Source organism: Aegilops tauschii, chromosome 3, assembly GCF_002575655.3.
Source record: "Aegilops tauschii subsp. strangulata cultivar AL8/78 chromosome 3, Aet v6.0, whole genome shotgun sequence".
NCBI lineage: Eukaryota > Viridiplantae > Streptophyta > Magnoliopsida > Poales > Poaceae > Aegilops > Aegilops tauschii.
This window is the reverse complement of record NC_053037.3, coordinates 38,535,625-38,607,713: the sequence shown is the minus strand read 5'-3', so window position 1 is coordinate 38,607,713 and position 72,089 is coordinate 38,535,625. Positions and strand designations below refer to the sequence as shown.

At 45.4% G+C, this 72,089-nt stretch overlaps 4 protein-coding genes across 4 annotated transcripts; 1 reads left to right on the top strand and 3 right to left on the bottom strand.

The window, feature by feature from the left end:
* Positions 1-33,881: 33,881 nt before the first annotated feature.
* On the bottom strand, positions 33,882-34,972 carry LOC109750261 (uncharacterized). Its single transcript, XM_020309221.4, has 3 exons — positions 34,831-34,972; positions 34,571-34,722; positions 33,882-34,205 (listed from the first exon to the last, which is right to left on the bottom strand). Exons 2-3 carry the CDS (start codon positions 34,681-34,683, stop codon positions 33,983-33,985), a joined length of 336 nt encoding a protein of 111 aa, XP_020164810.1. The 5' UTR covers positions 34,684-34,722; positions 34,831-34,972; the 3' UTR covers positions 33,882-33,982.
* A 2,346-nt stretch (positions 34,973-37,318) lies between these two features.
* Positions 37,319-41,768, bottom strand: LOC109750262 (disease resistance protein RGA5). The gene is made up of 4 exons (XM_020309222.4): positions 40,142-41,768; positions 37,938-39,951; positions 37,702-37,825; positions 37,319-37,613 (listed from the first exon to the last, which is right to left on the bottom strand). Exons 1-3 carry the CDS (start codon positions 40,939-40,941, stop codon positions 37,742-37,744), a joined length of 2,898 nt encoding a protein of 965 aa, XP_020164811.1. The 5' UTR covers positions 40,942-41,768; the 3' UTR covers positions 37,319-37,613; positions 37,702-37,741.
* A 9,435-nt stretch (positions 41,769-51,203) lies between these two features.
* On the top strand, positions 51,204-51,784 carry LOC109750264 (uncharacterized). Its single transcript, XM_020309224.4, has one exon. It carries the CDS (start codon positions 51,361-51,363, stop codon positions 51,616-51,618), a length of 258 nt encoding a protein of 85 aa, XP_020164813.1. The 5' UTR covers positions 51,204-51,360; the 3' UTR covers positions 51,619-51,784.
* A 1,219-nt stretch (positions 51,785-53,003) lies between these two features.
* LOC109750263 (histone H2B.11) lies at positions 53,004-53,639 on the bottom strand. Its single transcript, XM_020309223.4, has one exon. The coding sequence runs from the start codon at positions 53,559-53,561 to the stop codon at positions 53,151-53,153; it is 411 nt and encodes a 136-aa protein (XP_020164812.1). The 5' UTR covers positions 53,562-53,639; the 3' UTR covers positions 53,004-53,150.
* Between the last annotated feature and the right edge of the window lie 18,450 nt (positions 53,640-72,089).

Here is a 72,089-nt window from a genome sequence, read left to right as displayed (position 1 = left end):
TGTCGCATAACATTTGATCGATGTCTTTCAACTTGAAGTTGAGACTCAAGAAGCCGAACTGATTCAGGCAGCGAGTACGAAGAGCTGGTGCCAGTAGTAGTAGCCAGTAACTCGAACACTACATCAAGACAGGACTTTGGGGTTGTATCAGTGTCTTCAATATAGTTTTTATCAGCTTTCTTGGACAACAACAGGGATGTCTCACTATCTTGAACCTAATCTGCATTACTTCCTTTACCATTGCATAACGAGGTACTCTTCTCCAATATTTTATCCGCGTTCTAAAGGAAAACAAACAAACACATCACAGGTTTACAATGTAGTATATGAAACTCATTTTGGTAAACCAGTTCAGTAGTAAGGTGGACAGGATAACAGCATGAAACAAACATATATCTATGTAGTATGGTCACTGTATGGTCTATATCATTCTAGTTTATGTTGCCAAATCAAGATAGATACAGTTCGAATCATATCTATTTAAGACAAAGCAGCATAGACAGAATATAAGTGTGGGAAACTACACAGCAATAACAACACTTGTAATGTGCATGGCATGAGAACATAATTGTTTATTCAATTGAAACTGAAATCAACATAGAGCAAGTTACAACAGGAAACACGTTAAAGAAACAGGTTTAAAACATACCTGTTGCGCCATTGGAGTTTCAATTGCATCCTTAAAATTTGAAATTAGTTGGTATGAGTAAATACAGTGATGCAAGAGCAAAGTAGTATGAACCATAGCTACGGAACCTGACCTGAGAACAATTCTTCTTCTGCTTTAAGCGTTGACTTGGGGTTTGGAGTGGTGGTCCTCGTGCTTCGGGCACTGCAGTTGCCTTACTAACTGCTCGTGTTTGGGTGCTCTGTGGTGGAGACGGTGTTGTGTCAACGGGAACTGGGTTACTATCTGCTGGGGTTGGGGTTAGAAGGGGTGTAGCTGGTTCTCTGTCCAACTGGGTAGGGGTACAATCTGTGTGAGTCTGGGTTATGTGTGGTGGGGCTGGTTCTTGGGCAAGTACAACCGTGGTTCTATCTCCATCGACAGGTAGCACGATCTTTTCCGAAGACCGTGTTTTTACTCCCACAGATACTGCCATCACCCCCTCCAATTGAAATGGCTGATAAACAAGAAAAGTAATTGAATGTACAGACATTATAGGATAGACAGATGCAATGGATAGTAGGGAAGAAAATAGGGCATGAAATAATTCACATTTATGTTGTCTAACCAAACAGAATAGCAGGACATAATTTCAAATATATGATGGCTAATTAAACAGGATAGCATGACACAATTTCACATGTATGATGGCTAACTAAACATGATAGAATGACATACTTCAAAATATGATGACTATGTAAACAGGATGACATGATATAACTATACGATGTGTCTATTAAAGTGGTTGGCATGCCATAAATCACAAACATGCCGTCGATGGAAACATGATGGCATGATATAATTCACGGATAGAATGAGATAATTCAAAATATGATGACTATGTGAACAGGATGAGATGATATAACTATATTATGTATTTAGAAAATGGGTTGGCATGCCATAATTCAGATACATGTTGTCTATGTAAACATCATGGCATGATATAATTCAAATATATGATTTATATACTAAGGAAGTGAGAAGAGGGCAATCGCATATATGATGTGTCAACTAAGGAGATGGCATTCAATATCGTGTATATGATGTAAAAACTAAGCATTGCAATACAACATATGCATGATATGAGTAATATAACCCTGCCAAGTTTGAGCATACACCTCAGGGGGATAATAGGACTGGTCATCTGCCTCTGAATCCTCCTCTGAAGAACTATCTGTAACCAGCAACATATCTGCTTCACCAGGTAGCATTGTCTGCTCTGAAGACCTTGTTTTCACTCCAGATTTCTCCATCACCAATTCAAATGGCTGATGCACAGGAAGAGCAGTTGAATATACAAATATTGTCGACAAAAGCAATGTGAAATACAAAAAAAGGACGGCATGATATAATTCACATATATGACGCTTGGCTAAACAACATGGCATTGCATAATTCACATATATAATGCCTTGCAACAAGATAGCATTGCATAATTCACATATATGATGTCTTGCAAAAAGATGGCATTGCATAATTCACGTAGATGGTAATTAGACACTAAACAGGTGGCATTCACACAAATCATGTCTAAACTAAGCAAATGACATAGCAATGCAAGATACCATACGCACGATATGAGCAACATAACCCTGCCAAGTTAGAGCATGCACCTCGGGGGGGGAATAGGACTGGTCATCTGTCTCTGAATCCTCCTCTGAGGAGCTATCCGTAACCAGCGAGATATGTGCTTCGTCAGATAGCATAGTCTGCTCTGAAGACCTTGTTTTCACTCCAGAATTTTCCATCACCGTGTCAAATGGTTGATGCACACGAAGAGTAGTTGAATGTACTAACATTGTTGACAAATGTAATACGTAACGAAAAAAGGATGGCCTGATATAATTCACATATAAGATGACTGGCTAAGCAAGATGCATTGCAAAATTCACATATATGATGCCTGGCTAAACAAGATGGCATTGCAGAATTCACATAAACGATGAATAAACTAAACAGATGGCATTCACACAAAGCATGTCTAAACTAAGCAGTTGACATATTTGATGTATAAAGTAAGCAATGCAAGGCACCATATGCATGATATAACCAACATCAGCATGCCAAGTTAGAGCGAAGACCTCATGGGGTAAATAGGAGTGGTCTTCTGCTTCTGAATCCCCCTCAGAACAGTTATCTTCCTCTTGATTACAATCCGAAATGGGTGGAGGGGGGCTGCCTTTGTGCCCACCATGGAGCGGCGTCTGCATGAAATTTTATTGCCACGCAAGGCTCGTCTCTTTTGCTCTACATGTTCAGTTCCATTGTGTACAATAACTGACATGCATAGGAATAAAACATAGTGAGATTATGTAAGGAGTGCATGCACAAATCCAGAGTGATGGTAGCAAACTGTGGATAGACCCAAAACCAATGATAGCAGGCAGATAATAGCTTTAGTTAAAAAATACAGATAATGGCTCCTTTAATGTTTATTTGCACCCAACATGAAACTCATAGTAGACACCCGAGATTAACCAGATAGTAGACAGATAGTATTGATTGCTGCCCCAATATGTACCCAACAACCATTTAAAAACTCAAGTTTCAACATAAGTTTGGACCTGAGTCGGAGTCTAATAGGTGAACACGACGATAAAGTAGCATGTCATCATATTAAGCGATGCATAACGTAAGCAGACACGGAAGAGTGCGACCTCTCTTGCGGACCCGTGTAGTCCTCAAGGTCATTTGCTCAGTTGATGATGGTAATGCAGTTGTCGTGGCTGCCGGCGGCGGGGAAGAAGATCTGAGGCAGCAAAAGACAGTCCGGAGAGCGGATCTCTGCTGTGGTGAACCCTTCCTTCGTTGGAGCAGCTGAGCTGGGGTGGAACACAGCACCGCAGGAGCAGGACAAACCACACAAGGTTTTCTTTGACACATATCTGTAACAGAAGTAATTGTGTAAGGGCTTGTTTGACTTTGAGGATTCTAACAATGCAGGGATAGGAAATAGACAGGAATAGGATAGGAATGCACGTGCAAAACAGAGAATTTAAAAACACAGGATTTCTGCCAATCTGGGTGTTTGGTTCACAAGAATTGGAAGATCACATGATGCAAAGAAGCATGGTGGGATTAAGTCAAACCACAAGAAGTGTACAACCTCTTTGGTGAAGCCATGTCGATCTCAGCGTGATTGGGTTGGCCAGTGAGGATGCTCTGGCTGACTTGGCTGTCAGAGGAGGGGAAGAAGATCTTAGGCATCTGGAGATGGAGCCTGAGGTACTGCTCCGCTGTGATGGAGGGTTTCGTCGTTGGAGCAGCTCTGGTGAGTTGTACGACGTCGAGGCTAAAGCAGGACAAGAGAGACAATGTTAACCTGAGTGGAATTCTAATAGCATCTCCAATAGATGACATAAAATACATAACCACAAAGTGCTAGATGTATACATCAGCCGCTCATCTCTGAACTTAACTGTCGAAACTGAATTTAACTGTCGAAACTGAACTTAACTGTCGAAACTGAATTTTGCTGTCGAAACTGAACGCACTAGAGGTGAGGCTACATGTCAGTCGACTGACTTTTTCATCTCTGGTCAGTCGATTTTGCAGCCGTTGGATACGAAATCAAGGGCATGCAGTTCATCTTCAACCTCCACCCCCTGAGCCGCCAGCCACCACCGGCCAAACAGCCGCCCCCCTGCCCACGGCCGGCGGTGCGCCGCCCCGCCGCCCCGAAAACACTCCCCACCGCCGGTCCGCCGCCGCCCCGGCCATCCCTCTAGGCCCCCCCGTGCCGAGCTTTTTCTCCGGCGATCCCCACGCCACCGCCCCACCACCATCGGCGACCACCGCCCCCACCCTGAACCCTAAGATAGATAGTGGGGTACTTCTCCGGCGAGCCCCCCTCCCCGCTGCGGCTGGTTCTTCCTTAACTCCGGCGAGCCCCCCACCCCCTGAAAATTGACTGACCCAAAAGTCGATTCAGTCGACTGAAGTGTAGCTAAATCGGAGCAGCATCGCAAGCAAGAGCTAGAGCGAGAGCAGCAGCGCGAGCAAGAGCAAGAGCAGACCAGGAAGGGGACCGAGAGCAAGAGCAGAGCAGCAGCGCGAGCGAGAGCTAAAGCAGCAGCAGCTCCTACTGATGTGGACGTCACCGCTGAGGGAGCGACGCCATGGAGGAAGTGGCCGGCGACGCCGCGGTGGATGGAGCCGTGCCGTGTCGGCTCGGGACCGAGCGCTGGCAGCACCTTGAGATCGAATCAAGAAGAAAATGCGGTGATTAGTGTACAAGCTCTTTGGTGGCGCCGACTAGGCCGCAGCTTCATCCAAGGAAACGGTGATGCTGATGCTCTTCCGGTGGTGTAGGTGAAGACGGCGGTGTGGGAATGGAGGTGGCGCGAAAGATGAGGGGAACGTCGGGGCAGCTCCTTGGAGGTGGAGGACGGGGTGGCTGAACCAGCGGGACGACCAGATCGACGACGGATCCTCATCCGGTACGGTGGATGAGGGACGTCGAGGTGTTGCTGTGGATGACGTCGTCGGGGAAGAGGCTCTGGCTGGGTGGCGGACGGAGGAGGGTGTGGGGCTTCACGGGTTTTCCCGGCCTCGGTGTACAAATGTGTGGGCGGATGGGATGGGAGTTGGGAACCATGGCTTAGGGACACGCTTGTCCGAAATGTGGGGTAAGTTACAAAAGTACCCCCACCGATTTGAGGCAGTTCTTTCGGCTCAGGGTTATCGCGGGCATTTCGCGTGTCGGGATTTCACAGGAGGTGGGAGTTTTCGCGCGCATTGTAATTTTGGAATAGCAAGGCGCGGGTTGAGATGGAGGGAGTTGTCGGAGCACAACGAGACAAAGATATATCTTAAATATTTCGGGCTAACAAGGCGCGGGTTGAAATTTCCGGACAAGCCTAACGTGTACTGTACCAAATCAATTCGCACTACAAATGTCATTCAAAACTTTGAATTCATGTTATGTTTAATTAAAATATTTCGCTACGTGTATAATGCATGCAACCTAGTACTCAAATGAACGTTTTAGTGCATTCCAAACGTATATACTACCGCTTCAATATGAACTAAATTTGAATTCGTTTCTCTATTTGAATAAGATCTACAATAATGATTGTTGTGAAGTCAAAGCGTTTGAATTCGTTTCTCTGTTTTAATAAGATCTACAATCGTCATTATTGTCAAGTTAAACCATCGTTTGTGTATTATCTTCACAGCACACCACATGATTAGTCTCGAGTTACATATGAACTATGTGTACTATATGAACTCGAACTCGATTTTCTGAATCCACTTTATGTTGATTTCAAATCATAGTACATTTCAAGCTCTAGCTAGATCTTCACAAACTAAACCATGTCTCATATGTATAATGTGTTTATCACATTATGTATGGTGCCCCGCCCCCTACGCCTACAAGTATTTAGATGTGAGTTGCAAACACCACACATTACCACAAATTCAAATAAAATGTGAGAATGTTCGGTATATAGTATTGTTTAGATTGTTCGATATTTAGTTGTAAGCTGCAAACGCCACACAATATCACAAATTCAAATAAAATGTGAGATTGTTTGATGTATAGTATGGTTTAGATTGTTCGACATTTAGCTGTGAGTTGCAAACGCCATGCATTATCACATTATGGTATAACATGTGCAAAACCACAACACGCGTATCACCGCTATATTCATGCATGCATATGTTTAAAACACTATGATCTCCTATTCAAATATATGAATCCACTTTCATATCAAATTATGATCTTTGTTAGTCTCTTACACCCACACAATCCTCTAACCTTTGTAGCTACCACTAACTTTCTCTCATGCATGCTCACGCCCTCCTCGCCCTCCCCCTCCCTCAGCATTCTATCCATCGCGCACATTCATTTTTTTTCTTCTTTAGGTCATTCTCCCACAGTCTCCACAACTCCTTTCCGACACACACCGATCGATAAACCTCTCCAGCGATGTCTGCCTACAACATACACACACACCTTCAATCTCCTCCTTTATGTGTCCTTGCCTCGTGTCTCTCATACGGTCCCACTCACGTGTAAACTCTCGCCCCTCTTTTCATCAATCTCACAACCGCACACTCCTCCCCCTATCTAGCTAGTAGCTGGGCCTCTCGCACCACCTCCTAGCTCCATTCTCTCTGTCTATCCGTCTCGCCGGGCCTTATTTGCCTCTAACAAATGGACGTACACCGACCGATCTCCCGCTATACATATAGCTAGCTAGGTCCTTATAACTCGTTTTTTCCCACGCGTCGATCGATCTACCTCATTAGTTATGTCTCTCCCTTCCTCCGACAAACAACAATTGATCTACCGATCTAGTTAGGTTAGCTTACCAAACACATGGTTCCCCTTCATCATCCATGGATGTGTCCCGACATATCTATCACGCACAGGCACACACAGAAACACATCCCCACTCTTATTGATAATATTGCAGTTCCACCCTCAGTTTGTCTACTAGGCCTCTCCCACCATCTTCGAGAAGCAACTCCATCACCCATCCAGCACTCTACCCCTCTCCCTCCCTCTCTCTCTCCTCTCTCTCGCTGTCCCATCCTATTTCCCGTCCTTTAGTTATGCATGGATGTCGACCGATCTCCCTCAAGACATAGCTGGGTCTCTCCTTCTCAACACATATACGAGTCTTTCTACCTCTATAGTTAGGCCTCTGCCTACCCCTCCCCCACCCCCTCGCACACACACACACACTAATACATCGAGCACTCTATTCATGTCTCCCTGCACACACAAACTTGACATGTGCCCTCTGACGTTCCGGTAGCTAGGTCAGTCGCCCTATATCTTTGACTTGCACACACACACAATTTCGATGGCTCTCTTCATCGATCTCGCACCCACCCACTTGATCCTCTCTTCGACTCTATCGATATCTATGACCCCTCCCTCTCTTCTCGTGGATCGCCTGACCCTCTATATATGATATGGATAGGCCTCCATTTCACACACATTGCATGCAAAATTTTGTTTGAGATGTCATCGACACATATTCCCACAAATACATTCACGAAATCAACCTCCCCCCAAAAAAACAAAAAACACTCACGAACGCACAAACCATTTGTCTAGGTTTGTATCTCTCACACACACCCACGTAGGTGGGGGACGTGCATGAAGAGAAGAGGTGCACGCACGGCGCACGTACTCCCGTCTCTTTCCCAACCACACCCGCGCGGGTACACGGTGGAGCTCATTTCTGTACGAAAAGGCAGCCCACGTGGTAACTTGACACGTGTATTGGTTGTCCACTAGATGGAGGAAGGATCGTCTACCATGGGTGAACAAACAAATTGCGACTTGACGCGTTATGTTAAAAAAGAGGCAAACCATGTGGGGCCTACCTTAGAGGCAAGGCTCTATACACTGGAGTACTTTTGATGTGTCCCGTCAACTCGCAGAACGAGGAGAAGCTTGCTTAGTACGCCGTCTCCCCCGCCCACGGGCGCGGTGGCTCGCAGGATGAGGTGAAGCTTGCTTACTACACCTTACGCCCGTTCCCTCGCCCACGCGCGTGGTGGCTCGCAAGACGAGGAGAAAATTTTACTAGTACTCCCTCCGTTTACTCCTCGTCCCTACCTTGGTTAGAGAGATTATCATATTGTTTGGAATATATGTCCTTTAGTAGATTTCAATATGAACTACTAGTACATACTCCAAACACTGATGTATATAGACGTATTTTAGAGTGTAGATTCACTCATTTTGCTCCGTATGTAGTCCATATTGAAACGGACGTAATAGTACGCACTCTCCCTCGCCCCTCGACCCTCGCCACGTGGTGGACGTGCAGCAATTCATTCGGTCTCATATAGCCAGAACGATATACTACAGTACCATTATTGCTCGACTTCCCGAAGAGGCGAAGAGCCAATCGCAAGGTTAATAGTTTGGAGATGCCAAGCGCAAGGTTTATAGGAGAACGAGTAGTAGGTGCCGTGTCATTTATAAATAAAGTTTTTTTTCTTCAGTGGCACGTACGCAATATAAATAGGTTCATATGGAGAGAAAAGGAAACCGCTCCACTATATACATAGGCAGGACGAGCCTACACGGTTGCTTGCTGGGCTTGCTCTCTTCAGTTTTCACACTCTCTCGCACAAAACCACTGTGGCCACATCTCTAACATCCCGGCGGATCACGTCCGCTGGGGGAAGGGGTGGATGCTTAGTGTAGATGCGGTCGCCGTCGCCGACGGCGAAAACCCACTGTCGGCACGTCCCGATCAGGGGTCCCCGCCATTCTCTCTCACAAAGTCGGTGAGGTTGCCTTCGTCCATTGCTCACTGCCGCGAGTGGGTAGTTGCCTCCTCCCGCCGCCCTCCTCTAGGTTGAGCTACATCCCGACATCCCTCAGGTACAACTCCCTTTACAGCCGGCTTGCACCACTGCTCCAGCTGCCCACATCACTCCATGTGGATATTTCTCTACTTCTTTGCCCCGCACATACCTCTACTGGCTTCTACGTACTGTATTTGTGATGAGTTTATGTCTCGTCAACTAGTCCCAGTAATCTTATTCTAATCACGCTTCTTCAATTTCTTTGCCACAGGGATGCTCATCTCGATTTTGGTGAAACTGCACAAAATGATCCGATGGTCAAAGGGTTGCAAACTTCATTTCTTAGGAAGCACCGACGTTGCCAGCAAATTAAAGCCTGGTTAGGGTTTACGGTTCAAGGGCTAGGGACTGCATGGATCGTTTTTTCTTTAGCTGTCTCTGTTTCAATGGCTAGGGACTGCATGAGTAGTAGTAGTACTGTACGCCTTACGCCCGCTCCCTCGCCCACGCGCGCGGTGGCTCGTAGGACGAGGAGAAAATTTTACTACTCCCTCCGTTTACTCCTCGTCCCTACTACCTTGGTTAGAGAGATTATCATATTGTTTGGAATATATATGTCCTTTAGTAGATTTCAATATGAACTACTAGTACATACTCCAAACACTGATGTATATAGACGTATTTTAGAGTGTAGATTCACTCATTTTGCTCCGTATGTAGCATAAAGTTGAGACACTTATTTTGGAACGGAGGAAGTACATATTTGCTATGATCTGTCAATCATTGAGATGCAATAGCATGCATGTTAGTCTCCTTTGTATTTGATGAAATGTTGCAACGGGCAACCTTGGACGCAAGATACATGTAACAGAAGCTGGAAGCTTCATAGCATTGTACTATCTCGCTGATAAATTACAGTACGTACTATACAAGTACTTCCTCCGTTCCTAAATATAAGTCTTTGTAGAGATTTCACCATGAACCACATACGAATGTATATAGATGCATTTTAAGTGTAGATTCATTCATTTTGTTCCGTATGTAGTCCACCTAGTGGAATCTCTACAAAGACTTATATTTAGGAACGGAGGGAGTACTATGTAAAGAGTTAGGTGTCGCACGGTGTCCAGAAAATATGGTGATAGTGTGAGGTGGGCCATGTAATCACTGAGCCTGCGTGTTTTCACTGCTCTTGCACTCCTCCGCCGTAAGAATGGAGAAAATTGTAATCTAGTAGTACCTCCTTTCGCCGAAAGCATGGGACATCCAGCAGTCCTACCACCTCAGTAATAATGACCAATGAGCCGTCAAATCACATAGACCCAGCAGTAAGTTGGACGGACGAAGCAACCATCACTCTTGAATCCGCTTCTCCCTTCAACGCCGGCGCCAGTGAGAGGTCCCGTCCGCTCTGCCCGGGCATGAATGCGGCACCGATTCTTTGGAGCGGCGCTGACCGTTTCGGGCGGGAAGCGCGCGCGGGCGATGGAGGGACTTTGGGTGGGCCAGGCTGGTCAGGAGCGGGTGTGGCAGCTGTCCGCCTGTCCCTACCGGACGCCCGGAAACGAGAGGATGCACCGACTCTCGCGGCTAAAATCGTACACTACACACCATCTCTCTGTAGGAGTAGGTTGATCTGTCGCTCTCTCTAACACACACATGCTGTTAAACACACACACGCACACGCACACACAAGTTCATAGAATAGGAAAATCGTGCGAGTGCGAAGCCACAGGAAGTGAGATACAAATGGAGTACGTACAAGAAGAGAAGAGGCATCTCTTAGTTGTTTGGATTAATTGTTGCGTTTAGAGACAGAAATCAGGGCTTTGATTGGAGGAATGACTGGTCAAGTTTCTCCTTCTCCTCCAATCTGCTTGCACCTTGGTCCCGCTGCACCTTCTAACGTGACTTATTACACCTAGACGGAGGGAGTCATACGAGATATGGTGGCACACTGACTTAGGTCGAATACAAGTGCCCAAAATTGTGTGCATGTTATAATAAGGATTCACTTAAAATAGTACGTGAGCGAACAGAGGGATCAATTGGACAGTGTTCCCGAGCAGTAGCGAGATGTGTGAGGTAAGATACACCGCTGGCGCTTTTAATTTTATTAATTTTTTTATTTCACCCTCTGACTGGTGGGACCCAACGTACTACATGGAGAGAGGTAAGGTGACTAAGGCTGCATTATTTCTACACCACTGTGGATAGTCTTACCACCAAAGCCACATGACACGATTATGATTTAAATCCCAATGACTCCCACACACACAAAAAACACGGCATGCTTGTCACACGAATGCAGGAATGTATAAAAGGTTATTTTCCTCTCGTTGAACATAACGGGAGGGTTGTGTAGCTGGTTAGCCTGTTCGCTCATCAAACTTGAGGTCTCGGGTTCAATAACTACACTTGAGCATAATTCGTGCCAGGAGGATTCTTTGACTGGTCAAAATGGATGGATACGGAGCTATACGATCTCGTAGTGACCGTATAATCACCTCATCACGTATAAGCTGCATCCTCGGCGCTTGTTTTCTAGGGTTTGCACTCTTCACACTCTTTCCAGTATATATATACACGCTGGAGCCTCAGCGCTTGTAGTTGCTCTCTTCACACTCTCTCACCCTCTCCAGATCGAAACAAGACTTCGTTGGCCTCTCTCTCTCCCCTCACTGCTGGTCTGCTTGTAGTTGCTCTCTTCACACTCTCTCACCCTCTCCAGATCTAAACAAGACTTCGCTGGCCTCTCTCTCCCCTCACTGCTGGTCAAAGAGCCGGTAGGATTCGTCTGCCGGGAAGGGAAGGAGGCTTAACGTTGTCGCCGTCGGCGAGGGAGGGAATCCACTACCGGCGCAGCTGTTCACTTTCACCCAGCGGCGGTGCGGGAGGGCCTCCGACCCCTTCTTCTTCACCGCCGTACATAGTGTGGGTCGAACGGCCTCCGGTCGCCCACCGAACCACACCCCAAGAACCTTAAGGTATAATTTACTTATTACACATGCATTGCTCTAGCTGCATGTGGGCTTTTTCCGCTTCTGCACTCGAATCTAGGTGTTGGGTCAAGCAGGAAAGTAGTGAGGAAAGTTGTATACCATGAATCTAGGAAGTGGTTCAAAGAGGAAAGGAATGGGGGAAAGTAGTGGGAAAAGTTGTATAGCATGAATCTAGGACGTGGTTCAAAAAGGAAAGGAAGGGGGAAAGTAGTGGGGAAAGTTGTATCGCATGAATCTAAGACGTGGTTCAAAGAGGACCGGAATGGGGGAAAGTAGTGGGGAAAGTTGTATAGCCTAAATCTAGGACGTGGTTTACAGAGGAAAGGAAGTGGGGAAAGTACTAGTACAGACTGGCTATCCAGAACCTACGTTGGTCGAAAAGGGAAAACAATGACAAACACAGTACGCACATCTGTAACGAACTGATCTTTTGTTTTGGGGGACAAGGCTGTAGAGTTTGAGCAGGACTAGATTTGTTGCGCTCACATAGGGAAAAGTGTCTAAAGATAACAAAACTGGGACCAACACAAATATGCTCCTTGGTTGTTTGTTCTTTGTTGCAACAGACTGTGCATCACCCCAGTACATCGGTAGATGCACATGGTGCTGGTGCGTCCACTGTCCCGTGCAACTCTTTAGCTGTTGTTAATCTAAGGCATGTTTGGTTAAAAACTCCCTAGTCCCTACCTGCTTGGTTCCAGGGACTAAACATGGACTAGAGTTTATTAAATGACATGCTAAAAGACCATGATACCCCTAGTAGTGAACTAATAGAGACAAGGTGCGATGCGTGGCAGGGGCAACTGTTGGAAAAGTCCCAAAAAAGACTCTCCCTTGGGGTATTCTTTCTTTAGTCCCAAATGCCCACTTTTAGTCCCTAAAAGTCCCTCCTGTTTGGTTTAGATGGGACTGACACGGAGTTTTTTTAGTCCCTCCACCAAAATGTCCCTGTAAACAAACACCCTCTAATAATGCCACTAGAAAATTGATGCAATGCCACAGTTAAAAGCAAATTACATGTTTAACGAATTTTATTGTTAATATAATCTCTCTGTTAATATTAATCAATGCCACCGTTTGAGAAATGCTACTGTCTTGCTTTATTTCCCATTTAGATAAGGTAGATGCTTCTTTTTGTTGGCTTCTGTGCCATCCACTGTTATTGACCACTAGTTGTTTCCTTTGCACCTCTATGTAAACAGGGTTATCTACTTCACCTCGTTGCCATTGTGACCTTTTGTTGCACTGCACAAAACACTTTTGTTTTAAGAGTGTTTTGTGCAGTTCAACCAAAATGTCACACCGACAACGCTGCTTGATTGCTTGATCTAGTGGAACTGCACAAGAGGAGATCTTACTTCATATCCGTGTTGGCAAATTTGGTTCAGATCTTCTTGTGAGTTTTTTGAATTCTGCGTCATGAGAGGTCAGTACTAGCCTTCTTTCACATGATTCTGCAGTGTGCTTTCATATGTTGTGCTACTTGTACAGTAATGTTGCTTGATTTTAGTGAACTGCACAAATGGAGACAAGACTTCCAATCTGTATGTGCACCGTAATATCCCATTGAGGTAAGATAAGGGTATTTTACAACTGTTGGCCTGTATTTTGCCACTTTCATCAGAAAATTAATGTCATTGTTTAGTGCTATACTTGTGCAACCTAATTGACATGCCAAATCTTACATTGAAGGCGAAGCTTGTCTGTTATTGAACCAAGTGATGAAGGGGAAGAACAAGCGGAAGAAAAACAAAAATCAACTCCTGGTGCTGTAATGAAGCACTGGAACTGTGATGACACAAGTAATGATATAGTTTTGCATCAATTTATTGCTATGGCTGGAACGAGCAATTGTTTTGCCACTGATTTGATGCCACTCTTAATGTAATATGTAATTATCTCTACTTGTGCAAACAGGGATCTTCTTTGAAGATACCATATATTTTTGTGGAACTGCACAAGAAGATGTTGGAAACAATAATCTAATCGAGGAGTATATAGTAAGCATGGCCACCACAGTAGATAGCAACAGATGTTCCGGAGAAGTGCTTCATCTGTAAGCTCTACACAATAAGCCTCCTCACAAAGGTTGGTACTCGCCCACTGATTTCATCCATATGATTGAGCTTTGTCATCTCTATTGGTGTTGTGCCATTGTTTAGATGCTGTCATCAAAAAGTGGTATTGTCCTTGAGAAGTGCTTCATCTGTGTTGTTTTAAATATTTCCTTTCCTTTTTTTCGAGAAAACAAGGATGCTAGCATTTAGTTATCCTCTTGTATTTGCACAACAGGATCATCCTCCTCTGAAGAAGAATATGGAATACGTGAAGTGACTAGTTCCGATTATGCCAGGATGAAGAAGCCCTGTCTATCTTCTCATCAGAAGGAGTAGTTGAAGGATGGTTACATTACCCCCCACAAGACCAAACTAACTTTAGCTCAGAAGGACTGACAAATCTCCATTTTCTTGCTGTGATGCGCGAGTACAATGTTGTTCTAGGATTCTTTCCGGTGAGTTCCATTTTTGTAAAAGTGTGCTCTACATGGACCATGTAGGTGCCTGTTTAAACTGTCAATTCATAGTACAGTTTGCTTTATACTAATCACTTTTTTTGTATTTGTGCAAACAGGGGTGCTCAGCTTGATTTCAATGGGAACTGCACAAAATGTTCATGAATACATCGAATCATTCATTTCCACCACAAGAAAGGAGGTGTCGATAAGTTCAAGGCGTTGCAACATATAAGGGAGAAATCATACAAGCTCCGCGCGAATTTGGTTGATTTTGGTGGGACTGCACAAAAAGAACAGCTGGTTTATTTAGCACAAGGTGCCATGTCAATGTCCGAACTGATGGCAAACCCTGCCCATTCCACAATCGTAGGCATTTGATATTTTGGAATGGGAAAACCTTGTCAAATTTTGCTCATTGATTTTAGCAAGACATGCGTTTGATATTTTCAAATGGGACACCCTTTGCTGTCAGCAGCGTTGATCCATTTTTTCTTTATTCTTTAGTTGTGAAGTAAATATTGGCTCTGACATGTGAATCGCTGAGATGCATAATCATCGATTGTTTTGAATGTTCTCTATGACATGTGAATCGCTGTGATTGCAATCTACAGGAACGCTAAAAAGCTGCTCAAACTCTTCGTACTCCTTCTGTTCCTTTTTACTTCGCACATTGTCCGGTAGCATACAACTGAAGTGCTCAAGTTCTCTAGCAAATGACTGTATCTCATGAGCTTGCTCAACCACGGAGCGCTCTTCAATCAGCCTGTAATCATAGAATTGCTCCATGATGTACAGCTCAGTGCCAGCAACCGGAGGGTAGCAGCGGTGGCCTTACTTGGACCCGAGCGGCGGTGACCTACCGTGTTCTACTCTTCCTCGTTTTCTGTGTGGCGCGGCCTCGTTGGCAGTGGGGCGGGGCCTCGGCGGAGCCAGCGATGTCCTTTGTCTCGTTGCCGGCGGGCGGCGCCTCGGCGGAGCGGGGGGAAATCCTCCCCCTCGTTGCCGGCAGGGTGGGGCCTCAGCGGAGCCGGCGGTGTCCTCTGCCTCGTTGTTGGCGCCGCGGGGCCTCGGCGGAGCAGGGCCTCATCGATGCTAGCGGAGCGGGGACTCGTCGGAGCCGGCATTGTCCGCTGCCTCGTCCTCGGTCTTGCCAAACAGCGCCTCGGCCGCTTCATCGCCCTCTTTGTAGGCGGTCGCAGCCTCCGCCACCCGCATGCGGTACCGCCAGCGCTCGAGGCGGCCCTCGCGGGCGGAGCGGTACGAGTCGAGGATCGCCTCCTGCTCCGCCCGCTCCGCGGCGATCTGCTCCTCCGCCTGCAGGTGCTCCTGGAGGAGATGGTGGTTGTAGGCGGCGTCGGCCTGCGCCTCCTGGAACTGCTCCTCACGCTTCTGCCTCACCGTGTCCATATATTGGGCACGGGCCTCGCCGATGGTCATGGTGCAATGCACCGGCGAGGATGGCGCGGAGGAGGGGGTTAGCGCCGGATCGTCGACTACCATGTTCTCCATTGGGACGTCGCCGTCCTCCGACTGCCTGCCGGCCAGCCAGTCGGCAGCAATGGCTGCCATCTCCTTGTGGTCCGTCGTCCGCCCGTCCCGAAGAGTGCTGGAGCGCGAGGAAGCCATGGTGGGCAGTAGTGGTGTGGACAGGAGAATAGGAACGGATGCGGATGACTGCGGCTATGGCCGGCGCAGCAGTTTATATAGCAATGGTGGGCGGCGGAGGGACGGACGTGTGGCGCCGGAGTAGCCGCCTCGGCAACCGCGTATCATTAATGTGGGTGGCAGAAGGACGGACGGACGGCACTTGTGTCGTTTGAAGGCGGAGCAATCGCATGCACCGGGAAGCGGGGCGGGCGGGGCTGACCGTTTCGGGCGGAAAGCGCGCGCGGGTGAGGGAGGCGGTCTGGGTGGGCCAGGGCAGTCAGACTCGTGCTTGGCAGCGGGTCGGTCCAGCAGCCGGACATGCTGGCTCGCCAGCTACCTCGCCGAGCTGAGCGATGACAATCAGACGATGGACGTAGCTTCCGACCAGGAGCCGGCGCCACTGTCCAAGCCGGTTCATGCCATGTTCACCATAGAGCAGGTGCGGCCGCACTTCGACGCCCTAATGGCGGAAGAGCTACCAGCGCAGGAGGACATGTGCTGCAACCTCCGTCTCCTCAACGAGCACCGGTGAACAAGCGAACGACAACGCCGTCGCGGACATGTGGCCCTATGATCCTGGCTTCCCGAATGCGCAGCGGGCGCTGTATCAGACCATCCGTAGGGCCCGCGAGGCCCTCTCCATCGTCCTTCGAGTTGTTGCGCTCGCCGTGGCGCCGCCATCTCGCGTTGTCAACATGGTCAACGGATATGAGGATGAGGAGATGACTTTACTTGGAGAGGATGACAGCAAGTGCCTCCTTATTAGTATATAAAACTATAATTTTTTTTGCTTCCTCCTGGTTTCCTGACATCACGGTCCCACACCATTGTGAACCTATGTAGTCAATAAACGAGAGAATTGCACAAGAAGCGGCCGACAGCTGGGACCAAGCAGCTCGAGCAGTTTTTGTGTTTTTGAGGTGTGAGCACTGCAGAGTTTTTCTTGAGCGATGTTTAGCCCAGATATTATTTTTTCTCCTCTGAACAACAACGAAAACATCACTGCAGCTATTAACTGGGCGGGTTGTGGCCCGTCTAGCCCAGGCCAGATATCCAGCCCAGATATTATTTTTTTTCAAGCTGAAAATGGCTAGCCCAGCTATACTTTTTTTTAGGAATACTCAGGCAAGGTCAAGTTGTTATTCTCCGCCCCGCTGGGCTGCAAATCTTTCCTAGGAGGGATGCATTAGGCTTAACAAGAAAATGGGCTTTAAGAAATAATAAATGGGATGTAATTATAAAAACTGGGCAGTAACTATAAAAAATGCACCAAACACGTAATTACTTTATAAAATATTATTTTTGGATATTGAAAATTTTAATTTCATTAATTGTTGCGTGCGCAATGTTTCGTTGGATTTTTACATAATATAAATTTATATTGAAATTGTATTTAATCTAACTAGAAATTTCGGGATAAAAATATTTCGGATCCCATCAAAATGTGGGAAATTTTATTGAATTCTGTTTTGAACAGTTGGTTGAAATGGGCTGTACTTTTAACAAACTGTAAATGGGCTGTAGTAAATTCCATTAGAATTCAAAAATTGGCTGCACATTCTTACAAATCACAAATGGGCTATAAGTTCTCTGCCACACACTTGTGGCCTTACTAAGTTGACGCGTCCCCTCAAAAAAAAGAGTTGACGCGTATGCAAGGCTTTGTCAACTTATAGTCAACACACGGTTCTAGCAGTAGTGGCCGTTGGATGTCCATCCAATGGATGTTGTGCTTCTTCTTCAATCTCGGATATTCTAGCTTCACCCGCCCAAAAATGATTCCTCCCCCTGACATCTGGGGTGCACCGTTTCGGAAGCTGGCCTGTGGGCCTACTAAGTTGACGCGTACCAAGGGCTTTGTCAACTTAGTCAATATAAACGATTCTAGCTGCAGTGACCGTACGATGTCCATCCAACGGGCGTAGTGCTTCTTCAACCTTTGGTCTTCTTGCTCCAGTCGCCCAAAGCGGCGCCGGTCGTGCCGCATGCTCCTGCCTCCCGTGGCCGGCTGTGCTGCCGCAGAGGCCTCACCGCTCCCTACTATTCCCACCGTTGGCCAGGCCCTGCAGCGATGGCAGCCTCACACCGCAGCCGAACTATGGAACCCTCGTACTCCTCTCCGCGCGGGCTTCCACTGCCGCGTCTTCCCCGGCTCAGCGTCGTCCCCTTCCTAGGCCTCGCCGTCGTCCACCGCCCTGGTGCTCTCGGCGCGGCGTGGTCAACGTGGTCAAGGAACGGCTTCCATCGGACGTGGACTATACGTGGAGAGGCTGACAGCTGGGTCCACGACGGCAGCAAGGAAGTGCCTCCTTATTACGTGGAAAATAATGATTCCTCCACCTGACAGCAGGGACCCACCGGACGGGCCACCGTATTTCGGGAAAAAATGTTTCCCCCTGACTGCTGGGACCCATCGGACGGGCCACCGTATTGCGCGAAAAAAACGTTCCCCCCGCTGTCAGCTCGGACCCACCGAAAGTGCCTCCTTATTACGCACAAAAAAATGAATACTCCCCCTGCTGGTTGGGACCCACCTTGGTGGGTGGCTGACTTGTGGGCCTACTAAGTTGACGGGGACGGAGTGCTTTGTCAACTTAGTCAATATGAACGATTCTAGCTCCAGTGACCGTACGATGTCCATCCAACGGTCGTAGTGCTTCTTCAACCTCTGGTCTTGTTGCTCCAGCCGCCCAAAGCAGCACCGGTCGTGCCGCATGCTCCTGCCTCCCGTGGCCGGCTGTGCTGCCGCGGAGGCCTCACCGCCCCCTACTATTCCCACCGCTGGCCAGGCCATGCGGCGACGGCAGCCTCACACCGCAGCCGAACCAGTGAACCCTCGTACTCCTCTCCGCGCGGGCTTCCACTGCCGCGTCTTCCCCGGCTCAGCGTCGTCCCCTTCCTAGGCCTCGCCGTCATCCACCGCCCTGGTGCTCTCGGCGCGGCGTGGTCAACGTGGTCAAGGAACGACTTCCATCGAAAGAGTATTGTATGTGGAGAGGCTGACAACTGGGTCCACGGCGGCCGCAAGGAAGTGCCTCCTTATTACGCGCAAAATAATTATTCCTCCACCTGACAGCAGGGACCCACCGGACGGGAAACTGTATTTCATGAAAAAAATGTTTCCCCCTGACTGCTGGGATCTACCAGCTACATCTTCGCACGCAAGGAAGTGCGTCCGGGCAAAAAAAACGATTCACCCCCCTGACTGCTGGGACCCACCAGCTACATCTTCGCAGGCAAGGAAGTGCCTGACAGTCGGGACCCACCTGGTCGAAGCGTACGTAGCATTGTCATTCTGGTCATGAACGTGTACGTACATACTGGTCGATGTAGAGGCGCGCATGTGTCGTAGTAGAGGCGCGCACATAGCATGTACATGTACGTACAGCGGCCAGTGTGCAAGAAAGAAAATACGGCCACGTACGTACATATGGGCATGGTCTCGAACGCCTACTCGCGCATACGTACGTCCAGGGCTCGTGTACATGGCTGGGTCGGAACGGAGAAATGGCGTCGTCGTCGTGTTCATGGGGAGCCAACCGGCTGGGTCGGAACGGAATGCGTCATCGTGTTTATCGGGAGGGCTTGGACGGAACAACCGATGGAAACTAGGCCTGGCGTACCGCAGAACGGAGGAAACGGCCTTGAGTTCGACCGGCCACATTCGAAACAGGATCATGTTCATCGGGAGGGGTCTGGCGTACCGCGAAACGGAGGAAACGGACCTCCTACGGTCGAAACGGGGGTCCTATTGATCGGGAGGGGTGTGGCGTACCGCAAAACGGAGGAAACGGACTTGTGTTGGAGCGCTACGGTCGAAACGGGGGTCCTGTTCATCGGGAGGGGTGTGGCGTACTGCAAAACGGGACTCCACGGGATACTGTTCATCTCCACCGTCGACCCCCCTCCAGCCTCCACGGGCTACTGTTCATCCACCGTCGACCTCCTCCAGCCTCCACCTGCGAATGTTCATCCACGGGCTCCTGTTCATCCAGCCTCCACCGCGCGCTACTCCACCGGCTACTGTTCAACCAGCCCTCTCCACAGGCTCCTGTTCAACCACCCCTCCACGGGCTACTGTTCATCCAGCCCTCCACCGTCTACTGTTCATCCTGCCCTCCACGGGGTGGTCCTGTTCATCCTGCCCTCCACGGGGTCCTGTTCATCCAGCCCCAACCGGCTCGATCGATCGGGGTCCTGTTCATTCAGAGGCAACACCACGGGGTCCTGTTCATCCATCCCCACCGGGAACTGTTCATCCAAACCCCCCAGCAACGTTCACTGTTCATCCAGAGGCAGCATCGATCGGCTTCAGTTAGCAGCAGTAGCGAAGGAATCGCTCGATCAGGTTCAGTTAACAGCCATCGATTGATCGCTCGGGTTCAGTAACGCGTAGCCTGCAGTGCAATCGCTCGGGTTCAGTTAGAGCCCAACGCCTCGCTCGGGTCCAGTTAGAGCCCAATGCCTCGCACCCACGCGCGTGCGTGTACGAGAGAAACGCGCATCGCTCGGCCCCGACCACCCACCGTAACCGGGAACACCCCGATATTTTCCTCGCCCTTGCTTCTACCACGGTTTTTTCTGTCATGGACGGCCCAAAGAATGTCATGCAGCTGCGTCTCCGGCCCACCCAGGACGAAAAGCCCATTTTCTGTCATGATTTTTTGTCGTAGAAGTAGGACCCCACCACATCTATGATGATACCGGGTTTTGTCACAATTATCGTCATAGAAGTGTCATAAGTATGACAGAAAAAAATTCGCTTGGCCCAAAATGTCACGGATGTGTCTTTTTTTTGAAGTGATACAATAAACTGACAACCATATGGCTCCTGCCAGTTGTCGATAACTCGGTTACAAAACATGATCATCTCATACAATAAATATAGCATCATGTCTTGACCATATCACATCACAACATGCCCTGCAAAAACAAGTTAGACGTCCTCTACTTTGTTGTTCCAAGTTTTACGTGGCTGCTACGGGCTGAGCAAGAACCGTTCTTACCTACGCATCAAAACCACAACGATAGTTCGTCAAGTTAGTGATGTTTTAACCTTCTCAAGGACCGGGCGTAGCCACACTCGGTTCAACTAAAGTTGGAGAAACTGACACCAGCCAGACACCTAGGCCGCTTCATCCAATAATACCGCCGAACCAAAGTATGACATGCTGGTAAGCAGTATGACTTGTATCGCCCACAACTCACTTGTGTTCTACTCGTGCAAATAACATCTACGCATAAACCTGGCTCGGATGCCACTGTTGGGGAACGTAGTAATTTCAAAAAAAATCCTACGCACACGCAAGATCATGGTGATGCATAGCAACGAGAGGGGAGAGTGTTGTCCACGTACCCTCGTAGACCGAAAGCGGAAGCGTTAGCACAACGCGGTTGATGTAGTCGTACATCTTCACGATCCGACCGATCCAAGTACCGAACGTACGGCACCTCCGAGTTCAGCACACGTTCAGCTCGATGACATCCCGCGAGCTCCGATCCAGCAAAGCTTCGCCGGAGAGTTTCGTCAGCACGATGGTGTGATGATGGTGATGATGATGCTACCGACGCAGGGCTTCGCCTAAGCACCGCTACGATATGATCGAGGTGGATTATGGTGGAGGGGGGCACCGCACACGGCTGGGAAAGATCAACAGATCAACTTGTGTGTCTAGAGGTGCCCCCTTGCCCCCGTATATAAAGGAGCAAGGGGGGAGGCCGGCTGTACCCTTGTGGGCGCGCCAGGAGGAGTCCTCCTCCTAGTAGGAGTAGGACTCCCCTCTTTCCTACTCCTACTAGGAGGGGGAAAGGAAGGGAGAGAGGGAGAAGGAAAGGGGGGCGCCGCCCCCCTCTCCTAGTCCAATTCGGACCAGAGGGGGAGGGGCACGCGGCCTGCCCTAGGCCAGCCCTCTCTCTCTCCACTAAGGCCCATAAGGCCCATTATTTCTCCCGGGGGGGTTCCGGTAACCCTCCGACACTCCGGTTTTCTCCGAAATCACCCGGAACACTTCCGGTGTCCGAATATAGTCGTCCAATATATCGATCTTTACGTCTCGACCATTTCGAGACTCCTCGTCATGTCCGTGATCATATCCGGGACTCCGAACTATCTTTGGTACATCAAAACACAAAAACTCATAATACCGATCGTCACCGAACTTTAAGCGTGCGGACCCTACGGGTTCGAGAACTATGTAGACATGACCGAGACACGTCTCCGGTCAATAACCAATAGAGGAACTTGGATGCTCATATTGGCTCCCACATATTCTACGCAGATCTTTATCGGTCAAACCGCATAACAACATACGTTGTTCCCTTTGTCATCGGTATGTTACTTGCCCGAGATTCGATCGTCGGTATCTCAATACCTAGTTCAATCTCGTTACCAGCAAGTCTCTTTACTCATTCCGTAATACATCATCCCGCAACTAACTCATTAGTTACAATGCTTGCAAGGCTTATAGTGATGTGTATTACCGAGTGGCCCAGAGATACCTCTCCGACGATCGGAGTGACAAATCCTAATCTCGAAATACGCCAACTCAACAAGTACCTTCGGAGACACCTGTAGAGCACCTTTATAATCACCCAGTTACATTGTGGCGTTTGGTAGCACACAAAGTGTTCCTCCGGTAAACGGGAGTTGCATAATCTCATAGTCATAGGAACATGTTTAAGTCATGAAGAAAGCAATAGCAACATACTAAATGATCAAGTGCTAAGCTAATGGAATGGGTCAGGTCAATCACATCATTCTCCTAATGATGTGATCCCGTTAATCAACTGACAACTCATGTAATTGGTTAGGAAACTTAACCATCTTTGATTAACGAGCTAGTCAAGTAGAGGCATACTAGTGACACTATGTTTGTCTATGTATTCACACATGTATTATGTTTCCGGTTAATACAATTCTAGCATGAATAATAAACATTTATCATGATATGAGGAAATAAATAATAACTTTATTATTGCCTCTAGGGCATATTTCCTTCATTCACAACATTCACAGAGGCTATTAAAATAAACATTTAATAGAGGATCTCATATCCCTATAAGCGTTCATCACCTATACATACTAGGGTTCATCCATATCCCCGGTAACTATGGTAATTACTCACACATGGAGATAGCAAGCATCATACGAATGGCGGTGATAAACATGAATGGTAGATCAGAGTAATAAATGTAGAACTCATGTAGGGTTTGGTATTATAATGGGGTGAAGAAGGGCCGGCGGTGAAGATGATGGAGATGGTTGATACTGTCGTCTCCTTGTATGAGGTGCTGGCGATGGTGATGCCCTCTGTTAGGAACGCAGTAATTTCAAAAAAAATCCTACAATCACGCAAGATCTATCTAGGTGATGCATAGCAACAAGAGGGGAGAGTGTTGTCTACATACCCTCATAGACCGAAAGCGGAAGCGTTATGACAACGCGGTTGATGTAGTCGTACGTCTTCACGATCCGACCGATCCTAGCACCGAAGATACGGCACCTCCGCGATCTGCACACGTTCAGCTCAGTGACGTCCCATGAACTCTAGATCCATCTGAGGTCGCGGGAGAGTTTCGTCAGCACGACGGCGTGATGACGGTGATGATGAAGTTACTGACGTAGGGCTTTGCCTAAGCACTACAACGATATGAGTGAGGTGGTAATTTGTGGAGGGGGCACCGCACACGGCTAAAACAATTGTCAACATGTGTGTCCTAGGGGTGCCCCCCTCCCCCGTATATAAAGGAGCAAGGGGAGGGGACCGGCGGCCTCATAGGGTGCGCCCCAAGGGGGGAATCCTACTCCTACTAGGAGTAGATTCCCCCTTTACTAGTCAAACTAGGAGGGGAAGGAAATAGGACGAGGGGAGAGGGAAAGAGGGGGCCGGCCCCCCAAGCCCTAAACCAATTCGGTTTGGGACTGGGGGGCGCGCCCCACAGCTCCCTTGCTGCCCTCTATTTCCACTAAGGCCCATGAAGGCCCATTGACCCCCCCCCCCCCCGGGGTGTTCTGGTAACTCCCCGGTACTCCGGTATTTATCCGGTGACCCCCGGAACCTTTCCGGTGTCCGAATATAACCTTCCAATATATCAATCTTTATGTCTCGACCATTTCGAGACTCCTCGTCATGTCCGTGATCTTATCCGGGACTCCAAACAACCTTCGGTACATCAAAACACATAAACTCATAATACCGATCGTCATCAAACGTTAAGCATGCGGACCCTACGGGTTCAAGAACTATGTAGACATGACCGAGACGCATCTCTGGTCAATAACCAATAGCGGAACATGGATGCTCATATTGGCTCCTACATATTCTACGAATATCTTTATCGGTCAAACCGCATAACAACATACGTTGTTCCCTTTGTCATCGGTATGTTACTTGCCCGAGATTCGATCGTCGGTATCTAAATACCTAGTTCAATCTCGTTACCGGAAAGTCTCTTTACTCGTTCCGTAATGCATCATCCCGTGATTAACTCATTAGTCATATTGCTTGCAAGGCTTATAGTGATGTGCATTACCGAGAGGGCCTAGAGATACCTCTTTGAAACATGGAGTGACAAATCCTAATCTCGATCTATGCCAACCCAATAAACACCATTAGAGACACCTGTAGAGCATCTTTATAATCACCCAGTTATGTTGTGACGTTTGATAGCACACTAAGTGTTCCTCCGGTATTCGGGAGTTGCATAATCTCATAGTTAGAGGAACATGTATAAGTCATGAAGAAAGCAGTAGCAATGAAACTGTAACGATCATAATGCTAAGCTAACGAATGGGTCTTGTCCATCACATAATTCTCCTAATGATGTGATCTCGTTCATCAAATGACAACACATGTCTATGGTCAGGAAACATAACCGTCTTTGATAAACAAGCTAGTCAAGTAGAGGCATACTAGGGACACTCTGTTTGTCTATGTATTCACACATGTACTAAGTTTCCGGTTAATAAAATTCTAGCATGAATAATAGACATTTATCATGATATAAGGAAATAAATAATAACTTTATTATTTCCTCTAGGGCATATTTCCTTCAGTCTCCCACTAGCACTAGAGTCAATATCTAGTTCACATCATCATATGATTTAACACCAATAGTTCACATCTTTATGTGATTAACACCCATAGTTCACATCGCCATGTGACCAACACTCAAAAGGTTTAGTAGAGTCAATAATCTAGTTCACATCGCTATGTGATTAACACCCAAGAGTAATAAGGTATGATCATGTTTTGCCTGTGAGAGAAATTTTTAGTCTACAGGTCTGCAACATACAGATCCGTATGTATTTTGCAAATTTCTATGTCTACAATACTCTGCACGGAGCTACTCTAGCTAATTGCTCCCACTTTTAATATGTATCTAGATCGAGACTTAGAGTCATCCAGATCGGTGTCAAAGCTTGCATTGACGTAACTCTTTACGACGAACTCTTTGTCAACTCCATAACCAAGAAACATTTCCTTATTCCACTAAGGATAATTTTGACCGCTGTCATGTGATCCACTCCTGCATCACTATTGTACCCTCTTGCCAAACTCATGGTGAGGTACACAATAGGTCTGGTACACTGCATAGCATACTTTATAGAACCTATGACTGAGGCATAGGGAATGACTTTTCATTCTCTTTCTATTTTCTGCCGTGGTCAGGTTTTGAGTCTTACTCAACTTCACACCTTGCAACACAGGCAAGAACTCCTTCTTTGACTGTTCCATTTTGAACTACTTCAAAATCTTGTCAAGGTATGTACTCATTGAAAAATCTTATCAAGCGTCTTGATCTATCTCTACAGATCTTGATGCTCAATGTGTAAGCAGTTTCACTGAGGTCTTTCTTTGAAAAACTCCTTCCAAACACTCCTTTATGCTTTCCAGAAAATTCTACATCATTTTTGATCAAAAATATGTCACTCACATATACTTATCAAAAAGGTTGTAGTGCTCCCACTCACTTTCTTGTAAATACAGGCTTCACCGCAAGTCTGTATAAAACTATATGCTTTGATCACACTATCAAAACGTATATTCCAACTCCAAGATGCTTGCACCAGTCCATACATGGATCGCTGGAGCTTTGCACACTTTGTTAGCACCTTTAGGATCGACAAAACCTTCTGGTTGCATCACATACAACTCTTCTTTAAGAAATCCATTAAGGAATGCAGGTTTGACATCCATTTGCCAAATTTCATAAAATGCGGCAATTGCTAACATGATTCGGACAGACTTTTAAGCATCGATACAAGTGAGAAAATCTCATCGTAGTCAACACCTTGAACTTGTCGAAAACATTTTTTGCGACAATTCGAGCTTTGTAGATAGTAACACTACTATCAGCGTCCGTCTTCCTCTTAAAGATCCATTTATTCTCTATTGCTTGCCGATCATCGGGCAAGTCAACCAAAGTCCATACTTTGTTCTCATACATGGATCCCATCTCAGATTTCATGGCCTCAAGCCATTCCGCAGAATCTGGGCTCATCATCGCTTCCTCATAGTTCGTAGGTTCATCATGGTCAAGTAACATGACCTCCAGAACAGGATTACCGTAACACTCTGGTGCGGATCTTACTCTGGTTGACCTACGAGGTACGATAGTAACTTGATCTGAAGTTTCATGATCATCATCATTAGCTTCCTCACTAATTGGTGTAGGAATCACTGGAACTGATTTCTGTGATGAACTACTTTCCAATTCGGGAGAAGGTACAATTACCTCATCAAGTTCTACTTTCCTCCCACTCACTTCTTTCGAGAGAAACTCCTTCTCTAGAAAGGATCCATTCTTAGCAACGAATATCTTGCCTTCGGATCTGTGATAGAAGGTGTACCCAACAGTCTCCTTTGGGTATCCTACGAAGACATGTTTCTCCAATTTGGGTTCGAGCTTATCAGGTTGCATCACGGCCCCAAACTTTAAGAAACGACAGGTTAGGTTTCTTGCCAAACCACAGTTCATACGGTGTCGTCTCAACGGATTTAGATGGTGCCCTATTTAATGTGAATGCAGCTGTCTCTAATGCATAACCCCAAAACGATAGTGGTAAATCGGTAAGAGACATCATAGATTGTACCATATCTTAATAAAGTACTGTTATGACGTTCGGACACACCATTACGCTATGGTGTTCCAGGTGGCATGAGTTTGTGAAACTATTCCACATTGTTTTAATTGAATGCCAAACTCATAACTCAAACATTCGCCGCCGCGATCAGTTCGTAGAAACTTTATTTTCTCGTTATGATTATTCTCCACTTCACTCTGAAATTCTTTGAACTTTTCAAATGTTTCAGACTTGTGTTTCATTAAGTAGATATACTCATATCTGCTCAAATCATCTGTGAAGGTCGGAAAATAATGATACCCGCCGCGAGCCTTAACACTCATCGGACCGCATACATCGGTATGTATTATTTCCAATAAGTCAGTAGCTCGCTCCATTGTTCCGGAGAACGGAGTTTTAGTCATCTTGCCCATGAGGCATGGTTTGCAAGCATCAAATGATTCATAATCAAGTGATTCCAAAAGCCCATCAGCATGGAGTTTCTTCATGCGCTTTACACCAATAGGACCTAAACGGCAGTGCCACAAATAAGTTACACTATCATTATTAACTTTGCATCTTTTGGCTTCAATATTATGAATATGTGTATCACTACGATCGAGATCCAACAAACTATTTTCATTGGGTGTATGACCATCGAAGGTTTTATTCATGTAAACAGAACAACAATTATTCTCTCACTATAAATGAATAAACGTATTGCAATAAACATGATCAAATCATATTCATGCTCAACGCAAACATCAAATAACATTTATTTAGGTTCAACACTAATCCCAAAAGTACAGGGAGTGTGCGATGATGATCATATCAATCTTGGAACCACTTCCAACACACATCGTCACTTCACCCTTAACTAGTCTCTGTTCATTCTGCAACTCCCGTTTCGAGTTACTACTCTTAGTAACTGAACTAGTATCAAATACCGAGGAGTTACTATAAATACTAGTAAAGTACACATCAATAACATGTATATCAAATATAGCTTTGTTCACTTTGCCATCCTTCTTATCCACCAAGTATCTAGGGTAGTTCCACTTCCAGCGACCATTTCCTTTGCAGTAGAAGCACTCAGTTTCAGGCTTGGGTCTAGCTTTGGGTTTCCTCATGGGAGTGGCAACTTGCTTGCCATTCTTCTTGAAGTTCCCTTTATTTTCCTTTACCCTTTTACTTGAAACTAGTGGTCTTGTCAACCATCAACACTTGATGCTTTTTCTTGATTTCTACCTTCGTTGATTTCAGCATCGCGAACAGCTCGGGAATTACTTTTGTCATCCCTTACATATTATAGTTTATCACAAAGTTCTAGTAACTTGGAGATAGTGACTAGAGAATACTATCAATCACTATATTATCTGGAAGATTAACTCCCACTTGATTCAAGCGATTGTAGTACCCAGACAATCTGAGCACATGCTCACTGGTTGAGCTATTCTCCTCCATCTTGTAGGCAAAGTACTGTCAGAGGTCTCATACCTCTTGATACGGGCATGAGTATGAAATACCAATTTCAACTCTTGGAACATCTTATATGCTCCGTGGCGTTCAAAACATTTTTGAAGTCCCGGTTCTAAGTTGTAAAGCATGGTTCACTAAACTATCAAGTAGTCATCATACCGAGCTTTTGTCAAAACGTTCATAACGTCTGCATCTGCTCCTGCAATAGGTCTGTCACCTAGCGGTGCATCAAGGACATAATTCTTCTGTGCAGCAATGAGGAAAATCCTCAGATCACGGATCAAGTCCGCATCATTGCTACTATCATCTTTCAACTTATATTTCTCTAGGAACGTATAAAAAATAAACGGGGAGCTACATCGCGAGCTATTGATCCACAACATAGATATGCTAATACTACCAGGACTAAGTTCATGATAAATTAATGTTCAATTAATCATATTACTTAAGAACTCCCACTTAGATAGACATCCCTCTAATAATCTAAGTGATCACGTGATCCAAATCAACTAAACCATGTTCGATCATCACGTGAGATGGAGTAGTTTTCAATGGTGAACATCACTATGTTGATCATATCTACTATATGATTCACGTTCGATCTTTCGATCTCAGTGTTCCGAGGCCATATCTGCATATGCTAGGCTCGTCAAGTTTAACCCGAGTATTCTGGGTGTGCAAAACTGGCTTGCACCCGTTGTATGTGAACGTAGAGCCTATCACACCCAATCATCATGTGGTGTCTCAGCACGAAGAACTTTCGCAACGGTGCATACTCAGGGAGAACACTTATACCTTGAAATTTAGTAAGGGATCATCTTATAATGCTACCGCCGTACTAAGCAAAATAAGATGCATAATGGATAAACATCACATGGAATCAATATAAGTGATATGATATGGCCATCATCATCTTGTGCCTTTGATCTCCATCTCCAAAGCACCGTCATGATCACCATCGTCACCGGCTAGACACCTTGATCTCCATCGAAGCATCATTGTCGTCTCGCCAACTATTGCTTCTACGACTATCGCTACCGCTTAGTGATAAAGTAAAGCAATTACATGGCGATTGCATTTCATACAATAAAGCGACAACCATAAGGCTCCTGCCAGTTGCCGATAACTCTGTTACAAAACATGATCATCTCATACAATAAATATAGCATCATGTCTTGACCATATCACATCACAACATGCCCTGCAAAAACAAGTTAGACGTCCTCTACTTTGTTGTTGCAAGTTTTACATGGCTGCTACGGGCTTAGCAAGAACCGTTATTACCTACGCATCAAAAACCACAACGATTTTTCGTCAAGTGTGTTGTTTTAACCTTCAACAAGGACCGGGTGTAGCCACACTTGATTCAACTAAAATTGGAGAAACAGACACCCACTAGCCAGATGTGTGTGAAGCACGTCGGTAGAACCAGTCTCGCGTAAGCGTACGCGTAATGTCGGTCTGGGCCGCTTCACCCAACAATACCGCCGAATCAAAGTATGACATGCTGGTAAGCAGTATGACTATTATCGCCCACAACTCTTTGTGTTCTACTCGTGCATATAACATCTACGCATAGACCTAGCTCGGATGCCACTGTTAGGGAACGCAGTAATTTCAAAAAAATTCCTACGATCACGCAAGATCTATCTAGGTGATGCATAGCAACGAGAGGGGAGAGTGTTGTCTACGTACCCTCGTAGACCGAAAGCGGAAGCGTTATGACAACGTCGTTGATGTGGTCGTACGTCTTCACGATCCGACCGATCCTAGCACCGAAGATACGGCACCTCCGCGTTCTGCACACGTTCAGCTCGGTGACATCCCATGAACTCTAGATCCAGCAGAGGTCGAGGGAGAGTTTCGTCAGCACGACGGCGTGATGACGGTGATGATGAAGTTACCGACGCAGGGCCTCGCCTAAGCACTACAACGATATGACCGAGGTGGTAATCTGTGGAGGGGGGCACCGCACACGGCTAAAACAACTGTCAACTTGTGTGTCCTAGGGGTGCCCCCCTCCCCCGTATATAAAGGAGCAAGGGGAGGGGGCCGGCGGCCTCATAGGATGCGCCCCAAGGGGAGAATCCTACTCCTACACTAGGAGTAGGTTCCCCCTTTCCTAGTCCAACTAGGAGGGGAAGGAAAGAGGAGGAGGGGAGAAGGAAAGAGGGGGCCGGCCCCCCAAGCCCTAAACTAATTCGGTTTGGGCCTAGGGGGCGTGCCCCACAGCTCCCTTGCTGCCCTCTATTCCCACTAAGGCCCATGAAGGCCCATTGACCCCCCTGGGTGTTCTTGTAACTCCCCGGTACTCCGGTATTTATCCGGTGACCCCCGGAACCTTTCCGGTGTCCGAATATAACCTTCCAATATATCAATCTTTATATCTCGACCATTTCAAGACTCCTCGTCATGTCCGTGATCTTATCCGGGACTCCGAACAACCTTCGGTACATCAAAACACATAAACTCATAATATCGATCGTCATCGAACGTTAAGCGTGCGGACCCTACGGGTTCGAGAACTATGTAGACATGACCGAGACACATCTTTGGTCAATAACCAATAGCGGAACCTGGATGCTCATATTGGCTCCTACATATTCTACGAAGATCTTTATCGGTCAAACCGCATAACAACATACGTTGTTCCCTTTGTCATCGGTATGTTACTTGCCCGAGATTCGATCGTCGGTATCTCAATACCTAGTTCAATCTCGTTACCGGCAAGTCTCTTTACTCGTTCCGTAATGCATCATCCTGTGATTAACTCATTAGTCACATTGCTTGCAAGGCTTATAGTGATGTGCATTACCGAGAGGGCCCAGAGATACCTCTCCGAAACACGGAGTGACAAATCCTAATCTCGATCTATGCCAACCCAACAAACACCATCGGAGACACCTGTAGAGCATCTTTATAATCACCCAGTTACGTTGTGACGTTTGATAGCACACAAAGTGTTCTCCGGTATTCGGGAGTTGCATAATCTCATAGTCAGAGGAACATGTATAAGTCATGAAGAAAGCAGTAGCAATGAAACTGTAACGATCATAATGCTAAGCTAACGAATGGGTCTTGTCCATCACATCATTCTCCTAATGATGTGATCTCGTTCATCAAATGACAACACATGTCTATGGCCAGGAAACATGACCATCTTTGATAAACAAGCTAGTCAAGTAGAGGCATACTAGGGACACTCTGTTTTGTCTATGTATTCACACATGTACTAAGTTTCCGGTTAATACAATTCTAGCATGAATAATAAACATTTATCATGATATAAGGAAATAAATAATAACTTTATTATTGCCTCTAGGGCATATTTCCTTCATCCTCTTTGTCGATTTACCCTCAAGATCCCTTCTGGAAGCTAGGATTTTTCGTCTGGAGTGGTTTCTGGTGGTTGTGGGCGTCTAATCCTCGGTCAAATCGCATGGGGTAGAAGTATTGGACCAGAGGGTTGCGGCGGCGGCTAGTATGACCGGCGGTACGAGCGCGCGTATTCGTACCGAACGTCGTCGATCACTCTGGAGCCTTCTATTGCGTTTCCCTCTTCTCTCTTTTCCTTCTTTCTTTTATTGTAGTATTTTGTCACATCACTTAATGTGATTTTAGACCAAATCCATTTCTTTCCTTGTGCCCCAAAATACCTTTGTGGGTGAAATCCTGGTGAAAACAAACAAACGAGGTGCACGAACGTGGTAAAGTCCGACAAACCCTACAACTAAGGTGCAAGACAAAAGGTAAAAATAACGTAAAATTTGGACTCAACAGTCACGACGGGCCTCCTTTCGGTGGTAGGATGCCTATGTTCCTTCTCGTGGCTCCGAGCAAAAGGTTTGTGCTTTCTTGCTGATGACGACGATAATTGTGGGTGGCATGTCCCTCTTGGGAGCTTCGTTATGGGTCTCTTGCCCGTGCAAGGTCTACCAGTGAAAACCATGATTCGTTCCTTTAGACTCAACGGCAGCAACGCGTTATGTCATTACCCTCTTGGGGGTGTTGTTATGGAGCTTAGGTACCCTCGGTGGTGGCACATTAATTCAGGCATGCTTGGATCTTAGCATGCCGCTTCTGAGGTTCCATCCTGGGACGGTCACAATTGGCTCCTATCTTTTACACATGACCATGCTATCAACGCTCTCGGCTCGTGTTGCTCGCTGGCAGGATCAATAGTCCTTGGACCAGAGCAAGAGGGCAGATGGACCTCTCTGGTGATAGTCTGGTGAGGGCTTCACAACGTAGCCCGATGGTTTCTTCTGGAGATGTGGGTTCGCGCTTTGTCGTCGGTCACAGAAGGCATATGGCTAGAGTGCGGCCACTCTTGTGCTAATGCTCGACATCAAGGTCATGGCGTATTGTATTGCATCTCTTGTGCATTGTGTGCGTTGCTTTCTCTGTTGTTTGGTTTTGCTTTGATCTGCTTTTTTGTAAGAAGGTTTTCTCATCACCTTGCATTGTTCGGTCGTGTGGCTTTATTTATTAGGGAAAATTTTATTTCTGCACTCTAGTTTTTGCCAATTTTCCTTATGCCACTATAAAATTTGACATTTCAGTTTTGCCACCTTTAGCTTTTGACAATATATTACAAATGTCATTTAATGGCAAAAGCAAAAAATATTTTTGACAATGTATATTTTTTGCTTTTGCCACGAAATGACAATTGTGATACATTGTCAAAAGGTAAGAGTGGCAAAATTGAATGTCAAATTTTAGAGTGGCATAAGAAAAATGTATATTTTTTGCTTTTGCCACGAAATGACAATTATGATACATTGTCAAAAGCTAAGAGTGGCAAAACTGAATGTCAAATTTTAAAGTGGCATAAGAAAAATTGGCAAAAACAAAAACTTCCCAATTTATAAAGCGGTGCGAAAGCTTGTTTCTAGAACTTGATGGGTTATGGGGTTATGGCAGTTTATCGGTGATATGCACTAGATTCCATTTCATACTTATCAGGCCTTGGGCGTTTTTATTTATCTGCAGTAAGGCGATTGCCTTCCATCTTTTGAATGTGAGCACTACTGGAAAAAGCGTTATAGATTTATTAGATTTATACCATCTAGCAGTTCGGATCTAACTTTGGTGATACGGTCAACATAAATGATTGTGGAATGTTTCTGATTTTTTATCCAATTTATTTATTAGATTTATTTTTGTTCCTGCCGAGTGATTATAAAAGCACTCGTCCATAGTTCGATCAGTCCGTACGTATCAATGTTTACAAAATGGGGCATCTTATTCAGATATCAATAATCACAAAACTCTATTAAATGGTCATGCAAACTCCGATCAATAATCACAAAAAAGCTATTAAATGGTCATCTGACCTTGGCGCACTCTTCACAAGGGAGGCGGCCTTTAGAACGGCACTTTGAGCAAGGGGCCAAATCTGCTGCCTTTGTTTCAGCTCCAAGCGACTCATAGATGTCCTCCAGCATGCCGAATGTGAAGGTTCCACCTTTCCTGACAGAGCCTACTCCTTTGCATTGTGAACATGCCACCATCCGAAGATCACCACAACGCTTGCACATGTTTAAAGACCTGCAATGCAGTACCAATTTTTAAAGCAAAATGTGGGTACTTGGGTTCCATACTTTGGTTGCACTTGAATTTTGCGATAAGAAATTGTTGGCAGGTTTATTTATTCAAGTTTAATCCTTGGAGATTTCGCTTTACTTAAGTTTAAAGCACATCATAAAGTGCTGTGCTGTCAAAGCAAAATAATACGTACTAATTATGAAGCACAGCACACAGGAAGAGAGAAGGACAGAGGCAGTAGTCTATTGGTGCCGAAAGGGATTCATCTATCTGAGATCTGAAGGAAATACAGTGCCATCTGATTAAAGATGGCACTGAAGCGGGCAAAGAAGCAAGGAAGCAAGAAGCGGGCAAGGAGGAGCAGGGACCTTCTCTGCGAAGCGGCGACGAAGCCGTCGACCCTCTGCGCGGCGATGCTGGCGCCGAGCAGAAAGGCGCCCACCGCAAAGCCGGCGACCTCGCTCTCCGTCAGCCCCTCCATGCTCGCTCGCTCGCGCCTCAAACGAATCCGCAGAAACAACTGGACGGTTCGGGGAAGGAGAGATTTGGATTAGAACTGAACAAACGGCCACAACAGAACAGATCATCGTTAATAATCCAAGCAAAAAAGCTATGATCAATTCGTCACCTGGAGCTGGAAGAATGAGAGATCGATCGGTCCCACGGTCGCGGAGAAGCTCTTTTGCAGGTGATGCGCTTGGGCGGGAGGGTGTTTGGAGGAGAGGCCGTCCGTCGCCAAGGGAAGAAGGAAGAGGATAAGGGAGCTGCGTGCCGGTGTGGATTTTTGGAACCTGGGTGCAGATGTACCCCATTTAGCAAAAACAAATAAATTAAAATAGTAAAAAAAAGGTCAAATATATTTGAAACGTTCTTGCAAAAGCATTGTCAAATAAATTAATAAAGTTTTTTGTTGGCAAAAAAGATAAAATTGCAGCTACAAAATATGTGAATACAAATAGATAAACTTGCGTGCTTTTTTTATCAAAACGGAGGCAAAAAGTTTGCCTTATTAATCAAGAAGAAGAGAATTGCCCAGTTAATTCATAAAAAACCGGTCAAAAACCGATACAAACGGAGCAAAGACTAACTACTCACACGGCATGAAACCCCACAACCGCATAGGCGGCCCGCCACACTCTTCGAATACACAACATCCACAAATCTCGAGGCATCTCCCAACCCACAACGACAATCCAATCAAGCAGCCAGAGACGTCTTGTCTTTTGGCGCCACTCTTGCCTTTGCCCACCTTCTTTTGTTTGCCCCTTAATGGCGTCCCCGTCAGGTGGCAAGCAATCGACCTACCGAAACCAGGTCTAGACACCTCCACGATGGCTAACAAGTCACAAAGTTCCTTCACGAAGAGAGCATCTGAATTTGGAGTAGGTGCCGACACAAGTGGTTCAATGGTCATGCCACTCACAGGCATCACCTGCCCATCAGGCAACATCTAATACTTCGTGCTCCATGACGTAGAGAGGTAGGTTATTTGACGCCTGACAAGGTTCCGCGCGGGGTGGTGAGGACACCATGTCCACCTCTGAAGCCTAGAGAGAGTCCAACTTGAGTTGCTTATCGACAAAGGCGAAACAGGTTCCCCACACAACATCTGCAGCTCGGGCATGGCCTACAGCACCAGAGACACAACCTCGGCGGAGGCCTCACCCTCGAAGTTCGGCAACACATAGGGCGTCAAACTAGACCCGACACGGGGCAAGAAGCCCGAAGCACGAGCAGGGAAGCATCCATAGAGATCCACATCTTTGTCGCCCTCGAAGTCAACAACCATCTTAGGCAGAGTAGGCGACATAGGAGGGAGTGGTGCCTCAACCGTCGCAGGAGATAGCCTGCCCAGAGCAACCTCTGCACGCTCCAAAAGGCTCCCAGCCCGCAACAGCCATCCATGCATTGGATTAACCACATCACGCAGAGGTTGAATCGCATTCACCATTTGTAAGGAAGGCATGCCTTGCAGCTAAGAGCATAGCAGCTCGGCTTGCGCGGCAAAGACAGACTAAAGAGCCACCTCAGCCGAGGCTGCAGAACCAACAGAAGAAGAAACAACTAATGCCCAGGAGTCACGTCGGATCGCCTTGGAGGGAAGCATGGCAACAGACTAGGCCTGACATGAAGTTGAATGAAGATGATGGATGGTGTCGAGGCGGGACAATGACGAAGCAGTCTACACATGTAACTTTTCAAATGAGCGAGCTAGATGTAGTTTTATGTTCATTAAGCCGGATGGAGTAGTTTTCGGTGTAGCCTGTTAAACTATTTTTTTCGGTTCAGTCATACAATATTATTTGTCAAGTAGTAACATTTCCCCCTTACGCTCTATAGCACAATATGAAACACATATTTAGTTTTAGTTTCGAAATATCTTTCATTCTTTCTTTCTTTACGAAAATGATCAAATATTTTATAAAGATTCACCTGAAATACAAAGCATCTCAAACATTTCATTGTGTCCTGAAAATTCAATATGGTTTGTAGGTCCATATGCTTTCATTATTTTGGTTGCTCGTTCGAATCTCTCGGGATATGGGATGGAGACATATCGCTGATTGGAACTATTCGACTGACTTGTTTGATTTGGCGCTGCTATACACACGACGCCTGCACGATTCCACCGTGGCAGCGCCAACCGCGAGCGTGCTCACAAGGGCACTGTTGAGGAGGGAGCATCGTTCGTAGGTCGTGTGAAGACTGTTGTGTGTGAAGCAATTTCCTATTTGATTCTTCTTCTTCTTCCATTTCTCATGAAAACGTAATACAGCGTACGATAAGATTCAGAAAGATCCAAACCGCAAAAAACTATCAGGGGAAGCACAAATTGCCCCAGCCTGTTGATAATATGGAAATTGTCCCACCCCCAGCGCCAACATATTTTCTGAAACCAAACTCCACTCAACAAGTCTATTTCCTAGAAGCTCTGCTGCGTGGCATTCGTTCTCACAAAAGGAACCAGAAAATATAGTTGGTTTCGGCGTGTTCATATACAAAAATATACTCCCCCCGATCCAAAAGAAGTGTCATGGATTTAGTTCAAATTCGAATTAAAGCCACAACACTTATTTTGGATCGGAGGGAGTACATCATACTGGCTCAAGGAAACCACAGGCGGAACAGATGCATTCAAGTCCGTTAGCATCCACGCTTCAGGATAACAATCCCCAATCCCTGTATCTCTGATAAGATACGGTTGACCGACAACCACAGATGTAGCTCCAACGGAAAATACGAACGCGTAGCTACTCTAGCATCGATGAATACAACGACCAAAAGGCGAGCACGTCTACAGAAATGACAGCGAGTAGGGACCTAAACAGAGAGTCGAAAAGTTTGAAACAACAGCAAGGAAGACTCTCAACATCAGGGCATTGATCTTCATTTTCTTCAGTCATCCTGGTGCTGCTTGAAACACAAGAAAGGAAATGCCAATGGTTAGTTCAAACACCAGTAGGAGTTTAATGATAGTTAGGGTGCAGGGAAGGCGTACCATCGGCGCGACATGTGGCAACTTTCTTGCTCAAGTTTATTCAGCTCGTACTTGTCTCCCCATATTCCTCTTCAATTTCACAACCTCCAATACTCCATGTTGGGTCTCCATACCTTCGATTGTACTGCTTCGATCAAGCACCAGAAGGAAAATGAATACAGGGCCCAGTGAACAAAGCATTGTATTAGTCAATAATACGGCGGTTGAAATGAAGTGATCGGTGGCAGAGAACTTACGGATTCAATGAACTTTTCAAAATGCAGACACGGCGATAATCCACCAGGTAGAAACGAGAGAGCAGGATGGTTGGGAAGCTTCTCGATGGCGGTTTCGAGGCGGCTCGCGACGCATTTCACGGTGATGTCTTCATACAGATCGTAGACACCATCGGTGTCGCCATAAATACTGATCTCAACATTGTTGAGGGTGGAGAGGCGGTGGATGCCGAAATCAGAAGCGCCGTTCAGGCACTCCATCTTGTGCACGCGGAGTTCAAGCTTGAGGTGCTCAAGATTCGGCATGGACCCAGCTTCAAATTCCAGCAAGGTACCGCAGCAGAAGATTTCTAGGTCGAAATACTTCAAGCTTCTGAACCCGGCGAGCACGATCCTCCCGTTGGTGCCGAAGAAAGTCCTCAGCTCAAGAAAAAGCAAAGATGGAATTGCTCCAAGAATCGCAACATCTTCTGATCCCATACTGAACATATAAAGGTTTAGTTCCCTGAGGTTTTCAAGCAGGCTCATCCAACTTGGAACCTTGTCGATGTAACAGTATGTGATGTGGAGCTTCCTAAGGATGCACGTATCAGTAGGGCACGACGATTCTAGTGACACTGGATAGCGGTAAGCTGGAAGGCTGGCACCGCCATAACTGTCGAGGAAATAGAGATGACGAAGATTGCACGAAGACAGTAAAGTTCCCAGATAACCCTCGATAACCTCAAGATGGCTCCTTTTGGTTGTGTCAGGTGACCAACCATTTGCTACCTTCAGTGTCCTCAGCTTACTTAGCTGACTGAATTCTTGCAGACACTTGCCCTGTTCATAGGAGAAGACGCCGAAATCTTCCACCTCTTCTAAACTCTGCATCTGCCCAATCACACTGTCTGGAAACCTAATCATGTGATTAACATGTAGATGTGCCAATCGTTGAAGCCTAGCAATAGTTGGTGGCAGTTCCTGAATCCTGGTACCTCTGATGTCCAGTGTTTCTAAATATCGCAGTTCTCCAATTTTTCTGGGGAGCTCAGTAATTCTAGATTGTCCAAGACGCAGGTACTTGAGATGAAGCAACTTTCCAATATTTGCAAGATGATGGTTTTCTAACTCCCAACATTCTCCCAGGTCCAGCACACGAAGGGTGGGGAATGTCAACAAAGATTCTTTCATGCAGTGTCCAAATACAGTAAGTGATCGGACATGGGATAGTATCAGGCTTGTTGGTATGGTAACCTTATTGCTGTTGCGATTCTCGACACAAAGCCGGCGAACCCTGTAATCTGAAGCCTGTCCATGCTCCACGGAATCGAATAACGTGACGAAATTTTCTTCAGCAGCCTTGCACGTGATGAAATCAAGGATGATGTCGTGAACCCGGCACGCCTTGGGCTGGCCATACTCTACATCAACTGGCTGGATCAAGTTTTTGTTGATGAGGTCATTGAAATAGCCCTTGCCTACTTCATAGGCACTTCGCCCTTGTTCTTCATGGATGAATCCTTCCGCGACCCATCGACTTATCAACCGCTGTTTGTCAACCCTATGATCTTCTGGGAATACACTCAAATACAACAAACAGGTTCTCACATGGTGAGAAAGATCAAAATAGCTCAGAGACAATATCTTTGTCATGTTCCCAGCATTAGGATCATTTGCAAGTGCCGAGCCAATAGCTGTCAGCACCCTGTTCCATTCATCTTTTGCATGCTTGTCAACTAACAAGCTGGATAAGGTTATAATCGCCAATGGAAGTCCACCACATTTTGCCAATATCTGGTTAGAAACTTCTTCCAGGTGAGGGTAGCACACTTCTTCGGAACCAAATGCTCTTTTAAAGAATAGCCTTCTGGAGTCAGCAGAATTAAGGGACTCCATTTGATAAACATAACTGCTGTCACCTGAGCAATATGACGCGACGGCAGCGTTACGCGTTGTGGTGATGATTCTGCTACCACACTTATTATTGAACAGAGCAAGCCTGATAGCTTTCCATGCTTCGACGTCCCATACATCATCAATTACAACCAAGTACCTGTTACATGTTTTAATGTCTATTATTGCTTAGAACTTTTCAACCTAAAAAAAGATGCTTCAAACTTATTTTGCACAGAATTGAAGACATATGACTATCTTTATTTCTTGAAGTGTAAGAATATTCATTACTATCTGCATTACCAAAATGTTAGAAAGAAATCAGGATATGAGCGGGTTACCGGGTTTACCTTTTATCTTTGAGGTGGTCTCTTATCCTGTCGATGAGTTGCCGTTCGTCATCCAGTGCACCACCGCTGATCCCAAATTCGGTGAGCATTTGCCGTAAAATCTTCTGTATGTTTGGATTCCGAGACACCGACACAAGAGCCATGCACTGAAATTGTCCTTTTAACTGGCAGTACACTTGGTTTGCAAGAGTGGTCTTGCCAAGGCCTCCTGAGCCGACAATCGGCAACACCTTGAGATCATCATGCTCCTTCTCCTTGCAGAACCAGCCAAGGATATGCTCCTTGGGGCCATCGATGCCCACAAGCCTAGCCGCATCCTCGTACAACGCCGGCAGCCGAGGGTCGATGGCACAAGAAGCGCCAGATCTCGGCGCCGGCTCAAGAAAATCATACCTCCTGCGCCGCTCGCTCGCCTCGACCGTGCGGATCTTGAGCTGCTGTATCTCGCCGGCGATCTCGCGGCGGGCCTTGAGATTCCTCAGCTTGCTGAAGAACCCCTTGAGGCCTGTCCGCAGCTCCTCGCCGCGGTCATCGCCGACGCGGTCCGCGAAGTCGTCGATGCAATCCTCGATGTCGTAGGAGAGCTCGCGCACCTTGTCCCGCCATTCTGTCTTGAGAGGGTCGAGCTGCTCCGCGTCGGCGAGAGTTTCCAGTACGGCGTTCATGCTGCTCAGCTCGTCCCTGAGGAAAGTTATCTGACGGCGCACGCCTTTGAGCCTGGAGTACTCGTCCTCCAGCAGCTTGGAGAGCTTGCACAGCAGGGCGTTCATCACCCCCGTGGAGGCATCCACGACCACCATAGCTCTCTCTCTCGCTCGAGATTTGGTCAGCCTGACCTCCTGCTACAGAGAAGCTGAGGCATCTGCGAGCTGGACAACGAGGGCAGGAGGATGTTGCTGAGGAATTGAGAGTGTGTGGTGTGATTTGAGCAACTAGGTGGCATCCCATTTAACAAGAGATGGAAAGAGTATGTGGTGTCATTTTCTTTGGACGCATTCAAGAATTCTAGGTGCCCCGGCCTCAGTTTTCAAACGGATCTGGGGAAATGGGGAAACTTTTCCCTTCCAGAGTTCCAGTTAGTCATGCATTGACAGGAAGAGATGGGATGTGACAGTGATGGCCACATGGCGATGGGGCACCTTGTGGGTATCCTATGGAGCAATGCCATGTGAACGTGGTGGTTTCACGATTATTATCAGCACGGTGTCGACAGGAAGCACACACGGCGACACCCCGGAAGCTCTACATACATTAACAGGTGGAAGATAAGCGGGCAGGCTCACCGGGACCAACAGAAGGGGCCGGTGGTCGGCCGGAGTCGGAGAAGACGCTCGACCCTCCTCCGCAGGTTTCGAATTAACCTTCCCGTATGCATCAGCGGGAGGAGGGGAACTCAGAAGGGGGCTAGGTCGTCCTTGCGAACCGGGCCGCGGCCTACAAAGCAAGGCAGGGGATGCAGGTGAGGAGTTAGGTGGGGAGGAATGGTGGGTGCTGGAATCAGGACTAAAAACAGTGATTTGCCACGGGCGATGGCCGCCGACGAGCCTCCAAGGGGAGGAGGTCGCCGTCACCGGGGTGGGAGCCTCCATGGTGGAGTGCCAGGGGGTCCCGGGATTTTTGTGAAAGTATCGGGCCAGCCCAGCAGCCGGTGGCACGGTGCAGGCCACCTGCGAAAGTGACACCCACATGCAGAAAATTCTGAATTCCTTAATACATACCCTCAAAAAAAAGAATTCCTTAATACAAAAATGTAGACATTTTCTTTAAGATTTGCACCTTTTTTAGAATCAACGTGATTGTTATTCAATTTTTTGAAGAAAAAACGGACAGGAAAGAAGTTCGAAAATATATATATATATATATATATATATATATATAACCGGTGGATAAAACAATACAAAAGAAACAAAAGTGAAAAATCGAACATATTCGCAAAAAAAAAACGAACAAGAACCTTCCTACAACCGACAAAACGAAGCCCAAACCAGGAAAAATAAGCATGGGTTGCACTTGGGCCGACCAACCAAAGCTCGCATTTGCGCCCAAAGTACTATTGCGAGCTCGAGCTCCCTGGAGCTCGGGTGATCAGTAAATTCCAAAAAATAAAAAAATCCTGATATTTTTGGCAAGAAATATTGATGTTTCTTTCACACACGTGAAAAATTCGCAAATGAAGTCAGATTCATGGAGGTGTAAGAAAAAAAATGATGATCCAAAATGCTTCAAAAACACTCTTTTTGGAGCATTGATTTGTTTCTTTTTTTTGCCCAATCCTCCATGATTGAAATTTCATTGCGAATTTTTGCATGCATGTGTAAAAACATCAATATTTCTTGCCAAAATGTTCAGAATTTTTTACTATTTTTTTGAATTAAGTGTTCTTCCGGGCTCCGGTGAGTTCAAGCTCACATGCTCCATGTCCCATTTGCGCGACAATTTGTTGCAAAGAGCGTTAAATAGGGTCTCACACTACATGGACATAACTCGCTGAATAGCATATGAGTATATATAAGTGATCCTTATATAAACCTCATCCACAGCATCCGGATGGACCAAACTTACCGCGTGACGGGAGAGATGCGTCTCCCGCGAGCGCTTTTCTCTTACATTTTTTTCTATGTGTATTTTCACGCGGCTTAAAAAAAGTGAGCTTGTATTTTTTTTTAGACGTCCATGGAATTTTTATAAATGTATCACACATTTGAAAAAAAAGGTGTTCATGAAAAAAGTAAATTATTCATGCATTTTAATAAAATGTTTATGAAATTTCAATAATGTTCCTACATTTACAAAAATATTCATGATATTTAAAATGTCTGTACCATTCAACAAAAATATTCATGCATTTAAAACATCGTTCATGAGATCTAAGAAAATGTTCATGAAATAAAAAAATTGTTCACACAATCTTTAAATAATGATCATGACATATAAAAATGTTTGTTCCATTTTTAAAATGGTTCACAAAATTATAAAATGACCACACATTCAAAACAATGTTTGTGTAAATGTATATGTTTGTTTGCACATTTTTTATTTTTTTAAGTACTTATTGGCTTACAAAAGAAATGCAATATAATTTGGCACGTTAATAAGAGGTGGGACTATTGAGGAAAGAAAAATAAATCAAAACAAGAAGAGAAGGAGAAACGTACATAAGGTTGGACAACATACGAGCGAACCCTAGAACCTTATATATGTTTTAGGTATAGGAGAGAAAGCCGGTGAAAAAATCAAAGATGAAAGTAAAAGAAAATGTGAAGAGTAAGAAAAAATGTACATAAGGTGGACGAAGGACGGGTGAACTTCAGAACCTTATGTGTTTTTTAAATAGGAAAGAAAACTGATGAAAATAATCAGAGATGAAAAAAATTGAAAAGAGGAAGGGAAAATGTACATGAGGCTGGATGAAGGACAGGCAAACCACTGAATCTTATGTCTTTTTTAAGCAGGAGAGAACACCGATGGAGAGATCAGAGACTGAAAAAAAAATCATAACAAGAAAAGGAAGGTGAAACGTACATAAGGTTTGACTAAGAATGAGTGAAGCGCATAACCATATGTCTGTTTTAAATAGGATAGAAAACGGTGGGAAAATCAGAAATGGGGAAAAAATCAAAACTAGAAGAGTTAGGGGATATGTGCAGCCGCCGGAATGGCGCGAGAGGTTTTGGGAGCTAAGAGACCTGAGTGATCTGCTTTCCTTTTTTCTATAAAGCTGATATTGTATCGGCTTCAAAAGAAAAAGACTTGTTCAGTGAAGTTTGGTTTTAGAATATATATCTCTACTACTATAGTATATAATTTTTTGAATTTTGAATCTACCTTCTTTTTGCATGTTTTGCCCACCAAATTACATAATGATCTTTAGCCGTCCACTTTATCAGATCGAACGGCCCATATTACCCGGATTCGCCACCCACCTATTCCCGCCAAAGCCTGAGAACTCAGTCGCCCCTTCTGAAAAACTCCACAACCCACGCTCGCCTCCAGCAAATCGATTCCCCACCAAGGCTCCAGCAAATCGATTCCCCGCCAAGGCGCCAGCCTCGCTGACTTCACCACCACATCCATATGCTCTGTATAAAATTTCTCTAGCGTGTACGTCACGCACCATGATCTCCGTCAGTTCATAACCGCCGTCCATGCCCCAGATCCTTCGAATCACCTCAACATCCAGATTGCAGCTCCACCATCGTCTCCTTGCAAGCTCTGACTTGGTTCAAATTTTCTTGCCGCCTGGTGAGTCCAGGTTCATGAGAGCTGGACATCCTACTACAACCAGCTCACCATAGTGCCATCGACGGACTGACCACAAGTGAGCTATTCCTTCTCTAGGTGTCCCATCCTAATCTGTTCCTTTGGAATTCTGTGATGATTCTTTTGCATGCGAATGTTGCACAAGTGATCCTTCTTGCTATAGATTTATATGAAATACATAGTCACTGGTCTGCTGTAGTTGTTGACATTTTCTGCTTTTCTTGCACGCAAGGTGTTTGTGCTTTTGTCCAAGTAGCTCTGTTGGTAGACTATAAAAGGCAGTGCTATCTGAATATAAAGCACATGTTCATTCTGTTCATGTCTCATAGCTGTTTGCAAATTTGAGTATGCTTTAATTATTTTTCTCGGATTTGGCAACCTAAAAAATGGTCTAATGCTTATATACTGTAGGTTGTGGCCGAAAACACCTGACTTATAACAATCAAGAATCAAAGTCATAACCGCGAGCCGTCCAATAAAACCCAAGAGATGGAAGGCCGAGCTCCTTTCAGAGATATTACAAATGTTCACTCCACGACTTCACCAAAAGGGAAGCAACGTACGTTGTTTTTATTAAACCGATATCTTCTACTTATTATCCTTATTGATCGCTTGCCTTGATACCGTGTGTTTTTGTTTGGTGGGGAAATAGTAGCTGTGATTGCAGAGCAGAATGATCCTTTTGCAGAAACCAAAAACACTATGCAAATGAATTCTTCCCAGCTTCAGAGGATGATGTTCTCCCCTTCAAGTTTAAAAGAAACAATTTCCAATTCGGCTTAGTTTTGCCATGACAATCAACAAAGCCCAGGGTCAAACCATCCCAAATGTTGGCGTATATCTTCCTGAGCCGGTGTTTTCTCATGGACAACTCTATGTTGCTTTGTCTAGAGGGACATCAAGACAAACAACTAGAATACTTGCAAGGCCAAATAAGGATAATGACCCATCAGGGAAAAGCACAAAAAATATTGTCTACAGGGATGTTTTGGTATAATCCATGTACATGCTGTGTACTGTAGTGTGATGTTTCTAATATGTTTCTATTCATGTAAATAGTACCAGGAAAAATAATATTAGATAGGGTTTCAGTCATTAGCTTGCCCTTATGAAAATTGTAGACCAAAAGATATGTTTACAGGGGTAATAATCTAGCATGTACAGTACTTAAATCTATAGATTTACTATTCTTCTCTCAGTTATAGCATATAATAGAAATCCAGCAACATAAGTGAGAAGATATCATTTTTTATGATAGCCATTGGGCTTCACAAGTATAAGAAACATACATTTTTCAGTTTTAACATACAGTACAACAGAAACATTAAGTCAACAGAAGTGGGCATAGGTCAGTTTCCTTCCTTTTCTGAATACTCATAGGGAATCAGAGTTACAGAGTCATTACAAGCCAACTCAACACTGGAGGGACATGCCCCATCCATAGATTACTAATAGTGATCTGATGCGCCTGGGCAGTAAGACCATGAGTTAGCACACTGCGCCCTCTACCAATTTGCAGGAACTTACACAGGAGATAAACCAAGAAGGAAATTTACAAACATCAGCATAGATAGTGTAGCTTCTACTCCCTCCGTCCGGGATTTCTTTTGTAAGCAAGGAATGGGTGCACACATGTTTCAATCACCAGACTTGTTCTTTATTTTTGGAACCTACAAATCAACAAATTTTCAGACTTCAAAAAAAATAAAAATCAACATATGGACCGGTCGCCCCTCCACCGACCGCCCCACCCGCGCCGCGCCACCAGCCGCCGCCACCAGCGCCTCCGGGGTACTTCCCCCTCCTGCCCGCGCCTCCCGCCCCTTCCGCTGCCCCCCAGCAGCAGGGTGGCGGGCGGCCGCAAGCAGCAACAGGCGCCCGTGGGGAGGGGGGGGCTCGTCAGCAGCAGCAGCAGGTGACTCCCCCATGGACGTACGGCACCAACCCGTGGACCGGCGTCGTCCACGCGTACTCCATGGCGGTCCCTCGGGCTCCGGCTCCGGGCATCCTTGGGCCCCGCCCGGCGGGTCACCGGGCCCTCTTCACCGCGCAGAACGCCGCTCCCTACAGCGGCTATGGTGCCCCCCCCCCCCCCCGCCGGCGCCCGCCTACGGGTCCGCGCCGGCCTATGGCGCCGCCGCTCCGGCCTTTGGGGCTGCTCCCGCGCCGGCCTACGGAGGGTGCTACCCTCCTCAGGTGCCGCCGCCGTGGGACCCGGCCTTGCTCGCTGCACTGCACTCCGCCCCGTCACCGAGCTCCTATGGTGGCGGTGGTGACTGGTACATGGACTCGGGCGCCACTGCTCACATGACTGCTCATCCCGGTAACCTCACATCTGCCACTCCCGTTCATACTCCCACCCGTATCACCGTTGGTAACGGTTCCTCCCTACCCATTACTCACGTCGGTCATATGTCTTTTCCTTTTACTTCCACTCCTGTGCATATGTCTAATGTTCTTGTGTCTCCTGACTTAGTCACTAATCTTGTTTCCGTCGTCGCCTTGCTCGTGAGAATCCTATAACTGTTGAATTTGACAATATCGGTTTTTCTGTGAAGGATGCCCGTACACGAATGGTGCTCCACCGATGTGATAGCCCGGACGAGCTTTATCCAGTGCATCCCTCCGGCGCCACCACCACCCGTCGCCCCGCCGCCTTCGCCGCCAGTGTCGATCTTTGGCATGCCCGTCTCGGTCATCCCAACTCCATCATTATGCGTCAGATTCTTCAGAGTTTTTCCTTCTCATGTAATAAGGTCGACGATCACACTCGTGAGGCTTGCCGTCTTGGCAAGCACGTTCGTCTTCCCTTTAGCGAGTCTACAAACATTTCCACCTTTCCGTTTCAGTTATTGCATAGTGATGTTTGGACATCCCCGGTTGCTAGCAACACGGGCTACTTATACTATTTGGTGATATTGGATGATTTTACTCATTATGTGTGGACCTTCCCTCTCCGTCGCAAGTCCGACGCTCTTGCCACACTCACCGCTTTTTATTCGTATGTCACCACACAGTTCGGTCGTCCCATTCTCGCCTTGCAAACTGACAACGGCAAGGAGTTTGACAACGTTGTCGTCCGCAATTTACTTGCGTCCCACGGCACCATCTTTCGCCTCACCTGCCCCTACACGTCTCAGCAGAATGGTCGCGCCGAGCGCGTCCTTCGCACGCTTAATGACTGTGTCCGTACGTTGCTCTTCCACTCCTACGTGCCTGCTTGGTTCTGGCCGGACGCGCTCGCGACCGCCAGCCTCCTCATTAACATTCGCCCCAGTCGTTCCCGCTGGAACTACACCCCTCACCAGCTCCTCTTCGGTGCGGTTCCATCTTATGATGGTCTTCGCATTTTCGGGTGTCTCTGTTATCCTAGCACCGCATCCACTGCTCCTCACAAACTCGTGCCCCGGTCACTCCCTTGCATCTTCCTTGGCTATCCTCCCAACACCAAAGGTTACCGGTGCTATGATCCAGTCTCCTACCGCGTTTTCACTTCGCGGCATGTGTACTTTGATGAGCTCGTGTTCCCGTTTCAGCAGGTACCATCACCTTCGGAGTCTTCTGGTGGACCGCCCAGCCGCGCCCCGGGTTCGGCCCTGCCCGCGCTCCCCGCGCCGGCGGCCCCTGGCCCCGCGGCCTCTGCAGCGGCCTCCTCGGCCGGCCCCGCCACGGCCCCCGTCGCGGCCCCCGACGCCGTAGCCCCCGTCGCGGCCCCACGTCGCACTTGGTCGTGTTCGTGTTCTCCATGTGCCCACCGATCAGTAGTTCGCCGATGTGATGACGAAGGGACTACCCACCTCGATTTTTTAGGGCTTTCGGTCCAGTCTTTGCGTCACCGGCGACGCTTCGACTGCGGGGGGGGGGGGGGGGGGGGGGGGGGTTGAACATGTGTACATGTACGTAGGTCCTGGTTCTGTATGCAGTACCTGTAGTATCTGTCTCCCTCTGTATGTACGTGTATCTTAGGAGACAAGATACCGGTCGCACCCCTTGTACCTATATATATGTGCCTAGTGCACGATCAATCAATTATCGATGCACCAAATCATTCTCTACACTACTCGCTGGTGCAATAGCGGAGGAGCCGTGTAAGCGTGAAGTGTGCCGCCTGTCGGGTTGTGCTGTTTGAGGCCGTGGCTGCCGGATTCAGGCGCCGCCATGGCTGCTAATGACGATTGGGCTGGGCGAGGCGAGCAGCCGAGCACGATTGCAGGATGTCCGGGTCGTGCGCTTCCCCGACGCCCTCGCGGTCCTCGGGTCGGCGTTCGGCGGGTCGCGGGGCCAGAGACGGGAGGAGGGGCGGCGGTGCAGTGCTGCTCAGCTCGACAGTTTATTTTTTGAGAAGATTCTTTTCTTTTTCCGCTCGACAGTTTATTTTTTGAGAAGATTCTTTTCTTTTTCCGCTCGACATAGAGGCAGGGAACTGACCTGTGCTGGCGTTTCTGAGTGGGCCTCCATACAGCTGGCCCAGTGGCAAGTTTTCAGGCCCGTATAGCCGAGTGTTACGCTGTTGGCCCAAAACCACATTTTAGCCTAAGGCACGACGCAAAAAGGTCGAGGGGTCTCCCTTAAAAAAATGGTCGAGCAGTATGTTAAAAAACAGAAGGTCGATGAGCTGAACGGCCATCCTCACAAATTTTACGATGACACATACCCATTTTTTTGTGAAGTCCTAAACATTGGAATTTCTTTTGCGGGAGATCCTAAATATTGGATATGCATGGTAGAATGCATTATATTCCATCCACGTCCATGTTATGTAGTACAATGCATGCAGATGATTACTTTTTGAAAAAAAATTGGTCCCCCGATGTGACTTACTGTTTTGAGAATATTACTCTAAGTTTGTCAAGTGTTAACCAAAATTACTCTTGACATGTTTTGGAAATATAATAATCAAATTTGTTCATCAACATTGTAACTCGGCAAGAGGTTGCGAAGCTAAAACTCCATATAAAAAGTGCTTCATTTTTATTTAAAGTTTTCATGTTTGCCTAGAATTTTAGTTAACAACGCACACGTGCAAAGCACGTGCCTTCGACTAGTATACTATATAGTATACGAATAGCAAGACATATGGACCGTTGGATCTTTCTAATCAGACGGCTCAAATTTAATGGCTTGTGCTAGAGGACTACGTGGCTGCACATAGATCATTGGATATGTCCATCTAACGGCCCACATCGCAGGGATTCGTGCTGCGCCACTTCACTGTGTTGGCCTGCCATTCTCGCATGGGCACGTGATTCTGCCAGTATAGAAATTTCTAGCAAACTCATGTGATACAATGAATGCAGCGGTAGGGTAGAGTAGTAATTTCCAGAGACTAGTAGAGCTACCAAGTAGGTATGGTGATGACTGATGAGAGATGAGAGAGAGTAAAAGCATGACGCTGGTTCAGCCTGGGCATAGGCGCAGATGCCTGAAACGATTTTCTGCTGGCGGGAGCAATTTAACTGATTAAAGAAAGACAACAAAAGAAAATTGTAATATGTGTTATAGCTAAAATAGCTTTTACTTTCTGTTAAAATTTTGTTTTACCAGTATATTGCCCTTGTTTTCAGCAATAAATTTGTGAAGATATCTGATAAACAAAACAGAAATAATTAATGTTTAAATAATCATTTTATTTGTAATAATGAATAACTTGCAATGTATACTCTATGCATTGCTCAAGCTAGGACTTATTAAATTTCATTAAATTGAGGATGAAGCGGGTATCCTATTTCTCTTGGTATTCGAAATTGTGCATATCTAATATTACACACCTACACTATTAAATTATTTATATCTCGATAATTACTGATTAATTAATTGATGAGCTGTGCGAGTCCACCCATGATATTTCAAAACTACAAATCGTGATACTTAAAATGACACAAGATATGTGTGTCTATAACTATATTTACATGATTTAAAAAAAAATCTACACGTGCACGGGCGCGTGCCATTTACTAGTATTGGTGGTGGAGATGTGATGGTTTCCTTCTGTCAGTTTGTTAGGTTTGTTTGTCTTCCCTTTGATGCTTTACGGTTTGCTTGTGCTCCCTTTTATGCTTTGCGGTTTGGATCTTCGTGAATGGGTATTGCTCCCAACTGGTACTTCATTTGGATCTCCCAAGTCCCTTCCTGATCCCCTGCTATACCTGATGCACAGTGTCCGGCTTTGAGATCTCCCTCTTTCATGAATATATTTAGGTGTTCTTTGAGGCCTCTTTTATTAACATATATTCAGGTGGGGAAATTACAGGGGACGTTCTGCCAAAAAAATTAACTAAATTTTGAAATAATTTAAAACCCAAGATATGCATGTTTACAGCTGCCTAATTTTACATTTAGCAACCGAAAAAAATATTATTGTTTATTTCGTAATGTGAATAATTCTGGTCGCAAGTTGCACCGAGGGTAAAATCGTCTTTTTAGGTGTCATTTAAACCGTTAATAATTAAATGGACGGAGTATCACAAAAGAAAGAGGTTTGCTGTGTCAAATTGGTAAAAAAATCAATGTTAAATAAGGAATTCTCTCTTTCAAAAAAGGCCAGATTTACGCGGGGAAAAATGGCCAGAATTGTCAAGTTTCACGGGTAGAGAAGACAGCGCAGGAGGGAAAGAATATGGACACGGGCGAAACCGCGAGACGGTTGCAACCAACCTCCACCACGCCACCTCGTGCGTCACGAGCTCGCTCGCTGTTTCTTCCCCGCGGCCGCGTCCACGAATATTCTGGGCTTCTCCAGCGCTTGAAACCGCCATGCCCAAAACTTAAACTTCCTCCATGACCATGCTCCGCCGTATATAAGCCGGGTCGCGTCCCCGCTCTCCCTTCACCAACCAAGCAAGCAAAACCAATTGATTGACTGAAGCAAAGTCACAGAGCGAGCGAGCGAGCGTGCAAGAAAGCATCGGCCACCGGAGCTGCTGCAGGAAGCCAGGAATCACCCCCGTCTCCAGTCGAGCATGGACAAGGTGCTGGCCTTCTCCATCCTGAGCGCGTCGCCGGCCGACGTCGTCCCCGGCGCTCGGTTCTCCTGGCAGCGGCAGGGGAGGAAGCTGCGGGACGACGGCCAGGCTAGAGCAGGGCAAGACGGGAAGCAGGGCGGTCTGCCGGCGGAGGCGGAGCAGCAGCCGGACAAGGGGAAATCGCCGATGTTGCGGCCGCGGTTCGCGCCGGAGTTCGACGGGATCGACTGCTTCGGGACCATCGTGTGCCACTGAGCAGTGAATCACTGGCTGCTCGTGGTCTGCCCGCGCGCGTGTGAGACTCATTCTTTCATCGTTCGATCACCGTACGATCGGCGTGTTCATTTGCTGTTAACTTGGGCTTCTAACTGAAGCCGCGTGTTGTACAGAATACAGAGGTATAAAGAAACCAATTTCGCCATGATTATTTGGAGATGAGCTTTGGTTTTTTAGGATTGTCGTCATGACGGCGCAGAGATGTTCAGTGACGGCAACGCCTGCATGGCCAACAGTGACGTTTCAGGCGATCAAAGCCATCGAACTGAGTTTATGTCTGAAGATACCGACACTTTCGTCAGCTAACTGAAATAGACTCACCACCCCCGCAAGTTCAGATTACATTCATAGTCCAACAGAGAAACATCTCTGCCTAGTTCCTTGTTCTGTTTCTGATCACTCCCCCTTCATGATCCCCTGCTACACCTGATGTCCCTAGTGTCCGGCTTTGAGATCTCCCTCTTTCATGAATATATTTAGATGTTCTTTGAGGCCTCTTTTATTGAATATATTCAGGTGCGGAAATCCGGTGTTGTCCCAAATTCATTTTGCTCCCGCACGTTTATTATATGACCTTCCAACGCGCATTAATTTCGCATGGAACATCAGCACAATTTGACACCAAGATGTTGACACCAGACCAAAGCAAGGCAATAAAACCATTAGCTTCGTCTCAGGCACCATCAGAGAATAATCGAGAAAAGTTCAGCTTGCACCAATGCTGGCCGCCCGTTCTATTTCTTTACACTTCTGATGACGAGACGAAACGTTCGCGGCTGTTCAGTAAAACTAATTCGTACGATTTGCATCCCAAGAACAATGTCATTACATTATTACAGAAAGTGGCGAAAGAAAATACACATGGTAAAAAATATGCATTTCAGCACAAGAAAAGTTTATGTGCATCTTCTCTAAATAAACATCCTCTCCTCGGCTAGAACAAGCTTGCCTGATCCATTAACCTCACGATCCTACCGTAACGTGCTGCGCTGACTGAACCCAACTATTTTCATCTTATGTTCAAGCAATGATACAACAGATAAACATCACGAGAGAAAAACGGACAAACAAATTGTGTCGATGGTAACAGCAACATCTGCATGAGCAACTGTACGTTTTGGGGGATCATGGCCATTCAGCGAGCATGACGAAAGGTCGGGAGCTGAAACTGAAACCGAGTTTGTCTGAAGATATCGGCACTCCATCAGTTAACTGAAACAGGGCGCTAAACAGTTAGCTGAAACTGAAATTAAGAATTGAAACAGAGGAACATATCTGCAAGTTCAGATTCGTTGCCGCAGAGATTTACATAGAAAAGGCGAGCTCGCACCACAGATCGAACCAAGACAAAGTAGCGGATCATATCAAGAACTGAAATTACTATTTCTCCGGATCATGAAATGTGATCCAAAACAACCAGCACAAGCTACAACACGACAGAGCACGAACAGCTAACTACTACAGAGCAACACCGATACATCCATCAAAGAAGACAAACGGAGACGGCCAGATCAGGCGGAGGTGAACTTGGTGACGGCCTTGGTGCCCTCAGAGACGGCGTGCTTGGCGAGCTCGCCGGGGAGGACGAGGCGGACGGAGGTCTGGATCTCGCGGGACGTGATGGTGGGCTTCTTGTTGTAGCGCGCCAGCTTGGCGGACTCGCCGGCCAGCTTCTCGAAGATGTCGTTGATGAAGGAGTTCATGATGGACATGGCCTTGGAGGAGATGCCGATGTCCGGGTGCACCTGCTTCAGCACCTTGAAGATGTAGATCTTGTACGTCTCCACGCTCTTCTTGGCCTTCTTCTTGCCCTTCTTGTCGCCGCCGCCCTCCTTGGACGCCGGCACCTTCTTCTCCGCCTTGGGCTTCTTCCCCGCCGGGGTCTTCTCAACCGGCTTCTTCTCGGCTGCCTTGGGGGCCATGGATGAGGATGCGGATGCTTCGACCGGGAGAGCGGAGAGGTGCTTGTGTGGATGAGCTTGAAGGTGGGAGGAATGGTGGAGGATTGAGGGCGGGGGCGCGGTGGATTTATAGGAGGGGGAGGCCGGCTCTGATTGGTGGAGGGGTGGGTGCCGCGGATCGATAGGATATCTGCCGTTCGTCGCGGTGCGCGATGGAGGACCCAGATGCGCCCCGGCACGGATCGCTGACGTGGCGGGAAGTAGGTGGGCGGGGAGCGGACGGGTTTCGGCCCCCGCGCGCGCGCATGACTTTCTCCGTGGCGGGATTTGAGTTCAATTGTTTTTCGATCTTTTCTCAGAAAAAATGCACTCTCGTGTCTCCTGCCTCCATTTGACAGTACTTTTGAGCTAACCCCTCTACACACATGTAGTTTTCTCTTTTGAGTTAACCCCTATACACACATGTTTACGTCTGCCTTTGGGTGGTTCTCTCTTTGCTACAAATATGCAGTTTTATGGATTTCCAAGCTCTTTTTTTACATGACTGAGTGTGTGGTTATATTATGTATCTCTTTGGTTAGGACAAATACAGCAAGGAAGTAGGCCAAAGATAAAATGCGGGTGGTTTGAAAGGCCTTACCAGGTCCACACATGAGGTCTCTCAAAAGCTTTGTAAGTCGGCTACCTTGGTTCCTCTGGTTCTGCACTGCACATATTTCTGTCTAGATTTTACACATAAGAAAAATCTTGTGTACTTGACTCAATATTTTTTGCAGTTTCTTTCTTTGTCTTGCTTCATGTAACATGGAGATGTCTTCTGATTTTGTTTTGTTCATGAAGATGTAGAATCGAGAGGAACCACGAGGAGACCTAAAAAGCTTCTTCTCAATTGAGAAATAACTCATTTCCGGCACAAGCTGGAAATCCCATTCAAGGAGCAGCAACATCAATGTGTTCATATTACCCCTAGACGAATTATCATCCTTGCCCCCACCCCCTTGAAGGATTCTGATCAAGGCTTGCTGTTGTTGGAAAAAAACGGTCTTAACTTGGCCTTGACACATTGATAACTAAGCAAGATGTTGCCAATACTAGCGAGATGCTGGTTTACTTGGCCTTGACTTCCTTTTGGTCCTAACCAATTTGAGAGAAGAGTGTAATGTTTTCATTGCTTTATTATCCTCGGTGTGGACAAAAACTCACTCGGGTCTTGGGTAGTCAGGTTGCATTATCAACATCTTATAAATGTTTCTTGTGCAGGTCTGAGTAGTGTGCAAGAAAGCTAAAGACATATTGATGGAAGAAATTAAGCAGTGTTCTGGTTTGCCAGTATACCCTTGAACATAAAAGTAGCAACACGGTCTTCTGTACTCCAATGCATGACTTTTTTTCTTGGTTACACCGAGTAATTAAGCAGGTGTTGCGGTAGTTCATGTTGTCATCTAAATCTCATAGCTTCTTGTGGTGTCTGCTTTCATAATAATGTATAGTGGAGGTTTTATTTTCATGTGGTTATTCTATATTTTGTTGTAGTTTGTATCTGTAAGTTTGTCATGTTGTCCCTAATTGACACTTTCAACTTCATATGGTAGTACTTTTTTTTAAATGGAAATATTGTAGTAGTACTTTGTTTACCAAGTTGAATGTACATTCTATTTTGGTCTTATACATTTGCAGTATGACATGTTGTGTGAGAATGGGGAATGTACAAGCTCTTGTACCCTCCAGCCAGCACTTACTCCAAAATGATGCCCCCAGAAGGGAGAACGACACCAAAGGCGTCGTCATCATCCGATCCGGTAGATCAAGATCTAGGATTTTCCCCATAATATCCCAATCGAGTTGACGTGACCTAGAACGACGATGCCTCGAGAAGGAAACAATGTCAAAGACGCCGCCATCGTCCGCCAAGACAACAGTCAGTCGTAATTTTCACCGGAAGTCACGTCGTCCCGATCTCGCGGCTGGGTGGAACCGCGCGAAGCCTCGCCATGAAGACATATGCCGTCGCCGGTATTCTGGTGGAGATCCTCCATCCCCTCATCGGAGCCCTCATCGCGCCGCCGAGCATCCACGTGAAGGATCGATGACGGATCTGGCTGGGATGCCAGATCCACGGCCGTCGTCGCCGCCCATCGCAGAGCCAAGGAGCCCACCGGAGTACCCCCGCCGGCCATGGGGCCGTCGATTACCGCCGCAAAGCCAGGAAGCCGCCATGACCGCCGTGCGAAGCACCACTAGTAGAAAAAGGGCCTAATGTGAAGCACATTAGTCTCGGTTTGTAACTGATCCGACACTAATGTGCTCATTAGTGTCGGTTCCAACGGCTAGGCGGGCGGCGATCATTAGTACCGGTTCGTGGCGAACCTTTAGTACCGGTTCATGCCACGAACCGGTCCTAAAGACGTGGTGGCAGGCTTGTGTTAGGCTGGGGCCCCACCAGCACCTTTAGTACCGGTTGGTTATATGAACCGGGACTAGAGATGCACCTTTAGTCCCGGTTCGTATAACCAACCGGTACTAAAGGTCATCCTATATAAACCCCTTCGTCGAGCCCGAGCGCACTGTTCTTCCCCTTTCCCCTCTCCTCTGTTTTCTTCCTCTTCCTCTCGAGCTCACACTCCATTTTTGCCAAAATTTGTGAAGATTTGAAGGCCATCCAAGTGATCACAAAGGTTAGCAACTTTGTCCTTTCATCTCTCATTGCTATATTAGCTCTTGCAATGCTCTATAAGTATAGTGATTTGTGGGTTTTATTTTGGGAGGAATTATATGTGGTGGTATTTGATTTATATGCAATTTGAGGTTAAAATAACTCCTAGTTTGCATATGTAGGTGTGGTTTACTTAGTGCCTCCCGTCTCCGTCCTAACCACCATCGATCACCCGCACCGTCCCGTCGCCAGCACCACCTTGTGGTGAGCCTCTTGTTCTTATCTTTTTTATATAAAAAAATCATGTTTGTGTGATTTAGATATATAGTTACTCATAATTATCTTACCCGTACGTTGTTTGTTATACATAGTGCCATGGTTTTGATATTCGTCCCCGTCGGCACTCGTCCGGGTTATGATTCGGATGTGGTATATTCTCTTTTATAACTATTTATTGCATTTTGTGTTTATGACAAATTATGCCCATCAAGTTGACATAGATATTTTTATCTAGGAGGTATGTGAACCGGAAATTCCAACCGACCCTATTGTCGAGAGGATAAATTTAGTTGAAAGAGAAAACGAGTATTTGAAATAAAAATTGAAAAGAATTGAGGGGGAGAAGATGGAATTGGAGTTGCATGTTGCCGATGTCGTCGATGATCACAAGATCAAGATGGAGAAAATGCGCTGAAGATTAGAAAGATTAGAAAATATGCCATTGATAGTGAGGCTTGGTATCATTATGCTGTTGGATCAATTGTTACCTTAGTTGCGATCTTGATAGCATTTGTTGTTGCATTTAAATGCTTTAGCTAAAAAGTTATTTGTATGTTGCATTTAAGTGTTGTATGAACTTTATGTATGAACTTGTATTAATTTGGTCTATTCGGTGTTGTGTAATGAAGATGAGCCGGCAATGGATGTACGATGACCGATGCTCTCCCCAGTTCGTTAATGGCGTGCAAACTTTTCTGCTTGCGGCAAAGGCAAACAAGAGGACGGATGGTTTTATGCCTTGTCCATGTGCTGGCTGTAAGAATGATCAGAATTACTCTAAGTCAAGAACCATTCACGTCCACCTGTTTGAGTCCGGTTTCATGCCCCACTATAATGTTTGGACCAAGCACGGAGAAAGAGGGGTTATGATGGAAGACAATGAAGAAGAAGAGGACGACGACAGCTATCCTGGCCATGGGTTCCCTGAATACGATGGTACAACAATGGGGGAAGAAGCTGAGCCGGCAATGTGGGAAGAAGCTGAAGAAGAGGCATTAGATGAGCCCGCTGATGACCTAGGTCGGGCCATTGCCGACGCAAAGAGAAACTGCGCAAGTGAAAAGGAGAAGAAGAAGTTGCAGCGCATGTTAGAGGATCACAAGAAATTGTTGTACCCGAATTGCGAAGCTGACAAGAAAAAGCTGGGCACCACACTGGAATTGCTGCAATGGAAGGTAGAGAATGGTGTATCTGACAAGGGATTTGGAAAGTTGCTGATAATGTTAAAGAAGACGCTTCCAAAGGACAATGAATTGCCCGAGAGTACGTACGAAGCAAAGAAGGTTGTCTGCCCTCTAGGGTTAGAGGTGAATAAGATACATGCATGCCCTAATGACTGCATCCTCTACCGCGGTGAGTAGGAGGATTTAAACGCGTGCCCGGTATGCGGTGCATTGCGCTATAAGATCAGCCGCGATGACCCTGGTGATGTCGAGGGCGGGCGCCCCAGGAAGAAGATTCCTGCTAAGGTGATGTGGTATGCTCCTATAATACCACGGTTGAAACGTTTGTTCCAAAACAAAGAGCATGTCAAGTCGATGCGATGGCACGGAGAAGACCATAAGAAAGACGGGAAGTTGAGAGTACCCGCTGACGGGTCGCAGTGGAGAAAAATAGAGAGAAAGTACTGGGAGGACTTTGCAGGTGACGCAAGGAACGTATGGTTTGGTCTAAGTGCAGATGGCATTAATCCTTTTGGGGAGCAGAGCAGCAACCATAGCACCTGGCATGTGACTCTATGTATGTATAACCTTCCTCCTTGGTTGTGCATGAAGCGGAAGTTCATTATGATGCCAGTGCTCATCCAAGGCCCTAAGCAACCCGGCAACGACATTGATGTCTGATAACCCACAAGTATAGGGGATCGCAACAGTTTTCGAGGGTAGATTATTCAACTCAAATTTATAGATTCGACACAAGGGGAGCCAAAGAATATTTGAAGATATTACCAGCTGAGTTGTCAATTCAACCACGCCTGGAGATTAATTATCTGCAGCAAAGTGATCAGTAGCAAAGTAGTTTGATAGTTTAGATAGTAGTGGCAGGAGCAACGGTAACAGTAACAGTGATAGCAGTATTTTTGTAGCAAGTGTAACAGTGATGATAGCAGTAGTAACTCAGCAAGATCAATATAAATAAATTCGTAGGCATTGGATCGGTGACTTGTTGGATGATATTCATCATGTGACAGTTATAACCTAGGGCGATACGGCACTAGCTCCAGTTCATCGATATAATGTAGGCATGTATTTCGTAAATAGTCATACGTGCTTTATTAAAAGAACTTGCATGACATCTTTTGTCCTACCCTCCCGTGGCAGCGGGGTCCATATTGGAAACTAAGGGATATTAAGGCCTCCTTTTAATAGAGAACTGGAACAAAGCATTAACACATAGTGAATACATGAACTCCTCAAACTACGGTCATCACCGGGAGTGGGCCCGGTTGTTGTCACTCCGGGGTTGCCGGATCATAACACGTAGTAGGTGACTATAACTTGCAAGATCGGATCTAAAACATGGATATAATGATGAATTCATAAACCGTTCAGATCTGAGTTCATGGCACTCGGGCCCAAAGTGACAAGCATTAAGCATAGCAAAGTCATAGCAACATCAATCTAAGAACATAGTGGATACTAGGGATCAGGCCCTAACAAAACTAACTCGATTACATGATGAATCTCATCCAACTCCTCACCGACCAGTGAGCCTACGAAGGAATTACTCACTCCTGGTGGGGAGCATCATGGAATTGGTGATGGAGATTGGTTGGTGATGACGAAGAACGAAGATCCCCCTCTTCGGAGCCCCAAACGGACTCCAGATCTGCCCTCCTGAGGAAGAACAGGGCTTGGCGGCGGCTCCGTCTTGTGGAACGTGATAATTCTTTCTCCCTGATTTTTTCTGGAAATATGTGATTTTATAGTGTCAGGGGGATCGTCTACGGGGCCACTAGGTGGGTACAACCCACCTGGGCGCGCCAGGAGAGGGGGGCGCGCCCTGGTGGGTTGTGCCCACCCAGGGGCCCCTCTCCGGTGGGTCTTGGCTCCAGAAATTATCTTTTATTCCATAAAAAATCCTTGCAAAGTTTCGTTTCATTCCGAGAACTTTTATTTCTGCACGAAAACAACACCATGGTAGTTCTGCTAAAAACAACGCCAGTCCGGGGTTAGTTTCATTCATGCAAATTAGAGTCCAAAACAAGAGGAAAAAGCGTGAGAAAAAGTAGATACGTTGGAGACGTATCAACTCCCCCAAGCTTAAACCTTTGCTTGTCCTCAAGCAATTCAGTTGATAAACTGAAAGTGAGAAAGAAAAACTTTTATGAACTCTTTTGCTCTTGTTTGCATAAATAAGCTTAAACATCACCCAAGTTTTCAGCTAACATTATAACTAACCATGTCAACAATAACATTTAAAGATTATATTAACTCATATCAATGACATAATCAGCTAGCGAGCGATAATAAGAGATCTCAAACAGCAACACGTTGTCAAAACAACCATGATATAATATGACAACAGTGGTATCTCGCTAGCCCTTTCTGAGACCGCAAAACTTAAATACAGAGCACCTCCAAAGTTCAAGCAGCGACTAGACATTGTAATTCATGGTAGAAAAGATCCAGTCATGATGCACCCAACATTAGCTACACATAATGCATAAATCATGACAGATGTGCTCTACTCAGTTTCTGGCGCTTGTTTTAAGGTGATGACACAACATAAAAGTAAATAGAAAGTCCTTTTGCAGAGGGAAGCAGTGATTTGCAGAGGTGCCAGAGCTCAATTTTTAAAACAGAGGTAAATGATATTTTGAGACATGCACCCTTCTTATTCACTTCACGACCATCAGTTATCAACATCTTCCATGCTAAGCACGCTAGTGGCGGTTCCCAAGCGATAAAGTAAAGGTTTTGACTCCATTGGGAGTTTTTGTTTGATTATTTAAGAGATGAACTCTTTTTCATGTTTGCAGTTTGGGACTGGGCATCCCTATTACCGCCCATTTTCTCGTGCGATGGCGAGTGAATAAACACTCGACCTGAGAATAACCCGCTTAGCACGGAAGATACCGACCACCTCCTGTCGTTCCATGAGCGATCCAGGCACACAAAAAGGATAATTTTTAGAAGTTTTTAGAGGTGGCACATGCAAATTTACTTAGGACGGCAGGGTAATACCGCGTATAGGTAGGTATGGTGGACTCATCTGGAATATCTTTGGGTTCAAGGTTTTTGATGTACAAGCAGAGTTCCCACTTAGTACGGGCGAAGGCTAGCAATTAGATTGAGAAGCGGCCAACTAGAGAGCAACAACGATCATAACCAGGCATTATGCATAAGTAACATTGGACACTAGCATGAGTAGGATATGAACACCATGAACATAAATATCATAGAGGCTATGTTGGTTTTGATTCAACTACATGCATGAACATGTGCCAAGTCAAGCCACTCGAACATTCAGAGGAGGATACCATATCATCATACTACATCACAATCATTTTAATGCTATCTTGATATCCAAGATAAATCATTATCTACTCCTAGATACTTATGCATGGCATGAGAAACTATGATCTCTAATTGTCATTGCAAACATATTTAATCATAATGGGCTGAAGCCTGGATACTAGGTTAAACATATTTACACAAACAGAACAAGTCGAGTTCATACTAGTTTCTCTTTGCCACGGCCAGTTCATCGAATATCGTCATTATTGCCTTTCACTTGCACGACCGAATGATATGAAAGTAATAATAGTGCAAGAGTGCCATGGACTAAGCTGGAATCTGCAAAACATTTTATTCAACAGGAGAAGACAAAGCAAAATGTGTTCTTATTAGTTCAACAGTTATTCATATGAGAGCCACTCAACATTTTCATCGTGGTCTTCTCCTTGGTAAGACTCGAATAAAAGAAAAGAAATTCAGAGAAACACACTGAAATATTTTTGGAGTTTTTCGTTTTCTTGAACAAGCAAATACAAGGAAAAAGCAAAAACGAGAAAAAATATTTACACGGGAAAACTCCCAACAAGCAAAAGAAGAAGGAAATCTTTTTGGATTTTCTTTTTAGTGCTACTACTAAGCATGCATGGAAAGTAAATTACTACAACTAATTTTTTTGTTTTTCTAAGGTTTTTCAAACACACAAGAAGAAAGCAAGAAAATAAATCTAAGCATGGATGATACAATGAAAAAGTGTGAACACCGACAAATAGAATGATATGTGAACATGAATGTAATGTCAGTGAGAAACACGTACTCCCCCAAGCTTAGGATTTTGGCCTAGCTTGGTAGTCAATCAGTAGTCTGGGTGGTAGTAGGGATCCTGAGGAGCTGGCATCCACTCATCCCACTGCTGAGGCTCCTGCGTAGCCTCTGCAGCAGCGTGAGCGTTCCAGTAGGCGATGATGTCTGCAGGCATAATCCGGTATCCGTCCCTGGCAGCAGAATCAAACAAAGCAGGCGCAGACAATAATAACATCACGAGTTTTAACGCTATAGACCAGGTTATAAGGAATGGCGATATCAGGACGATCATGTGCAAGAAAGTGATGGTGTTCCATGGCTGCTCGGTCTAGGTAAACCTTAGTCAGAGGGTAATCATGAGGGCGTATCCCAATATTGAAGTGAGCCGCCAAACGAGTAGCAAAAATCCCACCATGTATTTTACCCTGGGATTTATTAAGATGCAGGCGATGAGCCACGATAGCTCCCAAGCTATGCGTGTTGTCGCCCTCAAGTGCACGACGTAAAACAACAAGTCTGGTGAACTAAATGCACCCACCTTCTCCCTAGCAGGCAAGCATTTGGTAATGAAAAGTGCAAAGTAACGAACAGCAGGAAAATGTAAGCTAGCGGCAGTGATGGCTGACACGCCTCTCACATCACCCACTGTCAAAGTGCGATAAAAGGCCTCAAACTCGGCCGGCCTAGGCTCAGCCAAGCTCCCATCAGAAGGGATCATGCATATGTTACAAAATTCAATAAGTGGTATCTGATGGTTTTCAGCATATAAATCAAAGCTCACTTCAGGAGGATTATTTCTAGGCAAGAAAGTAAAGCTTTGAACAAAGATGTTTGTGAGGATTTGGTGCTGGTCACACTCATTTGCGATGAAGTCGGTGAGGCCGACATTAGCAATATATTGCATGAACTCCTCAAGAATTCCAGCCTCTTGCAGGAACGGGGTGTGCGGCCATTCGCACGGCCGTACTTCCGCCAACCTCCGAGGGTGGAGATCACTGTCAGAAGACTCCCCAATAACACCCTTGGAGTTCTTCTTAGAGCCAAACTTCCTGAAGATATTCATGTCCGCGTACAATTTTCTGAAAATAAAAAATTTTGGGGTGACAAAAATTTCTCAACAAAACTTTATAAAATTGTTAGCAACTACTCATAGGGATACATAGAGGCCATAGCAAGCATTCAAACTACTTAGAACACTAAGAATTCAACATGCAAGCCCGTCTACAGCAGCACCAAGAGTAGCTAATTATTCAAAGTATAAACCACAAAAACAAAAACTAATTGGACAAATGGTGGAGTCACATACCAAGCAACAATCCCTCGAAACAGTTTCGGAAACGGAGCTTCGAGCAAAGAGATCGAAATCCGCGGGTTTGAGAGCAAGAACACGGGAGAGAGGGCAATGGAGATTTTTTCTGGAGGTAAGTGATGATGTGGGCTAAAGAGATAAGTGAGGGGGCCCAGGTGGGGACCACAACCCACCAGGGCGCGCCTGGGGGTCCTGGCGCGCCCAGGTGGGTTGTGCCCACCTGGTGCACCTCCCTCTGGTATTATTTGCACCAAAAATTCAGAAATATTCAGAAAAAATCTTATAAAATTTTCAGGGCATTATGAGAACTTTTATTTTTGGGTCATTTTTTATTGCACGGGAAATTCAGAAAATAGACAAAACATGGCATTTTATTTTATTTAAATAATAAAAATAGAAAACAAAAGGTAAGGACAGAAGGTAGTGCTTACTAAATTCATCAACTTCATACCGCTCAAAAATGATTCATTAATAAGGTTGACCAGGTCTTATTAACAACCACTTTCGATTAGCATGAAACCGAAGAACTTTCGTAAATCACTAAGTTACCTCAATGGGGATATGCATCTCCCCAACAATAAGCATTTCATATTTGTTTTTGACAGTAGGTAGAGGTATTTGAAAACTTCCAATAGTGATTGTCGGAGACTTTGCAATAACATTAATACCGTTCACTTGGAATTGTTTCTTCGGAAAGTGCACCGTATGCTCATTACCATTAATATGAAAAGTGACCTTGCTTTTATTGCAATCAATAACAACCCCTGCAGTATTCAAGAAGGGTCTACCAAGGATAATCGACATGTTGTCGTCCTCGGGCATCTCAAGTATAACAAAGTCAGTCAAAATAGTAACATTAGCTACAACTACGGGCACATCCTCACAAATACCGATAGGTATGGCAGTTGACTTGTCAGCCATTTGCAAAGATATTTCAGTAGGTGTGAGTTTATTCAAGTCAAGTCTTTTATATAAAGAGAAAGGCATAACACTAACACCAGCTCGATAAATCACACAAAGCAATTTTCACATAATTCTTTTTGATAGAACAAGGTATAGTTGGTATTTCCGGATCTCCAAGTTTTTAGGTACTCCATCTTTGAAAGTATAATTAGCAAGCATAGTGGAGATTTCAGCTTTCGGTATTTTTCTCTTATTAGTGATGATGTCTTTCATATACTTTGCATAAGGAGGCATTTTCAAGATATCAGTCAACCGAGTACGCAAAAAGACTGGCCTCGGCATTTCAACAAAGCGTTCAAATTCTTCATCATCATTCTTTCTAGTTGACTTGGGTGGAAAAGGCATAGGTTTTTGAACCCACGGTTCTCTTTCTTTATCGTGTTTTCTAGCAATGAAGTCTCCTTTATCATATGTTTTATTCTTAGGTGGTGGGTTATCAAGATCAACAGGTGGTTCTATCTCAACATCATTATCTGGTTCTTTTTCATTAGGTTGAGCATCTTCATGAACATCAGCATTATCTTTTTCATTGTCACTAGGTGGATGTTCATTACCAGATTGGGTTTCAGCATCAGAAATAGAGACATCATTATCATTATCAGGAGGTTTTTCTATTTCAGATTCACTAGAAGCACGCAAAGTCCTATCATTTTTCTTTTTCTTTTTCTTTCTAGAAGGACTAGGTACATTAGCATTAGCTCTTTGTGAATCTTGTTCAATTCTTTTGGGGTGTCCCTCAGAATAAAGTGGTTCCTGAGTCATTTTACCTTCTCTAGTTGCAACTCTAACAACAAAGTCATTTATATTACGATTCATTTCATTAAGCAACTCTCTTTGAGATTTAGCAACTTGTTATAATTTAGTTTGTACCATAGAAGCATGTTTTCCAACACCTCTAACATCATTTGAAATTCTAAATAACAAGTCACTCAAGCGAGCAATCATATCAGAATTATATTTCAATTGTTTCATAACATTTGCATTGAAGTGATCTTGTTTTCTAATGTAGTTTTCAAACTCATAAAGGCATTGGCTAGGATGCATATTGTGAGGATTGTCATTATCATTGAACTTCATAAGAGAATTTACCTCTACCACCTTAGGCAGTGGTGGTGTATTAAGCCCATGTATTTCTTCAATAGGAGGTAAATTTTTAACATTCTCAGCTTTAATACCTTTTTCCTTCATATATTTCTTTGCCTCTTGCATATCTTCAGGACTGAGATATAATATACCCCTCTTCTTTGGAGTGGGTTTAGCCGGTGGTTCAGGAAGAGTCCAATCATCATAATTTTTTAATATGTTATTCAATAATTCTTCAGCTTGAGCAATAGTTCGTTCCCTGAAAACACAACCAGCACAACTATCTAGGAAGTCCCTAGAAGTATCGGTTAGTCCATTATAGAAGATATCAAGTATTTCATTTTTCTTAAGAGGATGATTAGGCAAAGCATTAAGTAACTGGCAAAGCCTCCCCCAAGCTTGTGGAAGACTCTCTTCTTTAGTTTGCACAAAGTTAAATATTTCTTGTAAGGCAGCTTGTTTCTTATGAGCAGGAAAATATTTTCCAGAGAAGTAATAAATCATATCCTGGGGACTACGCACTCAACCAGGAGTAAGAGTATGGCACCAAGCTTTAGCATCACCCTTTAATGAGAAAGGAAATAATTTTAGAATAAAGTAATAGCGAGTTTTCTTATCATGAGTAAAAAGGGTGGCTATGCCATTCAACTTAGTAAGATGTGCCACAACAGTTTCAGTTTCATAACCATGGAAAGGATCAGATTCAACCAAAGTAATTAACTCTGGGTCGACAGAGAATTCATAATCCTTATCATCAATAAAGATAGGTGAACTAGCAAACTTAGGATCACATTTCATTCTAGCATTCAGAGACTTTTCTTTATACTTGTATAGTAATTTCTCTAGATCATCTCTATCCTTACAAGCAAGAATATCTCTAGTTGTCTCCTCATTCATAACATAACCTTCCGGTACCTTAGGCAATTCATATCTAGGAAGGCTAGTTCTAGCAAGTGTTTTAGGAGTTTCAGTTTCAAGCTCATCATCAGATTCAACAACATCATGTTGTATTACTCTAGCAATTTGTTCATCAAGAAATTCACCAAGTGGCACATCATCATTATCAAGCATGGTACTAGCATCATCATAAGCATCATTCATAGTAGAAGTAGCATCATCAATAACTTGCGACATATTAGAATTGATAGCATGTTTTGGTGTTCCGAGTTTACTCATAACAGAAGGTGAATCTAAAGCAGAACTGGATGGCAGTTCCTTACCTCCCCTCGTCTTTGAGGGAAATATCTTAGTCTTTGGATCCTTCAGATTCTTCATAGTGACAAATTGATAATAATCCCAAGTGACTCAACAAATATAGCTATGCTCCCCGGCAAAGGCGCTAGAAAAAGGTCTTGATAACCCACAAGTATAGGGGATCGCAACAGTTTTCGAGGGTAGAGTATTCAACCCAAATTTATAGATTCGACACAAGGGGAGCCAAAGAATATTTGAAGATATTACCAGCTGAGTTGTCAATTCAACCACGCCTGGAGATTAATTATCTGCAGCAAAGTGATCAGTAGCAAAGTAGTTTGATAGTTTAGATAGTAGTGGCAGGAGCAACGGTAACAGTAACAGTGATAGCAGTATTTTTGTAGCAAGTGTAACAGTGATGATAGCAGTAGTAACTCAGCAAGATCAATATAAATAAATTCGTAGGCATTGGATCGGTGACTTGTTGGATGATATTCATCATGTGACAGTTATAACCTAGGGCGATACGGTGCTAGCTCCAGTTCATCGATATAATGTAGGCATGTATTCCGTAAATAGTCAGACGTGCTTTATTAAAAGAACTTGCATGCCATCTTTTGTCCTACCCTCCCGTGGCAGCAGGGTCCATATTGGAAACTAAGGGATATTAAGGCCTCCTTTTAATAGAGAACCAGAACAAAGCATTAACACATAGTGGATACATGAACTCCTCAAACTACGGTCATCACCGGGAGTGGGCCCGGTTGTTGTCACTCCGGGGTTGCCGGATCATAACACGTAGTAGGTGACTATAACTTGCAAGATCGGATCTAAAACATGGATATAATGATGAATTCATAAACGGTTCAGATCTGAGTTCATGGCACCCGGGCCCAAAGTGACAAGCATTAACCATAGCAAAGTCATAGCAACATCAATCTAAGAACATAGTGGATACTAGGGATCAGGCCCTAACAAAACTAACTCGATTACATGATGAATCTCATCCAACTCCTCACCGACCAGCGAGCCTACGAAGGAATTACTCACTCCCGGTGGGGAGCATCATGGAATTGGCGATGGAGATTGGTTGGTGATGACGAAGAACGAAGATCCCCCTCTCCGGAGCCCCAAACGGACTCTAGATCTACCCTCCCGAGGAAGAACAGGGCTTGGCGGTGGCTCCGTCTTGTGGAACGCGATAATTCTTTCTCCCTGATTTTTTTCCAGGAAATATGTGATTTTATAGCGTTAGGAGGGTCGTCTGCGGGGCCACTAGGTGGGTACAACCCACCTGGGCGCGCCAGGAGAGGGGGGCGCACCCTGGTAGGTTGTGCCCACCCAGGGGCCCTCTCCGATGGGTCTTGGCTCTAGAAATTCTCTTTTATTCCATAAAAAATCCTTGCAAAGTTTCATTTCATTCTGAGAACTTTTATTTCTGCACAAAAACAACACCATGGTAGTTCTGCTGAAAACAGCGTCAGCCTGGGGTTAGTTTCATTCAAATCGTGCAAATTAGAGTCCAAAACAAGAGGAAAAGCGTGAGAAAAAGTAGATACGTTGGAGACATATCAATGTGTACCTAAGGCCATTAGTTGAAGAACTCTTACAGTTGTGGAATGGAAAAGGTGTACGTGCGTGGGATGAGCACAAACAGGAAGAATTTGACCTACAGGCGTTGTTGTTCGTGACCATCAATGTGGCCTGCTCTCAGTAACCTTTCAAGACAGACAAACAAGGGATACCGCGGATGCACGCACTGTTTGGATTATACCGACAGTATATATTTGGATAATTGTAGGAAGAATGTGTACCTGGGACATCGTCGATTTCTTCCGAGCAGGCATCCCGTAAGAAAGAAAGGCAAGCATTTCAAAGGTGAGGCAGATCACCAGACGAAGCCTCGCCACCGTACTGGTGATGATGTACATGATATGGTCAAGGATTTGAAGGTAATCTTTGGAAAGGGTCCTGGCGGACAATCTGTTCCGAATGACGCTGACGAGCGCGTACCCATGTAGAAGAAGAAATCTATATTTTGGGACATGCCCTATTGGAAAGACCTAGAGGTCCGCTCCGCAATCGACGTGATGCACGTGACGAAGAATCTTTGCGTGACCCTGCTTGGCTTCTTGGGCGTGTATGGGAAGACAAAAGATACACCGGAGGCACGGGAGGACCAACAACGTATGCATGGCAAAGACGACATACACCAGGGTCATGCCAGCTACGCTCTTACCAAAGAAGAGAAGGAAATCTTCTTTGAATGCCTGCTCAGTATGATGGTCCCGTCTGGCTTCTCATCGAATATAAAGGGAATAATAAATATGGCAGAGAAAAAGTTCCAAAACCTAAGGTTAGAGAATGGTTTGGTGCAATGTCTTGTCAGTTTCGAGTTGGTGTTCACACCATCCTTCTTCAACATCATGACGCACGTCCTAGTTCACATGCAAAGAGATTAACATTCTGGGTCCTGTATTTTTACACAATATGTTCCCCTTTGAGAGGTTCATGGGAGTCTTAAAGAAATATGTTCATAACCATGCTAGGCCAGAAGGAAGCATCTCCAAGGGCCATGAAAATGAGGTCATTGAGTTTTGTATTGACTTTATTACTGACCTTAAGCCGATTGGTGTTCCTGAATCGCGGCACAAGGGCAGACTGGGTGGAAATGGCACGCTAGGACCGGAACAAATAATATGTATGGATGGGCATTCTCTCACTCAAGCACACTACACAGTTCTACAAAATTCCGCCTTGGTGGCTCCGTATATGGAGGAACACAAGAATTTTCTATGCTCCAAACACCCGGAGCAGTCTGACGACTGGATTACACGTGAACAAACGGGGACTTTCGCCAGTTGGTTGCAGACACGTGCCATGCATGACGCCGCTGTTGAAGATGACCTGTACTTGCTGTCCAAGTTACCATCTTCGAATATAATGACTTTCAAAGGGTACGAGATAAATGGGAATACATTTTACACGATCGCCCAAGATAAGAAGAGCACCAACCAAGAGGGGAAAGGACACATATTATGGTTACATAGAGGACATATGGGAACTTGAATATGGACGTGGTTTGAAGGTCCCTTTGTTTCGGTGCAAATGGGTCAATATGAAACGAGGCGTGGTAATGGAAGACCTGCAGTACGGAATGACAACAGTGCATCTCAACAATCTTGCGTACGCAGACGAACCATTCGTCCTAGCCAATGATGTGGCGCAGGTTTTCTATGTGAAGGACATGTCTACCAAGCCGAGAAAAAGAAAAGATAAGGAAGCAAATACATCATACGATGAGCCAAAGCGCCACATAGTTCTTTTAGGGAAAAGAAACATCGTGGGAGTGGATGACAAGACAAACATGTCAGAAGATTATGAAAAGTTTGATGAAATTGCTCCATTCACAGTGAATATTGACCCGAGCATCCAGTTAAATGATGAAGATTATCCATGGTTACGGCGCAAAGGGACACACGCAAAGAAAAAGTTTCACACCTGAAGATCCCACTCTGGGATGTGATCGGCTTCACTGTCATCACTTTCTTCTCTAGTGAGTTTCCGGACTTGTATATCTGGAAAGTCCCACTTTGGACAAACCGTAGGGAATCTTTGTAATAGTTAGGGTGCTTATGTGTTTTGGCATTTGAAACGTGTACTTTTGTGCTTCGGACAAACGTGTACCTTTCTGACTTCATTTGCTATTTTCAGCTCATTTACTGATTTTTTAGAGCTAAATGACCCTGAAATTGAAAAACAGTACAAATGAAGTCTGAAAAGGTTGAAAGTTGGCATGGTATCATCATTTCACCCACATAGAATGTGCAAAAAATTAGAGAGGGTTACGACAAAAACTGGATGCACTTCGTGTACAAAATGGACAATCTCTTTCGAAGTATCAGGGTTTCGGACGAAAACTCATCTGTTACAAAGGCATTTCGTTTTTTAAACCTATTACAACTCCAGATTTTTTGTGCGTTCAGTATGCACCATTCAAAGCAACATCAACTTTCAACCATTTCTCACATCATTTGCTATTTTTCATGCATTTACTGATTTTTTGAGCTAAATGACCCTGAAATTGGAAAGCAGTACAAATGAACTCTGAAAAGGTTGAAAGTTGGCATGGTATCATCATTTCACCCACACAGCATGTGCAAAAAAGTTGAGAGGGTTACGGCAAAAACTGGATGCACTTCGTGTACAAAATGGACAATCTCTTTCGAAGTATCAGGGTTTCGGACGAAAACTCATCTGTTACAAAGGCATTTCATTTTTTAAATAACCTAAGTATTAACAAATTGAATATAATGATAAAACACACTAATATTAAACATAAGAAAAAAGAATCACTGGAAAATCTATTTTTAAAGTTAAGTTATTCACAAACTAGTGATTCACACAAATTTCAAATTATTCAAATTTGAAAACTACTGGCACTAACAGAAAGTTTGTAATTTTTTGTACCTAAAGCAAAAATATTCACAAAGAAACTCTAAATACAGCAAAAGACAACTCAGAAATAAATAAAAGAAAATAAATAAAGCAGAAAAGAAAAAAAACTCAATAAAAAAGCCCGCCTACTCGGCCACAGCGGCCTGCATACGACTAGAAACCCAACTTGTAGTTGGATCAGGATGCAGGCCCGCAAGGCCCAGTAGGCCCACAGGGCAGCGCGGCAGAGATAGGCCTAGAAGCCTACTATAGAGAGGAGTTCGAGACAACAGCCGCGCAGGGGCTTTTAAACTGGTGCGGGCGCCCCTCGGCTAGCGAGGTGGGACTAAACTTGCCCGCACTGCACCTGCGCCAGCGCACCCCTTTAGTACCGGGTCGTGGCTCCAACCGATACTAAAGGGGGGGGGGTATTTAGTACCGGTTGGAGCCACCACTCGGTACTAAAGGGGTGCGCTTCCCGCTGCTTGGCCTGGCCAAAACAGACCTTTAGTACCGGTTGGTGGCTCCAACCGGTACTAAAGGTCCATCCTATATATACAACACTTGAAAAAAAATTCAGTTTCTCCCTGTTCTTCCTCTGTTTCTTCCTCTCTGTCGACGACGCACCGCCTGCCCCGATCGACGCCGTCGCTGCCCCCGACGCGCTGCCCACGCCGTCCCCCGTCGCGCCGCCCGCCGCCCCCGACGTGCCGCCCACCGCCCCCGTCGCGTGCCGCCCCTCCCTCGAGCTCGCACGCCGTCGCCGCCCCCGACGCCCCGCTGTGAGCCCCTGCTGCCATGGCCGCCCTCCCGTTGCTAGATCAAGCCCGCACGCACACACATGCATTTTAGTTTTTTATAGTTTTAGTTATAGAAATGTTAGATGAATTTTAGATATAGAAATGTTAGTTAGTTATAGAAAATTTAGATGAATTTTCTGTTTTTTATAGTTTTAGTTATAGAAATGTTAGATGAATTTTCTGTTTTTTAGTTTTTTAGAGTTTTGGTTATAGAAATGTTAGATGAATTTTAGATATAGAAATGTTAGTTAGATGAATTTTGACATTTTCTTTCACTAGATGATTAGATGTATATAGAAAAAAGTTAAGGAATTTGATACTTTTAGTTATATATATATAAATGTTAGATGAATTAGATATAAAAATGTTAGATGCATGTTTTTTTAAAGTTTTTTTATACTTTTAGTTATAGAAATGTTAGATGATTTTTAGATATATAAATGTTAATTAGATATATAAATATTTTTTAGAAATCTTATATTTTTAGTTTTTTATATGTGAACGTTGCCCGGCCCGCATCCTCGTCGTCGACCCGTTTGCGACGATGTCCTGCTTCACAGGAGCCATGTC

What these genes read in the sequence shown, in the direction of transcription:
- LOC109750261 (XM_020309221.4), bottom strand. Translation starts at nt 34,683, where the DNA reads ATGGAGGGGCTGACGGAGAGCGAGGTCGCCGGCTTTGCGGTGGGCGCC. An exon ending in GTCGCCGCTTCGCAGAGAAG is followed by an intron (nt 34,206 to 34,570) that starts GTCCCTGCTCCT and finishes ACTGCATTGCAG; the next exon opens with GTCTTTAAACATGTGCAAGC.
- LOC109750262 (XM_020309222.4), bottom strand. Translation starts at nt 40,941, where the DNA reads ATGGTGGTCGTGGATGCCTCCACGGGGGTGATGAACGCCCTGCTGTGC. An exon ending in GACCACCTCAAAGATAAAAG is followed by an intron (nt 39,952 to 40,141) that starts GTAAACCCGGTA and finishes AACATGTAACAG; the next exon opens with GTACTTGGTTGTAATTGATG. An exon ending in TTGAAAAGTTCATTGAATCC is followed by an intron (nt 37,826 to 37,937) that starts GTAAGTTCTCTG and finishes TGATCGAAGCAG; the next exon opens with TACAATCGAAGGTATGGAGA.
- LOC109750264 (XM_020309224.4), top strand. Translation starts at nt 51,361, where the DNA reads ATGGACAAGGTGCTGGCCTTCTCCATCCTGAGCGCGTCGCCGGCCGAC.
- LOC109750263 (XM_020309223.4), bottom strand. Translation starts at nt 53,561, where the DNA reads ATGGCCCCCAAGGCAGCCGAGAAGAAGCCGGTTGAGAAGACCCCGGCG.